The sequence below is a fragment of the Pelobates fuscus genome, chromosome 3 (genome assembly GCF_036172605.1).
Source record: "Pelobates fuscus isolate aPelFus1 chromosome 3, aPelFus1.pri, whole genome shotgun sequence".
Taxonomy (NCBI): Eukaryota; Metazoa; Chordata; class Amphibia; order Anura; family Pelobatidae; genus Pelobates; species Pelobates fuscus.
Window position 1 is genome coordinate 316,179,198 of NC_086319.1, and position 72,089 is coordinate 316,251,286.

The 72,089-nt window shown below is 40.3% G+C and overlaps 1 protein-coding gene across 2 annotated transcripts; it reads left to right on the plus strand.

Moving 5' to 3' along the window:
- Positions 1 to 8,478: 8,478 nt before the first annotated feature.
- ABHD2 (abhydrolase domain containing 2, acylglycerol lipase) lies at positions 8,479 to 56,559 on the plus strand. Of its 2 annotated transcripts, none has more exons than XM_063445638.1 (11): positions 8,479 to 8,597; positions 26,121 to 26,200; positions 30,940 to 31,133; positions 34,207 to 34,382; positions 39,570 to 39,737; positions 42,542 to 42,725; positions 46,644 to 46,736; positions 48,581 to 48,691; positions 53,479 to 53,548; positions 53,749 to 53,833; positions 54,451 to 56,559. In XM_063445638.1, the coding sequence occupies exons 3-11, from the start codon at positions 30,940 to 30,942 to the stop codon at positions 54,645 to 54,647; spliced, it is 1,278 nt and encodes a 425-aa protein (XP_063301708.1). In that variant the 5' UTR covers positions 8,479 to 8,597; positions 26,121 to 26,200; the 3' UTR covers positions 54,648 to 56,559. The 2 variants fall into 2 exon arrangements, with proteins under 2 accessions (XP_063301708.1, XP_063301707.1); XM_063445637.1 differs by having other exon boundaries at positions 26,121 to 26,196; positions 30,935 to 31,133.
- Positions 56,560 to 72,089: the final 15,530 nt, after the last annotated feature.

Below are 72,089 nucleotides of genomic sequence, written 5' to 3' on the forward strand. Positions count from 1 at the left end.
CACTATAATCTATATTTAAGTATCTACATCTCGATACATCTCCTTTACATTCGTATTGTGAATGCCAAATTAGGGTTTGGGAAATATGGTTACCTGTTCTCGTAGTCTTAATGCATACCTCACAGCTAGGAGTGTCGGTACCTCTACCTTCCTGAATATAAAAACACATATAAATAAACACTATCAAAAGCACATCTTTCGCCGTCATCCTCAGTCTTCGTCCGTGCGATGGAACCTCAGCTTCCAGGATGTGAGGGCTGCAGGGAATGGAGTTCTGCTCATCTTCACAGGTGTCCCTTCGAGACTTTCCTGGCTTATACACTATGTGATGGTAAGCGGACAGGCTTTATTATGGCCTTCTCACTCACACCTGTAACAATAAAATTTGTAATCCACAATAATTCCTCGTTACTCCGACTGAGTAGTGCGTTTCAACCGGATCTTGCAGGGATTCTCTGGATCTGCTGTAATTTGCCAAGAATCGACTGCTGCTGGTTTAACCCTGGAGTGATGTATCCACGGAGTTACTTCGGCTACTTTTATCGCTGTAGGGGTAGACAAAAGAACAACATAAGGACCTCTCCACTTGGGCCCTAACGGTACATTATTCCACTCTTTAATCCACACTTGGTCTCCTGGATGATAACTATGAACAGGGGGATAAATATTCACAGGTAATCTATCTTGTACCCATTTCTGTACCTCCTCCATAGTCTTACCCAACTCTACAACCTGCTGCCGGGTAATTCCTTCTCCCAACTGACTCAAGTCCCCCCTTAAGTTACCAAGTACGGGAGGTGGTCGCCCATACATGATTTCAAAAGGAGAGAGGCCCATCCTTCTGGTAGGGGTACTGCGGATTCGCAATAAAGCTATGGGTAAGAGAACGTTCCACTTAAGTTGGGTTTCCTGACACATTTTAGCCAACTGGTTCTTTATAGTTCTATTCATTCTCTCTACCTTACCAGAACTCTGGGGTCTATATGCAGTATGAAGCCTCCACTTTATACCAAGCATATGAGTCAGTTGTTGTAGGCACTGATGAACAAAAGCTGGACCATTGTCTGATCCTATAGAACAGGGTAGTCCATATCGGGGTATTATTTCTCGTAGCAGGAATCTCACAACTTCTCCTGCTTTCTCTGTACGAGTAGGACATGCTTCTACCCAGCCTGAATAGGTGCACACAATTACCAGCAGGTAACGATGTCCACCCGACTTAGGCATCACTGTAAAGTCTATTTGTAGATCGGACATGGGGAGTCCCCCCATAAACTGAACTCCTGGTGGCTTTACTGGTCCTTGTCTTGCATTATTCTTAGCACACGTTACACATCTGCGTACAATGGCCTGAGTCAAGTTGGACAATCTTGGTATGTAGAAATGTTTTCTAAGAGATTCTTCAGTACTGTCTCTCCCAGAATGTGTCCCGTTGTGATAATTTTGGACAATTTCTACCGCTAGCGATGCTGGTATAACTATTCTTCCATCTTCTAGCTGATACCACTTGTTCTCCAGATACTTTCCCGGTTCAGTCTTTAACCACTCCTCTTCTTGAGCTGTATAAACTGGAGTCCATTGGGACAGTGGAGTTGGTATAAGAGCAGCTATATGCCCTACATACTCCTGTCTTCCTGATTCAGCAGCACGCTTAGCTGCACTATCTGCCATCCGATTTCCTTTGGTTACATCACCATCTCCTCTCAGATGCGCTCGACAATGTATGATACCGACTTCTTTCGGCTCCCACACTGCTTCCAATAGTTGTAGGATTTCGGCTGCGTACTTGATTTCTTTGCCTTCTGAATTCAGTAGTCCTCTTTCTTTATACAAAGCTCCGTGGGCATGAGTGGTTAAAAACGCATACTTAGAGTCCGTATAGATATTTACTCTTAAACCTTCAGCCAATTGTAACGCTCGTGTTAGTGCTATTAATTCTGCCTTTTGTGCTGATGTTCCTTTCGCCAGTGGCCGAGCTTCTATCACCTTGTCTATTGTTGTCACTGCATATCCTGCATAGCGGATCCCTTCTTTCACATAACTACTGCCGTCGGTGTAATATTGAACATCGGGGTTCTGGATGGGAAAATCACGAAGATCTGGTCTACTTGAGAATACTTCATCCATTACTTCCAAACAATCATGTTGACTTTCAGTAGGTTGTGGCAAAAGGGTAGCTGGATTTAAGGTGTTTACAGTCTCTAAATGCACTCTTGGGTTTTCACACAACATTGCTTGATACTTGGTCATACGGCTGTTACTAAACCAATGATTTCCTTTGTAATCCAACAACGTCTGTACTGCATGTGGGACTCGTACATAAAGTTCTTGACCCAGAGTGAGTTTATCGGCTTCAGCTACTAGCAGGGCGGCTGCAGCTACGGCTCTTAGACAAGGTGGAAGTCCGCTGGCCACTGCATCCAGTTGCTTAGACATGTAGGCAACAGGTCTTTGCCATGATCCCAAGTACTGTGTCAATACTCCCACAGCCATTCTTCTTTGCTCGTGTACATATAAGTAGAATGGTCGTGTGTGATCAGGTAGACCTAATGCTGGGGCACTCATCAAAGCCTTCTTCACATCTTCAAATGCCGTTTGCTGTTCTTGGGTCCATAAGAAGGGGTCGTGCTCTGTACCTTTGATAGCTGCGTACAGAGGTTTTGCTAGTATCGCATAGCTGGGAATCCATATCCTACAGAAGCCTGCTGCCCCCAAGAATTCTCGCACTTGTCTTCTATTCTTGGGTATTGGTATTTGGCAGACAGCTTCTTTTCTCTCTGGCCCCATAATTCTTTGACCTTCAGAGATATGGAATCCTAGATACTTGACAGTTGGCAAACACAACTGAGCCTTCTTTCTAGACACCTTGTATCCTGCCTTCCAGAGAATGTGTAGTAGATCGTGCGTTGCTTGCTGACAGATTTCTTTTGTAACTGCTGCTATCAACAAGTCATCTACATATTGTAACAATACACACTCTCCTGGGATGGACTCGAAATCCAATAGATCTTGACTTAGGGCTGAACCAAATAGGGTAGGTGAATTTTTAAACCCTTGGGGCAGTCTTGTCCAAGTCATTTGGCGTTTTGAGCCCGTTACAGCGTTCTCCCACTGGAAAGCGAAAATACATTGACTTTCTGCGGCAATTCGGAGGCAAAAGAAGGCATCTTTGAGATCTAAGACTGTGAAGTAAGTAGCCCCGCCCGGAATTAAAGCAAGCAGGTTATATGGATTGGGTACAACTGGATGTATACTAACAACCGCATCATTGACTGCTCTTAAGTCCTGCACAGGTCGATACTCATCTGTGCCGGGCTTTTGAACAGGCAGCAATGGGGTGTTCCAGGGGGAAGTACAGAATTTTAGGATACCATACCGTATGAACTTATCCAGATAGGATTGGATGTTCTTCTTAGCCTTCTGCGGAATGTGATATTGTCTTAGGCTCACTGGATAAACCCCATGTTTCAGTTCAATTTTTATTGGTGGAATATTGCGGGCCAGTCCTGGTGGGTTGTTCTCTGCCCAAACTCCTGGTATGTTAAACAATGTCTCATCACTCCTAGGGTTTTGGCTAGTCAACACTGTATAAAGTCGCCACTCTTCTTCCTTTGGTACGGATAAAGTCATAATACCTGAAGGTCCATTAAACTTTAAAGATGTTGTTCCATCTGGTAGGAACGTAATCTGCGCTTGTAATTTGGATAGCATATCACGTCCCAGCAATTGGACTGGACATTCAGGCATATAAAGGAATTGGTGTTTTACTACGTGGCCTCCCAATGTACAGAGTCGACTTTTAAGAACCGGTCTTTCAGCACTTCTTCCAGTTGCTCCTATCACAGTAATAGTCCTTCCAGATGGAGGAGCAACTAGATTAGTCACCACTGAATGTTCAGCACCAGTGTCGATCATGAACGCACTCCTCTTTCCCCCTATTGATACATCGACCATAGGCTCCGCTCGACCAAGGGGGATGGAGCCCGGTCGGTATCAATAGTCCTCCATGACCGTGTCAGCCAATCCTACGAAGTCCCTACCTTCTCTATCGCGGGACCTTTGCGCTGCTGGAATATACCTATCTTCCCTAACACTTCCTCTGTTCCCATTACTCCCTCTATACCCATTACTCCCTCCGGGGCCTCCTCTACCTCTCGCTCTGCCTCTAAAGTTTCCGTAGCCTGCCCTGGGTTGGTCTCTCTCGTACTGCTCTCTTTGCGGACATTCGTTCCTCCAATGCCCTTCTTCCTTGCAATACGCACACTGATCCCTACTCAAAGGCTCCCTACTCCATCTATTATTGCCTCTATCTGGGCCCCGTTTATCTACGCCTGCGATCGCTACCGCTAGCATATCAGCCTTTTTACGCATCTTGCGCTCCTCCTCTTTCTTGCTTTCTGTTTCCCTATTCATATAGACCTTATTAGCTACCTCCATTAGTTGGGAGATTGACATACCTGCAAACCCTTCTAACTTTTGTAGCTTGCGCTTAATATCTCCGTAAGCTTGGCTGACAAAGGCGGAGTTAACCATTCGGGAATTGTCTGCGTCTTCCGGATTAAAGGGGGTGTACAAGCGGTACGCCTCCAATAATCGGTCATAAAAGACACTGGGCGCTTCATCGCTTTTCTGGATCACCTCAACTGTCTTCGACATGTTAATGGCTTTCTTTCCTCCGGCTTTCATGCCAGCAATTATAGCGTCTCTATAGGCTCTGAGTTGAACCATATCAGCACCATTTACGTTCCAATCGGGATCAGTGTTGGGATAATGTGTTGCGGCCCATGCTGCTGGATTAGCTTGATTCAAAGCACGGGCTCTATCTTCTAATGCTTTAATGGCTGCTTGATTTATTCTTGTCCTTTCCTCATTGTTAAATAAAGTCATTAGTAACTGCTGGCAATCAGCCCATGTCGGATTATGCGTCTGTACTATTGAGGTGAACAGATCAGTCATGGCTTGTGGTTTCTCAGTATACGAGGAATTGTGGGTCTTCCAGTTTAAAAGATCGGTTGTAGTGAAGGGAACATATACGAAGACAGGGTCAGCTTGTGCCATTTGACCTGCGGCATTAATATAGGCTGACCCGGGATTCAGACGAAGAGGCATCTGATAGTGTCTCAATTGTTGGGCACCGGTCAACTGTCGGGTCTGTATGGGGCTACGTGGAGGGGCGTCAGTCATGGGTTCCGGTCGGGGAGAGATAGGGTATGGGGATGTGGGAGGTTGGTTTTGGGAAAAGGTGGTAAATAGAACACTTCGGGCCGAGCTAGATGAAGCTTGACCGGAAGTCTGAAGTGGCGCCAAATCAGGATATTCGTTTCTAATGGAGGTTGGTCTATCTGGTTCCGGAAGGGGGGATTTAGTACGAGGGGGGGTGGATCCTGCACTGGAGGAGGAAGCGGAAGTGGATGAGGGTAATGAGGGAAGGGTTACAGGACTTCCTGTATTTGCGTCACTTCCTCTTACCGGAAAGTAAGGGGGCGGCAAAGGGATCTCGGACTCAGGGGGCGTGTCCAAAATGGGCCTAACACCAGTCCTAGTGGACGAACAAGTCCTAGCTACCATGAGGCGACACTGCTCCTCGTGGCATGTCCGGAGCCATTTTGGCGAGTCATTTACGGCCTGTCTCCAACAGTCAATATAAGGAAACTGGCCGTAAAGTTCAGGCCTACCTGATACAGCCACGTGTAAGCGCTGTACCAGAGTTGGATCCAAACTGCCACGTGGCGGCCATGCCGCAACCAAAGTAGGCCACTCCCTAGTACACAAAGTGACCAAACGTACAGGAGACATCTTTACCCCAAAATCACAAACTTTGAATCCCTTTTTAAAATTCTTAACCATACATCCTAAGGGATCCGGAATCGTTGACTGCGACGCACCCATACTTAACAATGGAACGTCGTCGACAACGAATACTATACACGCGTACTATTCAACAGTCACACCCGTTTCCTCTGGCAACAGCACCACGTGGTACGGTTACCAAGTGAAACGTACACAATAACAATAAACACTCAGGGAATTCCCGTACACACACAGCTGCTACACCAGTCACTATATAATCAATATTATGCCCTTTGGCGTAACTACACAGTCACCCACGCTATAATTCTCTATATACGAATTACCCGTCTATAACACACCCCAGTAACATCGTCTTTTACAAATAGCGGTTACAGTACGGTTAGCATAGGTCAAAGCACAAGTTAAGGTCACAATACAATTATTAGTGGTTATGGTGTTAAACATGCAATGGACGACAATGATTAGTACTTATTATATAATGTCAGTAAATATACAGGGTTATGGTACCGTGCACTATAATACAGCAACACACTATTAACACTCTCGCTAGACGGCTGAGCTCGCGCTATCTAACAAGATATACACTTTACTAAAACAATCGTTAACACATTTACAATTCCCAACTAAACTATTGGCCAGTACCTTGAATGGACTACCTAAAACTATATACACCCGTTTTGGTTAGCCACACTGCCCAATCACCACATATACATAGCGAGCTAGAGAACCGAATTTACACAGGCGCCTCTTAGTCGCACTATACAACGAGCTAGAGATCCGAATTTACACAGGCGCCTCTTAGTCGTACTATCAAAAGTCTAGTGGGTTCCAAATTTACACGCCTTCCCACTTAGCCCAGATAGGATGAGAACTAGCGAACCGAATTTACACAGGCGCCGCTTAGTCTCCCGGTCCCTCCGACCTAGCGAACGTAATATACACCCTAGAACGCTAGTCTAGACAAGACACCGGTGTCCGGCTAGGGCTATCTTACACCAGGACCCCGCCTGACTAACCAAATCAAACGGTCTGACTAAAGAGCGTTCGATCGAGCGGTGCGCCTTCGCTCCTTCCCTCCGACAGAGGGGGCAGATACAGATTCAAAAACCCCTTTGGGCCTACCGCACAATCGGTATACCCCTAGCGGGTCCTGCCGTCTAAAACAGCAGTTATCTTACCTCCTCGTTCCTGAACCTGAGTTCACACTCATCGACGGGGACACCCCAGCACTTCTCACGTAGAGGCCGATGATCTCCTGGACAACAGACCAGTGGCGCCGAGACGAAGGGAGGTCCACGCAGAAGTTCAGGGGTGCAGCCGTAGAGAACGTGGGCAAAGATAGACCGTCTCACGCCTCTGCCTCTCAGCTACCGTTGAACGATGAGCTTCCCGGCCAACGCACCAAATGATACCGGAGAAACTGACGGAAGCCAAGCACAGAGAGATGGACACAGGTTTCTTCAGGAAGGAAGAGATTCTTTATTGGATCACCGATCGGGACTCAGAGGGACTAGCGTCACCAAAATACAGCAAAGTCTGAGTACTGAATACATAGAGTACATTCCTTATATAGCACTGTAGCTCCTCCCACAATTAACTACACCCACACATACCCTTAACCTATTTAATGAATAGAGTCTAAACTCATCCATCCGGTCTAACCACGTGGCTCATCTGATACAAAGGAGAGGGACGCGTAATTCCAGTTCTTACATTCCTGCACCTGGTCAGTACAGTGATAACAGTATCTTAGCTACGTGTTATTAACTAACTGATACTACAAACACATATACATACATATGCCTTGTGGCAATCTTAGCCTGCTAAACTTGTATTTTACTGGAATTACATCACAATACTGCTGCAATATTGCTGTCACATGGCTTCCCAGCACCATGATAATGATTATCTCCGGTTAGTGCAGGAGAACGCCGTAAGAAAATTGTTTCCGTGCTGGATTAGAGCCACGTAACTTATTTTTGGTGGAACCAAAATATAAAACAGTAATATTTCAAGGTTAGAAATAAATAAAAAAAATTTTAAGCCGGAGTGTTCCTAGTATAATGGATCATCTTCTTCAGCATCTAACGCAGGACTGTGCAACCTCCCGCATTCCAGATGTTGTGGACTACAGCGCCCCTGATTTTACTCCAGCATGATGACTGTAAGAGCATTATGGGAGATATAGTCCACAATAATGTATACATAGTTTGGGTCAGCAGTTTCCATGCAAAGTCCATCAGCACTGACTACATAACTTGTATCCCGGAGGGCATGGTGGCTGAAGTCACACTATATGCTCCAGTTTAGTAACTCTGTAAAGTCCACCATGCTGCCTACTGACAGTATCCCAGGCTATGACAGGCCGCTTATCACACTCTGACAGGGGCCATTCACGTGTCACACACAAGGCTTTCACAACGTCAGCCTATGAGTGACGTGCGCCCCAGCCAATGGCAGCGCAGTAAACCGCTCTCGCTCCCAGTGACTCACGCGCCCTAGCACTTCAGCATAGGGCTGCCTAGATGCCGGCCAATTGGACATCCCTGAGTCCCGGGATCCAATCGCGAGTGAGCGGACTGTGATTGACAAGGCTGGGCGCCAATGGGCTGGCGGGATTGCCAGGCGGCCCAGTAGTCAGGGAAGTAGCTGTCGTGCGGACGGCTAGGGAGGCTGAAGGTGCTGGAAGGCGGTGGTAGTTGTGGTGGCAGCAGCTTCGTGTCTTTCATGTTTGATAGGAGACGGAGGGGACTGTCAGGTGTGAGGAGTGGACACACCACAGCGAGGTGAGACTTGGACTGGGCAGCAGGTTTCAGCTCTCTCACACAAGCCTTGTAAACCCTCTCTGTATTCTGTACAATGGGGAATAAAAAGGATATATATATATAAAATATAGAAACACACACTCACTGTATGTATAGATATATAGTTTGATTTTATACATTTTACTATATAGCAAATAATAATAAATATGCAATCAGTTCTAATGGAAATTTAAACCAATGAAGTGATTATGTCATCTCAGGTCTGCTCCTTTTTATTATTGTCCTCCATTCAGGTGATTTTTTTTTTTAATCAATCATTTATTTTTATTGGGTAGTATAAAATTCTATTCTCAGAATAGCACTATTCACAAATAGAATGTTGGCAACAACGAACCCACCTGCAGCTGAGACCTGCTATGGTATCACTATTCTTCTAGTTATAACCTGTGGAGATCACCCCTTTCTCTTCATTCAATCTCAAATTAATTCCCATCAGCCCGTGTCTTATTCTTTCCCTGCCTTCGGTAATGCTGAAAGAATAGAATTATGTCATACATTTCAGGTCCTCTATGCCTTGTGTCATTATGTTTTGTGGCTCTAATCTTACGTTTGACAGTTGGCAGGGCAACTGCTAATAGGTAATGTATATAAAAGAAAACCCCACAAGGGTATAATGTTGTTGTTGGTAATATGGGGATCTGTGCTATGCATTCAGATATTGTTTTTGTGGTTTAATTGCAGGTAAACCTGTTTGAATGTCTTATGCCTCGTTTCCACTGAGCGGATCGGTTCGGGTCGGTACAGTTTGGAAGGTTTAGAATGGACCAGCACCCAAAATAGCGAACCGTACCGTACCGAACCGAACCGATCCGCTCAGTGGAAACGAGGCATTAGAGAGGAACTATACATTTGTTTTTGTCTAAAGAGGAAATGTAAAGTACAAGATGAGAATACTTGTGTCACAACTTTATCTATTACTTGTTTTAGCTTTTTTTTTCTTCCTGTTTAATATTTAGTGTATCAAATGGCATAACATTAGAATAGACTGGAAACAAAATGGCACAGGTCAAGTAGTTTTTCCCATTATTCCTGGGTTACAAGTACATTTGGGATGCACACAATTTGTGACTATTTCACAATTTGTGAAAATTAAATAAATAAAAAACAAACAAAAAAACCTTGTAGTTTTAATGTGGGTGAGGATCATAGACACCGCTGAAAGTTATAACAAAGTTTTATTTATTTTTTAAAAAATGTTTTAACTGACAAATTCACCATAAAATATGTCACATATAAGTGTGATGAAATGTAAGTATCTCATAGAGTAACTTGGGAGTATGCAGATATAAGAAAGTGGAATTGTAGCAGACCCAAAGTTCTACATGTTATCTTCATTGCAAGATGATAGTTGTGTGGTGATAAGTATCTTTAGAATCTGGTATTTGTAATATATGACTCACAGGGATGTATGTAACTGTATGCTGTTCATCTGTGTTTGTGTGGTGCTGGTGAATATGTATGATTGCATATTCAACTGAAACAACATTTGAATTTTCAGGACTGCACCAACTAACATTTTTAATAAATGGTGGGGACTGCTTTGATTAAGATAAAGAATCAAAATATGGATTTCAATCTATTTTCTTTGATCTTTCATACAGTTGTAAACAAAAAACCTTTCCTTTTAGCACTGACACTGTTGTTCAGTATTTTGTTTTCTTCTGCGTCATCAGTGATGGTTATCATTTGACAGTGGATCTGCCATTTCTTAAATTTCCATGATGCCTTAAGGGAAACGACAATGTTACAAATGTAAACAGGTTTTTTTTTTTTTTCGTTTTTTTATTTCTTTTAACCCCTTAAGGACCAAACTTCTGGAATAAAAGGGAATTATGACATGTCACACATGGCATGTGTCCTTAAGGGGTTAAAGGAATATTGAATCACTAGGAATACAAACCTGCATCTTTTTACGCTGCTTATCTCTCTGCCACCAGCGATGTCTTGGAAGAAGCATCTTCACCAATGTCCAATCCAGTGCTGCTCCTACATGAGCATTAGGGACCTTAAAGGGATCCTACAGTTCTAGGAATATAAATTTGTATTCCTAACATTATAGTGCCCTCTTGCAGCACATAGTTTTAAAAACAACTTTTATTAACTCAGCATATTCCAGCGCCGATGTGCCTTGCTGCTCCGCCTCTTCCGACGTCATCCGACAATGTGACTTAATGCATTGCAGGGTGACTTAATGCATTAGGCTCTCCCCATTGGAAAGCACAGCTTCAATGTTTTCCTATAGGGCTTAACTGATGCTGGATGCCCTTATGCAGAGAGTGAGGACGTCCAGTGTCCTTTTGGGGAACTGAAGTCATGTAAAATCCTAGAAGTGCCTTTAGTGGCTGTCTGATATACAGCCATGAGAGGCAGTCTTAGTCCTGCAATGTAACTGCAGTTTTCTCTGTTTTACATTGCAGGACAATGTGGTACAGGGACAGTGCACCCAGACCACTGCAACGAGAGGGTGCCTATATTGTTCCTTTAAGCATGTGCGTGGCAAACATCCTCCTAGCAAAGCATTGAATAGCTTATTTCCTATGGAGACTTTTGTGTCAAGGGACAAAGTTTAACTAGATCGGTGGCATGGAAGCACCTCTAGTGGCTCTCAATATGAGGAAGATTTAACCCTGCAATGCAACAATTGCATTTATTAAAAACTGCCATGTTTTAAATTGAAGGGTTACAAAGCCAGGACTTTTTCAATGAAATAAAGAAATTGAATTCACCTTTCATCAATTGCATTTCCATTCTTGCCATGGCCACTACTGTGACCCCCGGCTTGGTTTATAATTCTTGATAATCTCATCTAATCCATACAGAAGCATTGGGGGCCTATTGTGCGTGTGTGGCGATCGCTGTTCTTTAACAGTCAGTATCTCCTCATAGAGATGAATTATACCAATGCGTCTCTATGGGGAGCGTTCTTCATGCTGAATGTGAGAATGCCACTTCAACAAATATTGCTGGACGTTGGCAGGAAGCACCTCTAGTGGCTGTCTGAGTGACTAGGGGTGTTCTAAGGGACAAATGTGATCACTGCCTTTTTCACGGAAGAGACAGTTTTTACAAGGGTGAGACTGCAGGTCCGGGCTCCTTAAACCAAAACCACTACAATAAGCTGTAGTTGTTCTCTTGCTTAGTGTCGCTTTAACCAGGTAAATAGTTTTTCTTAGAATCATGGGGATCATAATCCAAAATATCAGTGTTGCCAATGAATCTATCCCTGCCGGAGTACTGTGCCAATCGTTGCCATCCAGGTTGGATGGAATTGACAATGATGATATGGAATTGCAAATTATGCATTACCAATGTAGTTTGAAAGAGGGCTGGCTATAGGCATTGGGGCGGGATCCATTTAAAAATATATATATTTTTTTATTAAAGGGTTACTCCACCCATCACAGCCACCACAGCCCACTGTAGTGGTTATAATGTGAGGAGTACTCTGACGCTGATCTCCAGTAGTCGGGTGACCTGTTTTTCAATGATTTGCCCTCTTACCTGGGTCCCACTGGGTGCCTGGTCTACTCTCAAGCAGGTTTACAACATTCAACTTGTCCAAAGGTGTGGATATCTCTCCGAACAGCAATGCCACTGTGGACCCTTGGCTGTATGTTGATGTTTACTGTACCCAGCAGTGCTATTGATTCCTGCATTATTCTCAGGAGCTGTCCAAAAAAAACAGTCATGCATTAAAACTACAGAGGGCGATTATCTGTTCCGCCGATTATTAGAGCTGGTATTCAGCATTTACAGTTAATCCGTTATAATTTACTGATATTAAGAATAACTTACTCTTCTCTGCATTAGGAAACTATAGCAGCCAGTGAATTGATCTCACATCACCCCTTTCTGTGAGTCCCCGCATGCTCCGCTTAACTCAAGGCAGGGAGGTGAGACTGGCTGCCTGTGATAGGCGTGTGATTGCAGTTAGCATGCTCAGTTAATGCCTGATTTCTCTAAAAACTTAGTTTTTCAAAACTTTTATTGTATAGAATATTGTCAATCGCCCTGATAAGCAACAATTATTTGATATGGAACAAATTATATCGGTTGTTCCTTAATTAAAAACTCTATAAAATTGCTGCAGCTTGAAAATGTTTTTTTAATGTGGAGAGCAAAAACTAATTATAATATGACGGGTGCATAGTAAATAAATATTTAACTGTACAGTAGGGGATTTAAACCCCTTGGTCATATCCCAAACTAATGGTTATGACAGGCTAATCATATTAGTCCTTTTTATTTACATGCATTCACATTTTTTTTATTGAATTAAGTAATGTCTATTTATTTAGGATTACAAAGGACAGGTTCATGTTTACTGATCTCTTCTTTAAAGGAACCTGTCACCCAAGCCCATTTTGACGTTTCTTTATGCAGTAAATCCTTATTTTATAAACATTATATATTTTATTGCTTTTGAAAATGTTAAACTCTTACCCCTCCACCAACAGTGCTGCCATCATGCAGTGTCATGGGTATATCAGGAATGTAACCTACCCCCTGCCCCTGTTACTGCATCCCTCCTTTACACAAGATTGGTTCTGGAGAGGAATGAACTTTAATTTAAACTGAAGCTGTGATAGCTGTGATTTATTAGTTTTGATTTTAGAAGTTCTGATCGTTTTTACCATAGAGATAACAATTTAGAGTTTCCAAGTCACTCCTGGTTTTAAAAACCAAAGGAAAGCTGTGAACTTCCATGATTTTTAAAGGAGCTCTGTCCTGCCTCCCCCCCCCCCCCCCCCACCATGCTACCATGACGAGTTTGATTACTTCCCGCAGCCGTTACTAGCGATGGCTGTGGGATTAAGGCATTCATGTCGTTGCAAGACACTGTCAATGTGGGGTCTTTGGGATCCTTTACAGACTTTTGGTGTTGTACTTACTGCGCATGTGTGAGAGTATAGCACTGATGTGGGCTACAGGAGGATGAAGCAACAGACGCTGAAGATCAAAAAAGGCGGTGCCTGTGGGGACAGCATCAGCTAAATTTACTTTTGCCTCTACTGCACCCTCTATTGCCTATTAATTTAATGTTATGTTTACTTACACTCTACATTTAGCAAATATGGTTCTGTGAGATCTAGACAGTAGTTCAATGTAAAAATCCACAATGTTGAAATTTAACATAATCCTAGAACGGAGCACCTCCATCCTGGCTCCCTGCCAGTCATAAATTACAAATTGTTGTTTCCTGCAAGTTAGCATAATGAAAGGGGAAACTGAAACAATGAGAAAAAGTTATCAAAGTGTTCTTAGAACTGGTGCAAAAATGTAAAGGGGAAGGAGTCTCATGTAATATGCACGTTTTTGTTATAGAACACTTTTTGGAATAGCTCCCCTATTGATTCTCTTGTTCGCTAAGTTACACCGTGTGCCCAGACTCTGCTTGACAAAGACCTCTGAGCAGGTCGAAACGTTACTGCTCTTTAACTTCTCAACCATTAAATCTACCTGCGGCTTGAACACCTAGAGTGCCTGGAAATTTTCTTTTTGTCTGCCTGACTCTGTCTGGTGTGAACTTTATTGTGATGTCACTTGTTAAATCTTAATGTCTAGAAGAAACTATGGACATTTTTTAATGTACGTTAAAAGAGTAATGTAACTATGGATGAGCCGTGAGGTTTGGCTGTGCAAACTGAAATCTCTAGCAGTAAGTGTTTAGTACTAGTTACCATTTATCATCTTATCTATGCTACTCCTCCTGCTTTGTAAATAAGGAACTCCTTGTATCACCATTTCACAAAGCTGTGGATGCTGTGATCACGTCTCACCTTTCAGGTGGAGATAGGGTTCTGTGTTGGTCTGGGTGTACGGTGTCACCATTAGCCGCAGCTGGGAGCTCATTGCAGATAATACATGAAAGGATCGGTAGCTGTTGATTGCACAGTTAAAACAAAATTGCTGAAGGTAAGTGTGTTTGTTTTGTTGTCCGTATTTAACACTGGCTGCTTGCTGATGCTAAGGGGATCTATTTGCTAGATGGTAAATTTGTTATATTTTCATCAATTCTCTTTAGGTTCACTCCTTCAAGCTTCACTTTATACACCATCATTCGAACGCATATCACATTGGCAAAGTGCATCCGTGCTATTTTTAAATTGCCAAATTTGCAGCTATTCAAATGACAGCCAATTTAAAGTAGAAACTTTTGAAAGTAAACAAAATTGCAAAACTAAAGTGTTTTCACATACCAAACTTTTTAATTTGAAACCGATACATTTGGACATTCAACTGTCATTTGGCACATGTAGGGTTATTTACTAAGGTGCGGAGTGCTGTGAATTTAGAATTTTAAAGCAAAAGTTGCTGAGCTAGAAGCACAGCTGACTTGGGAGAATTTTTCCAATTTTGCTATTTTGGCCTTAAAGGAACACTATAGGGTCAGGAACACAAAAATGTATTCCTGACCCTATATTGTTAAAATCACCATCTGGCCCCTCTTGCCTCCCTAAATATAGTAAACTCTTACTTGTATTCAAGTCTGCAGCTGCTGGCTCTGCCCCTGCCTGCATTCTGTTTGCTGACATCATCAGAAGTGGCGGTCTAAGCCAATCACAATGCTTCCCCGTAGCATTGGCTGAGACAGTCAACGAGGGAGATCAGAGGCAGAGCCAGCACAAGTCAAACACCGTAATGGCCTATCAGCATCTCCTTATAGAGATGAATTGAATCAATGCATCTCTATGAGGAATGTGCAGTGTCTGCATGCAGAGTGTGGCCCCAGGAAGCACCTCTAGCAGCATCTGAGGAGTGGCCAGTGAAGTTATCCCTAGGCTGTTAATATAAACACTGCATTTTCTCTGAGAAGACAGTGTTTACAGCAAAAAGCCTGAAGGAAATAATTCTACTCACCAGAACAAATACAATAAGCTGTAGTTGTTCTAGTGACTGTAGTGTCCCTTTAAATTTGGAATTAACTCTGAATTCCCAACAATTGTCACACTAGTGAATTCCACTGTTGGTAAATAGAATTTGCAGTTATAAATAGTGTGTTTAAAAGTTCCTGATCAATTTTTGTAACCTATTTACTGGTCATGCAAATGCTTCAGGTTTTGTGCAGCATTAATGATTTGATAGGAAATGTCAAATCAGATGTAAAACTATATTCCTAATGCTAGATTTTTATTTTTTAATTATTACTGATATTTATATAGCGCCAGCATATTCCGTAGCGTTTTACGATATTATCAAAGGGGGAGATTTAATAATGAAACAATTACAAAAACTTCCAGGAACAATAGGTTGAAGAGGGCCCTGCTCAAACGAGCTTACAGTCTATAGGAGATGGGGCGTAAAATCCAACAGGACAGGAGGTAGCAATCAAACAAGGTGGAGTGAAGCAGAGCTGGAGGAGATAAGAGTGCTTAGGAGAGAGCAAGGGACAGGTATGTGAGGTAGACGTTACTCTAGGAGGCCATAAGCTTTCCTAAAGAGATGGGTTTTGAGGCACTTTTTAAATGATTGAAGACTAGGGGAGAGCTTGATGGTCGTAGGCAGGCTTTTCCAAAGGAAAGGAGGCACCCGTTAAAATTCCTACAAGCGTGAGTTGGCTCTAAGGGTGCGTGCAGCAGACAGGAGAGATGGGCAGAGCTGAGAGACCGAGAAGGGGCATACCTGTGGATCAGTGAAGAAATATAGGAGGGGCTAGAATTGGTCAGTGCTTTATAGGTGTGGATTAGTATCCTATAGGATACAGGAAGCCCATGTAAGGATTGTCAGAGGGGAGAGGAGCGACAGGAGAGGAAAATCAGTCTAGCTGCAGCATTCATTAGACTCTAGTGGCGCAATACAACTTGTGGGAAGACCTATTAGGAGAGGGTTACAATAATCCATGCAAGAGATTACTAGAGCATGGGTAAGCTCCTTAGTAGCATCTTGTGTAAGAAAGGGGCGGATCTGGGCTATGTTTTTAAGGTGGAATCTACAGGATTTGGTAAGAGACTGGATGTGAGGCTCAAATGTGAGGCCAGAATCAAGTATAACACAAAGACAGCGCGCTTGCAAGGATGGACTAATGTGGGTACCACTCACTTGAAGGGAGAGCGAAAGAGGGGGATCAGTATTAGGAGAAGGAGGAAAGACAAGGAGCTCAGTTTTAGAGAGATTGAGTTTCAGAAAGCGTGAGGACATCCAGTCAGAGATGGAAGAAAGGCAAGCAGTAACACGTGCAGGGGAGAGATCCGGGGAGGAGAGATGTAGCTGGGTGTCATTAGCGTACAGGTGGTAGTGGAATCAGAGTGAGGTAATAAGTTTAAGGCAGTATAAAAAGAAAATAGAAGGGGACCAAAAACGGAGCCGTGGGGGACTCCAACTAAGACAGGATGAGGGGAGGAGGTATCATTAGAAAAGACGATACTGAATAAGCGTTGGGAGAGATGAGAGGACATGGTCAACAGTGTCAAAGGCAACAGAGAGGTCAAGAAGAATTAGTGTAGAGTAGTGCCCTTTGGATTTAGCTGTGATTAGGTCGTTAGTGACTTTAATAAAATCAGTCTCAGTAGAGTGGAGGGTGGTGGAAGTTACACTGAAGAGGGTCAAGGAGAGAGTTGGAATTGAGGAAGCGAGTCAGACGGGTAAAAACAAGTCTTTCCAGAAGTTTTGAGGATAAAGGCAGGGATATTGGACGATAGTTAGAAGGGGAGGACGAGTCAAGAGATTATTTTTTTTTCATTTATTTTTTTAAGATGGGTACTACAGTAGCATGTTTGAGGGCAGCAGGAACAACACCAGAAGAAAGAGAGCAGTTGAAGATGTGTGTTAAGGAAGGCACAAGACAAAAGGAGAGAGAACTGATCAGGTGAGACGGGACAGAATCAAGCGGGCAAGTGGTGGGTCGAGAGGAAAGGAGATGTAGTGTATCTCTGCCCTGCTCCTGAGGTTGAAAAGGTTGTATATCTCCTTTTAACACTTACAGCGCCAAGGTCCCTTGGTGCTGGTTCCGTCTTTTCTGATGTTGCTGGGGGAAAATGCGCTTGTACGGTGCGCATTAGGCATTCCCTATAGGAAAGCATTGAATCAATGAGATGAATTGGTCTGGGTCCCTTTCATCATTTGCGAGACTAATGCAGTTAGTAGCTCATATTCTGCATGATTTTATCCTACCCAAGGCCACTCCTGTGTTAATCATGTGTAAACCATGGAGCATCAAGGGTAATGCATGACTGCCTAAATCTTTAAAAAAAAAAAAAATGATTTAATGTTTTTTCCATCAAATAACACGTGCATGGAAACATTTTTTTTTGAGCTTATCATAGTTTTCAAGCACCATTGTAAGCAATATATCTGTGCAGAGTCCACTACAATGTAAAGAGCAACCTAGCTCCTAACCTTTTTTGCTGGCTCCTAAATTCCAAGCAAATTTATCAAGCCCTGGTTTACAGCAAAAAGCCTGCAGGGATTAACTATATTCACCAGCACAACTACATTAACCCCTTAAGGACCAAACTTCTGGAATAAAATAGAATCATGACATGTCACACATGTCATGTGTCCTTAAGGGGTTAAAGGGACACTGTAGGCACCCAGACCACTTCAGCTCATTGGAGTGGTCTGGGTGCCAACTCCCACTACTCCTAATCCTGCAAGTGTAATTATTGCAGTTTTTTATAAACTGCAATAATTACCTTGCAGGGTTAACTCCACCTCTAGTGGCTGTCTATTAGACGTCCACACGCTATGCATGGGGATCTCCTGCGTCAGATTGTTCCCTATAGAAAAGCATTGAATAATAGTTTCTTATGGGGAAATCCTGATGCGAGCGCGGTCATTGCCACGCCATGCGCATTAGGTCTCCTCTGCTGGCTGACGCGGAGAGTGGGCAGAGGTTTAGGCTCACGGGAGGGGACACCTCAGAAATCTATAGTGACAGGAAAGCTGCTTTGTTTTCCTGGCACTATAGAATCCCTATAAGTTGTAGTTGTTTTGGGGACTATAGTGTCCCTTTAACTTATTACCTGGGTCCACCAAGCACTGCTCTCCGCTTCCACTACAGCCTTTAGAGAGCCAAAAGCTCTCTGTCTGAGTTAAGCCCAGATTGTTTGTGCTAGGGCTTTGTTCCCTTGGGTGTAGGACACTAAAGTGTGTAGCTGCATATTTAGATTTATTGTACCAAATAGTTTTTTAAAAATAGCATTATTTATATTCAAAAGGGTATCTTTCACTATTTTTATCTCTTTTGTATGCCTTTTTTAGTGCTCTTATTATTACCTAAATTTTAACATTCTAAACACATTGGGGTTATGTATAAAATATTTCCAATTTCAGTATTCATGAATTATTTAAACCTCATATTTCAGACTCATATTTACTAAGACAACTCTTACAATAGATAAAACAAATATTGCAAGATCTAGAATTACAGTGAAAACCATTACTTTCATTTCCTTCCTTTTTGTGACTTTTTGTACCAGCCATCGGACCCTGATAGAAAAAAACCTTGTCCTCTTCATAGACAGAGTATACCCTTCAATACTGGAATTTATTTAATTTTAAGAGTTATTATTCAATTTTCCTTTCTGCGTGTCTGATAATCACTTCATTATGCTTTTGGCTAAATTGTTTCTATGTATTTTGTGCCTCAAAGCCACAGATCGTGTGTATATGCAAAATAATATCACTGATCTTACTGTTCTACCCACTCTAGCAGCATAAGCCAGCTCCAAAGCAGGTGCATCGTCTTCTCATAATCTACCTGTGTATCATTCCACCATTCAATTAACTTACCAATGTATCTTTATCATTGACAAAAATAGCAGGTTAGATATATATATTTTCCTGGCATATAGTGGCAGTACAATAGGGATGTACTCTTCCCATAGGCAAGCATCTGAAAGAAATCAATTAACATAAAAAGTTCCTCCCCTTACCAGGTATAAGAGACCCTGCAGCCTTAGGACCTCAGTTCTCTTTCTTGTTCCAACAGGAACGGTCGGCATCTGGAAGATGGAGAGCAGTGGTGAGGCACATGTGTTGCTGCCAGGGGGATCCGGCCTGATAGCCTCCCGGGTGGAGCGCTGAACGGCCATTGGACATCCTGCAATTACGGAGGCAGGTATGAAAAGCCTGCGAATCCCTGCCCATCGGAGGAGCATGCGCACAGCAGTGGAACGTACGCCTGGGTGGTTTTGCGTTCCACCGGAGTTCCGACCGCGCTATCGCGCATGCGCGGTCTGAACTCCCCTAAAAATTGCGCCAAATTTAAAGTAAGCTGCCTATATATGCTGTGCAGATCTGTCTGTCAGCATGGATGCTTGACAGTGATGATCTCCCGTGTCACCAGCCCCCACACACGGGTCAGAGGTTTTAGAGGTAGGATCCTGATGGCTTCTATTCTTTAAAACTTTCTAGATAGAATGATTAAAGTAGAATTCAAATATTTTTTCAAATTTGTGTATTACAGATATGTCTAGCCCTGTTTCTACGGATAATATGGATAAAGACAAGGTTCCTACTCCTGTTTCTAAAAAAGCCAGTTCCAAGTCTAAACATCTCTGTTGTAGTGAATGCTCCACTCCTTTGCCAGATGGGTTCAAGAGGAAAATCTGTAATAATTGCTCCTCATTATCGCTAGAAAAATCAAAGCAGCAAGAAATTAAGTCTTTTTTGTCTTGGTTTCAGGATAATCTAGCCCAAACCTTTGAGTCTTTTAAAGAAACAGCTCAGACTTCTCCAGTTAAACCTAATAAACAGAGAGCTAAAAGGAAGAGGACACCTTCTGGTTCAGAACTCTCTTCTGGGGAATGTTCCTTTTCGGATTCAGAATCCTCTAACGAATCTTCTGATAATGAAGTGGGGTTTCCTCGTGACGAGCTGAGGAAATTTATTAAAGAGGTTACTATGGTCCTTGCTGATGAGACAGCAGATAAAACCAGGAGTAATTTTTTTCCAATCCAACAAAAGATGCTGGATTTAATTTTCAGGGAATGGAAGAACCCAGAGAAAAGAGCCTTTATTTCCAGTCATTTTAAAAGTATTGTTAAAATACAGGAGGATGATAAATGGGAGAATTTACCAGTAGTTGATGTACAAGTTGCGCAATTGTCTAAAAAAAAAACTACTTTACCTATTGGGGAGATTTCTGAAAGACCCTATGGATAAGAGCTGAAACTTCCAGCAGATGGGCTCATCAGGCAGCAGGTTTTCAGGCAAAAGCTGCATTAGCCGGAGCTTCAGTAGCAAGAGCTCAGAATCTTTGGCTGAATACCTTGGAAGAAGGTCTGGGTGATACCAGGACAAAGACCTGTCCCTCCTATTCCAAAATTTGAGGTTGTCAAATGAGTATCTTATGGATATTGTTGCGGAGGTGATTAAACTATCAGCTCGTATCATGGGTTTGTCATCTGTAACCCGAAGGGCACTGTGGCTTAAGGCCTGGGCAGCAGACACTGCTTCAAAAGCTGCATTATGTGAACTTCCCTTGGAGAAGAAAAAGTTGTTTGGGTCTCCCCTAGAAGAATTGGTACGACTAATGTCAGAAACTAAAAAGGCCTTGCCCCAGGACAGAAAGTATTTTTGGAAGCCCAGGTACAAACATTTCCAATTAAGGCATTGGAGGGGTTTTCAAGATAAACCCAGGGGTTTTCGTCAACAAAAGAGATATCAGAAGTTTGACACTCACAAAGACAAGACTGACAGAAACAAACGGTTCTGACGCCATCAGAGTAGGAGGAAGGTTACAGAAATTCGTTCACAAATGGAGAGAAACAACTACAAATCCATGGGTTTTGAATATAATCCAAAATGGTTACCGAATAGAATTCTTGGATTCTCCAAGGTCAAATTTCCTTGTCTCCTCCTACCAGTCAAAATTAAAAAACCAAGCCATTTTTACCGCCACTGTTTCCCTTTTAAGAAAGGGTGTTATAGAAAGGGTTCCAAATTCTCAAGTTTATCAAGCGGTATACTCCCGCTTGTTCCTTGTTCCAAAACCAGACATGTCTTTTCGCCCAATTTTAGATCTAAAATCCCTAAACAAACTCGTTTCTTATCAACATTTCCGAATGGAAACAATGGAGTCTGTCACTCATATTCTTCGAAGAGGAGATTTTATGGCCACCTTAGATCTAAAGGATGCCTATCTGCATGTTCCTATGGATGTGAGCTCAAGAAGATACCTCAGGTTTGCTATAAAGAAAGGAAAGAATATCCATCATTTTCAGTTCAAGGCTCTCCCGTTCGGGCTAGCCTCAGCACCCAGGATTTTTACAAAGATCCTCACGCCAATCACTGCACTTTTAAGGCTACAGGGTATCACAATCGTACCATATTTGGACGACTGGTGGATAAAAGCAGATACAAGAACCACGCTGAATTCAGATGTGGCCTACACTCTAAAAATCCTGGAAAAACATGGGTGGATTATAAATCTAAAAAAAGTCACATCTTACGCCTTCAAAGTCCATCCTATTTTTAGGGTTTTTGATCAATTCAGACACCCTGTCAATTCATCTTTCAATCAAGAAGAAGATAAAGAAGTTGATATCGAAACTTCTCCAGGTATCAGAATGTTCCGTAAGAAAAGGCATGCAGGTTTTGGGTCATCTGACCTCTACGATTCCAGCAGTAAAATGGGCCAGAGCGGAATCAAGGCCCTTACAATGGGAAATACTTACACAATGGTCAAAAAGGAAGAAGACTTGGATGTAATCATGTGTATATCAAATCATACAAAAGAAAGAATCTCTTGGGGGCTGCAGGAAAAATTCCTTACATAAGGCCGGTCCTTTCACCTAAGATCCTGGGTAGTAATTTCAACAGATGCATCAAAAACAGGTTGGGGAGCTCACCTAGGTTATCACTTAAGACAGGGTGTTTGGTCAAAAGATGAAACAAAGGAATCGTCAAATTTCAGAGAAATGCTAGCAGTCCTCTACGCCCCTCAAGAGTTCGAAGTTTTCATTTTCAGGAAAGCTGTAAAGATCCAGTCGGACAATCAGACTACCGTGTCCTACCTGAACAAACAAGGCGGTACAAAAGTAAAAAAATTGTACCTTCTTTGCTCTCGAATTATGTCCTGGGCACAGTACCATCTGGAAGACCTTTCCGCTGTTCACATTCGGGGGGTAGACAACATTGTTGCAGACGATTTGAGCAGATCAAAATGGTCCCAGAACGAGTGGTCACTCAATCAAGTAGTCTTTGCTCAGCTGGTGTGGAGATTCGGCCTTCCAGTTATAGACCTTATGGCAAGAAAATCAAATGCAAAAGTAAGAGCGTTTGCCTCCCTTTTCAGGATAGACAGGCCTCTGGTAATAGACGGTCTTTCAATCCAGTGGGAATTTCCCCTTGCTTACATTTTTCCCCCGTTAAGCTTAATTCCGAGAATTCTTCACAAAGTGTCTGCGGATCAGGCACGTCTCCTGGCCATACTGCCGAACTGGCCAAATCGCAGCTGGTTCTCTGGTTTGAGAAATATGACTTTAACGTACTGGACTCTTCCGGTTACGCCGAATCTTCAGGAAAACGCGGATGTCCCAGTGGAAGTATTGGAGATGTTCAAATTGACAGCTTGGCTGCTGCAAGGCTGATTCTGCATCATAAGGGTATTAAAAAAAAGAGAGGTTTCAATTGCTTTTAAACTCCACTAGGAGCTCTACCTCTTCTATATACTTGAAGATTTGGACAAGATTTCTTCACTGGTGCATTACTAAAGATTGCATTAGATCCCATCCGTCTGCTGACACAATCCTTCATTTTTTGCAAGATGGTCTTGAACAGGGTTTTAGTCGGTCTACCCTCAAGATCCAAGTTTCTGCTCTGTCATTTTTTGGTAAAGAATTGGGCTTCTAATCCTCTCATTAGGAGATTTTTTTTAAAGCAGTAAGGATCTTAAAGCCTCCTATAAAAGTCTGGTTTCCCTCTTGGGATTTGTCCTTAGTTTAAAAATTTCTTTGTTCTCAATGAGCCACTAGAAAATGCCTCTTTGAAGAATGTGTCCCTAAAATCCTTGTTTCTAGTAGCAATTACTTTAGCTAAGAGAATTGGAGAACTGCAGGCGCTGTCCTCTTCGCCTGACTTTACGAAGTTTTATCCGGATAAAGTGGTTATGTTCCCTAAGCCTTCATTTCTTCCGAAAATCATCTCCTCTAAAGTTATCAACCAACCTATTTGTCTGCCTTCCTTCATTGGTCCGGCTAAGCCGGATTAGGAATTTGATTGGAACCTACTGGATGTAGGGAGGTCGCTTAAAATCTACTTAGAACGCTCCTCTACATCATTTTTTTTCGTGAATTTCTTTGGAAAATTCAAAGGTCAAGTTGCATCCAAAGCCACTTTGGCAAGATGGTTGGTAGAGGTTATAAAGTTGGCTTATTCTTTATCGAACCTTCCTATACCTGCTTCCTTGAAAGCACATTCCACTAAAGCCATGGCTACGTCTTGGGCCGAAAAAGCATGTGCATCTCCGGAAGAGATATGTAAAGCAGCTACCTGGTCTTTCAACACCTTTGTGAAGCATTACAGACTAGACGTATTCTCTGCCTCTGACGCTGAATTCGGGCACAAGGTGTTACAAGCTGTTTTGGACTAATTCCCGCCCTTACTTGGGATCTCGATATATTCCTATTGTACTGCCACCATATGCCCGGAAAAACTGCAATTTTACTCACCGTAAATTCATTTTTCCTTAATATGGTGGCAGTACAGCACACCCTCCCTTTATCTAATTAATAAAAAGTTTTTTGAGGTTTTTGTGGTTCCACTGTGGTTTTCTTGACACGTACTGAGGTCCTAAGGCTGCAGGGTCTCTTATAGGGGAGGAACTTTTTATGTTAATTGATTTCTTTCAGATGCTTGCCTATGGGAAGAGTACATCCCTATTGTATTGCCACCATATAAAGGAAAAAGGAATTTACGGTGAGTAAAATTGCAGTTTTTTTTTTATTTCTTCTCCCAAAATGTTGCTGTTTGACCCCAAGCTTTCTTAAATAATTGACAAGGCTCTTATTAAAGTATAGAAAGATTTGTTTGTGGTTTGTGGTGACGTCTGGGGAGGAGCAGATGCCCAGTGCCGAGGAACATCAGCGCTGAGATCAGGTAAGTAAATAAAGGATTTATAACCCGGGTGGGGCGAGGTAGAGGGAGCTATAGTGCCAGGAATACAGCTTTCTAGCTCTTTAAAATTCCTTGCATTGCATGTATGTTCAGCAGTATTTCAGCTCCTATTTGGGTTTAGTTATTTTTTTGGCATTAAACCTAATGCTTGAACAGGAAGGCTATATACCTGTCACACAAATCTGCCACTCACAATGGTAGAAAAAATTGTCAAACAAAATGTGGCAAGTTTGCCAATCGTGCCAGGGCATAAATGGGTGAATTTTGGAAATGCTACCAAAAAGTCACTTTATGTATACATAACTCATTGTGTTCATCTTTTGATTTGTTTTTCCCCTTTTATAGGATATGTTTTTGCTTTTACGCGTTTACAGTGTTAGGCACAAATGAGTGTATTCGCATGTGCAACACCATGTTTGGGTGAGTGCGGATTAGTAAGGAAACAGACCAGGTGTAGAGGGCTTCTCTCCACTGCATGGAGCTCCCACTGAGCAGTAAAGTCTCTTAAAACCTCGTACTGCTAGGTTTATGATATGAATAATAGGCAATGCGTTTTACCAATATGTTACACACCGCAACATGGAAATGTGACGGCTTTTACAGTTTCTTGCTATGTCCCCTAAACATTGATCTGATTCAGTCCTTTCTGCCGTCAGTAAATTTGCAGCTTACTGCAGGCAAATTTTAGCCAATGAACAGAACTACAGATGTAACGAGGAATAAATCCTACCTATTCAAATCACAATTTAGCAGACATCTAGCTCCCATAGATTTGTCTGCCATTAAACACACAAGTTATTGATGACCATTTAAAGTAACTATAGTTCAGCCACAGAAACGTGCACATTTAAATATTCCTTTTAATCAAGAATGGTATGTTAATGGTTAAATTGGTACCAAGGGAAAAACACCGTAACTTAACTTTTTATTTGAACACTTAAAGTGTGTGTGTTATCATTTAAATACCATTTGTTGACTGGAAACACTTCTACGCCCTGTTTCCAACCAAGTCATGCTGGACTCTGGAAGACCTGTTTTTTGTGTAAATATACAACACGTACATTAAATGACAAAAACACCTCTGCTAGTAAGTCGTCTTCTACGTAAAACTTGTATATAAAATGCAAGAAACAAGTGAGGTTAACCTATATAAAAATACTGTGTCACACTGTGTTGTCAATGTGCATGCACTTTAAATATACAAAAATTACATTACTGTGTTCATGTTCTCGTCTTTTAATAAGATATATTTTTCTCTTCTTTGTTCTTTCTAAATTTTGAAATGATGATGACCGTGGCATTATATTAAGAATCCAATAATTGCTTTGTAACCTTAGAGAGGATTAAATGCATTATCATGACATGTTTAGATTTCATACAAGGGATTTACTGAGTAAATGTCAATAGTTTTTTTTTTTTCCTTAGATCGAGTTGACCTTATTGTAAACGTTGCGTATTCACCTGTTTTGCTTAAATTCAGAAGATAAATACTTAAAAACCGGTAAGTAGATATTATTGTTAATTAATTTTTGTATATGTATACCCAGGTCTCCCCTTTGTCACGAGGGACAAATCTGGTGGCAATGAGTACTACACACATCTGTATAAATTAGTGTGGCTAAACTATAATTAAACACACCTATGCTTTTGTACTAGGATTTTGTAAACCTTGGACGTCCTAATGAAAATCGTGAGGGCGTCCAATGTCATTTCACGGAGTTAAACTCTGTGAGAAGCCAGGAATCGCCTCTAGTGGCTGTGTTAACCCTGCAATGTAAACATTGTAGTTTACTGGAACCAAAGCCCCCCTTCTCCCCAGTTCAGCTGCTGTACAACTCAAATCCGTTTGGATGGCAGTGAAATGTGAACGTGCTGGTCTCTGCCACCTCCAACATTCACATGTACATGATTGCTATGTAATTCTAAGAATAAAGCTGCATTATGCAGGGTGGGAAAAAGGTGACTAGGCTTTGGGTTTAGGTTTGGTAAAACTGAAGGATTGCATTCAAAATGCTATGCCTTAACTCCAATAAGCTGTAGTGCCAGTGCTAAGTGTCCCATTAACCTCTGGTGATAGCTCTGATACTGCTGGTCCAAACATTATAAACCAATAGAAGGGAAAGTAATCTGAACTAATATAACATGGCCTCTGCAAAAAAAAATCAGTAGTTAAATAGTGTAAAGAGACAGTGAGCAATGTCAGAACACTAAATGCTACCTGAATTCTAGATTCAGTGTTTATATTTAGCTACAAGGATTTCATTAAAATTATGTGAGCAGTTGGGCCAATATACTTTTGCCCAAGGGACTAAAACCTTTTAGAACTGAAAAATGTATGTATCAAAGATTACCTTTTTATAAACAAAAGTATTGTTCCTCCTAGATTTACCAGAAAGTAAAGCTCCTCTGTGTCTTTATTCTCAGCTCTGCCTGTTAGTAGTTAGTGGCCTGGGAGTTCTGGTTGCTATGATTCACTGCTGTCAGTAAGCAGTCCCAGCTTGCCTTCCACAGCTTTAAGATGAACTTCAGTGCCCCATCTCAAGAGAGCATTAGCCTGCAGCAAAAAAACAAACTGGTTTCTATCTAAACAACTCTCTACTTTATTTTAAAATTGTATTTCAGTTTGTTTATACACTGATCAGCCACAACATTAAAACCACTGATAGGTGAACTGAATAATATTGATCATATCATTACAATAGCATTTGTCAAGGGGTGGGATATATCAAGCAGCAAGTGAACAGTCGGTTTTTGAATTTCATGTGCTGGAAGCAGGAAAAATGGGCAAGTCAAAAAGAGTGACTTTGACAAAGGGCCAAATCGTGTTGGCTAGATGACTGGAACAGAGCATCTCCAAAATGACAAGGGTGTCCCTGGTATGCAGTAGTAAATACCTACCAAACATGTTGCAAGTAAGGACAAACGGAGAACTGGCGTCAGGTTTAATGGGCACCCGAGGCTCATTGAATGTCATGTGTATAACATTTGCTCTGCCAGTGCCTCTGTACTAGAAATCGGGCATATCCACATTCACTGCCTCCATCATTCATATAGTAAGTCCTTGGACTATGTCAGTTTACTGTGACTTTGCGCATAGAAACATAAAATGTGACGGCAGATAAGAACCATTCCGCCCATCTAGTCTGTCTAATTTTCTTAATACTTTCATTAGTCCCTGGCCTTATCTTATAGCTAAGACAGCTTTATGCCTATCCCATGCATGCTTAAACTCCCTCACTTTGTTAACCTCTACCACTTCTGCTGGAAGGCTATTCCATGCCTCAACTACCCTCTCAGTAAAGTATTACTTCCTGATATTATTTTTAAACCTTTGCCCCTCTAATTTAAGACAATGTCCTCTTGTTGTGGTAGTTTTTCTTCTTTTAAATGTATTCCCTATATGTATTTAAATGTGTCTCTCATATCCCCCCTGTCTCGTCTTTCCTCCAAGCTATACATGTTAATATCCTTTAACATTTCCAGGTAAGTTTTATCCTGCAATCCATGAACCAGTTTAGTAGCTCTTCTCTGAACTCTCTCTAAGGTATCAATGTCCTTCTGAAGATATGGTCTCCAGTACTGTGTACAGTACTCCAAGTGAGGTCTCACCAGTGTTCTGTACAATGTCATGAGCACTTCCCTCTTTCTACTGCTAATGCCTCTCCCTATACAACCAAGCATTATGCTAGCATTTCCTGCTGCTCTGTTACATTGTCTGCCTACCTTTAAGTCATCAGAAATAATCACCCTAAATCCTTTTCCTCAGATGTTGAGGTTAGGACTCTATCAAATATTCTGTACTCTGCCCTTGGGTTTTTACATCCATGATGCATTATCTTGCACTTATCCACATTAAATGTCAGTTGCCACAACTCTGACCATTTTTCTAGTTTACCTAAATCATTTGCCATTTGGCTTATCCCTCCTGAAACATCAACCCTGTTACATATCTTAGTATCATCAGCAAAAAGACATACCTTACCAACAGCTTCTGCAATATCATTTATAACAATATTAAAGAGAATGGGTCCAAGTACAGATCCCTGAGGTATCTCCTGGTGACAAGCCCATGCTTTGAATATACTCCATTGACTACAACCCTCTGTTGCCTGTCACTCAGCCACTGTCTTAGCTGACTTACCCCTGAAATGTAGTTAATCGTGGCTAGGCACTGGCTGCTAAGCAGGAACTGGATTACTGGTTAGAGAACAGAAACCTTGTCAGATGAACCATGCAAGACTTACTGAGATCTCTGTAGAAGTAAAGACCACTACAGGCTGGGTCAGCAACAATATTTAAAAAGTGCTAGAACAATATAGGAACCATATTCTTGTAACATCAGAAAGTTAATGGAGCTGATATCAAAATCAGATTACCTAGGAAAGTTCCTTACAATTCAAATGGCCAGCATGTGACTTCACACATCCTTGTCTGTGTCCTTAACACAGCCCTTGCATGCATCTTGAAATCAGTAAGGATGGAAGAGGTGCTTGCCCAGTTTGCTGGGTGAGTGGGACTCTGTCTTTACCAGATCAAATGTAACATTTTAGTTACCATATATACTCGAGTATAAGCTGACCCGAATATAAGCCGAGGCCCCTAATTTTACCCCAAAAAACTCGGAAAACTTATTGACTCGAGTAGAAGACTAGGGTGGGAAATACAGCAGCTTCTGGTAAATTTCTAAATAAAATTAGATCCTAAAAAAATTATATTGAATATTTATTTACAGTGTGTATATAATGAGTGCAGTGTGTGTGTATATGAGTGCAGTGTGTGTGTATATGAGTGCAGTGTGTGTGTATATGAGTGCAGTGTGTGTGTATATGAGTGCAGTGTGTGTGTATGTGAGTGCAGTGTGTGTGTGTATGTGAGTGCAGTGTGTGTGTGTATGTGAGTGCAGTGTGTGTGTGTATGTGAGTGCAGTGTGTGTGTGTATGTGAGTGCAGTGTGTATGTGAGTGCAGTGTGTGTGTGTATGTGAGTGCAGTGTGTGTATGAGAGTGCAGTGAGTGTGTGTGTGTGTGTGTGATGCAGAGCCTTGATGGGGGGTGGGCATTTTTAATATTTGTTATTATTATTATTTTAATTTTTTTGTTGTTGTATTATTTATTTTTATTGATATTTTTATTATTAATAATTTATTTTTTTCGTCCCCCCCTCCCTGCTTGATACATGGCAGGGAGGGGGGCTCTCCTTCCCTGGTGGTCCAGTGGCATTGGCAGTTCAGTGGGGGGGGGGGGAGGGGGCTGGCAGAGCACTTACCTCTCCTGCAGCTCCTGTCAGCTCCCTTCTCCTCTGCGCCGGTCCGTGCAGCTCTTCTGTCAGCTCACACTGTAAGTCTCGCGAGAGCCGCACTATGACCCCGCGGCTCTCGCGAGACTTACACTGAGAGCTGACAGAGGTGCTGAACGGACCGCCGCGGGGGAGGAGAGAGCTGACAGGAGCTGCAGGAGAGGTAAGTAACCGCACACAGCCCCATTGTCTGTATTATGGCAATGTCAATTGCCATAATACAGACAGTGACTCGAGTATAAGCCGAGTTGGGGGTTTTCAGCACAAAAGATGTGCTGAAAAACTCGGCTTATACTCGAGTATATACGGTATGTGGTCTATGGATGCACCTGTGTGCATTCACAATGTCCGACTCTTGTTTAAAAAAAAAAAAATGGTTAGGGAACTTCATGGTAGTTAGTGTGTGTGTGTGTGTGTGTGTGTGTGTGTGTGTGTGTGTGTGTGTGTGTGTGTGTGTGTGTGTGTGTTTATTTTAAATTTTTTACTTTTTACTTTTTACTTTTTTTTGCTAGGGATTTATCTTTCATTTAGTAATTGCTTTCATTAAAGCTCCTCTGTCCTCTTTTGTCTCTAAACTTAAAACGTATATTTATTTGCAAGGGAAATGGTACTTTGCCCAGCACTGACAACTTTGTCAGCATGACCAGCCAAGTAATTTCATGCGTATCTCTCTTGCCTAAAAAAAATTCACCTCACCCCACCACCCCCCTTCTTTTTTTTTTATTCCCTTTAATCAAATATCTTGATATTGATGTGTCAGTCCTTTTCAACATCTGTGAAGCATGTATGAAAACCTGAACCGTAAGTTTGTCGTCCATGTTTTTCTGCATTGAAATCTGAAAACCTTTTGTATTCTTCAATCACAGCCTGCTAACATTATGGTCTGACGTCCTTTCATTTACAGATACTGACTGGTGTATTTTGTTTTGTTTGTTTTTTTTATAGTCAAGATGAGCGCGATGTTGGAAACAACCGAAATGCCTGCCGTCTTTGACGGAATGAAATTGGCTGCTGTAGCAGCTGCTCTATATATTATTGTACGCTGCTTGAATCTCAAGAGTCCTACGGCACCACCAGATATCCTTTATCAAGACTCGCCATTGACTCACTTTCTGCTTAAATCCTGCCCTTTGCTGACCAAAGAGTGAGTAGTTAATTGCCTTCACTACCAGCTCTATTTGACACATTGACGCATTGTACTGTGTGTTATCGGCTGCATTTGTTTATATGGAGTTTATATTGTATTTTTGCCCAAATCCCACCTTTATTAAATACAATTTTTTCCGTTCACCGATATACTTTATATTGCACTCCTGATGGCGTTCTACCACAAAAAGAATGATGTGGGTTATGGACTATTTTCTAAAACACTAATAAAACATTTTAATTTTTTTATTTTTATAAAATGGCTTACCAGCTGCGGAATAAGAAATGTTTACCTGTGCTGCTTGCTGGAGTGTTGATCATCTGCCTGTGCCTTGGGAACATTGCTTAGTCTGTAATTAATTTTTCAGTCTGTTTTAATTTACCAAACATGAAAACTGCAAAGCCTTGTAACAAATTAAAGCAACAGAAGAATATTTAACTGCTGTAGTTTCAGGAAAACCTGTATGTACTTAAATCTTAGAAAGACATGATGCAGCAGCATTTGTGTGTACGTATGTAACAATATGTATGTATGTATGCACATGTTTGTGTGGGTGTACATATAATGCTCAGTCCACTTTTAAAGTCAGAATGCCCCAATCATCAAAATAAAATTAAGTTGTTAAAGAACTCATATCAGTTTATTTCACAACACCATATCTCTGTTATCTTTTTTTGGTTTGGATTATAATGTACGGTATTTAAAATATTAATCGCTAAACTATTTTAGGGAACATTTTATTACGAACAGAACTTGGTAAGCTACCTCATCCTCTAATTCAGGCTTCCCCAAACTCTGGCACTCCAGATGTTGCTGAACTACAACTCCCATGATTCTATGAATGAAATAGATAGGCTGAGAATCATGGGAGTTTGGGAAAGCCTGCTCTAAATTAAGAATTGTAAGCTACCGTATTTGGAGCAGATGGTGACATTTTTACTGTAGGCTAACTATGCAGTAGATCAACTAAACTCAAGAATGAGACTTTGCTTCATAGGGAAAAAGCAAATGGAATCAAATTTCCATGTGCACAAACAGGAAATGTTAGTCAAATTTTGAGCTTTGTTACAGTAGTGAAGCTCACTTTGAAGATCTTGGTAAATAGCTGCTTGGGTGTTGTTTTTTTTTTTTTTTTGTAACTTGTTTTCAGCAATCTTTTTGGGCTATTACACTATATGTGCTGGTTTTGCTTTGTAGATATTAATTGAGCATAACATATGGACAGATTTTTTTAATATAAATTTTTTAATATAAAAATGTTTTAAAAAAAAAAAAAAAAAAATTTTTTAACCAAGTCATTTTAACCACTATTCATAATTCTTAAGCGTTAATTATTTACTAGTGTGTTCTACTGTGCAAACACAAAGCGGAAAACCATATACAATAAAAATGTGAGCTGTCTGTGTTTCCATGTATTATTGCTTCATTTGTCATTAAAATGCTTATTTAACCTGCGGTTTTGGCTTTTTTTCATATCTTCTCTATAATCTAACAGATGCCGTTCTTTCCTGTGTACAAATGCACCTCTTTTAGAAACACGCTCCAAGAAAATTCTTGAGTTTGGCCCTGTTTTGTCAAAGAGCACTTTACTCTGTTGTAGCATATACATAATAACATAATACTTTAGTATATTAAACAAAGGGAAGTTGAAGGTAGTTTTGCCAGTTAACATTTGTACATATTCATTGTTGCACTGCATGAGGAGCATTTTGTAGTTTTAGTGATACTGTCACATAAACCTGTGTTAATATTCAGCTGTGCTTGTCTAGAAAACCGTCTTAATGTAGGGTGGGGAACTGAGAGATGAAATTATTATTTTTCGTTATTTTTACTCTTTATATCCCTCACCTGTTCTACATCAATGGGGCTGTGGGCTAAGGCCAGCTTATATATGTCTAAAGTGTGGGTTCATTGGTTTGGTTCCTTTTCCATACAGTAGACCAGGGTTTGCCAACCCTCAGCACTCCAAATATTGTGGACGTCATCACCCATAATGCTAGCAAAGCATCATGGGAGGTGTAGTTTAAAACATCTGGAGTGCCGAAGGTTGCCTATCCCTGCACTAGACTTTAGACTTATGAGTAACCGTCCGACTTTGTTATGGTCTCTTCTATTACCGCTATTGAATAAAGTTCAGTGTATACCTACAGCGCTGGACATATTCAGTAACTTCAAGCCAAAACCGACATGTACTATGCATCCTCAAACTGTTGGTGATTCAAATTAAAAAACTGAGGTCCACATAAGTATGTGAATGGAAGTATCAATCAGTTCCGTTTTCTCTGAGCAGCTCCAGTCATAAAAATAGTAAAACACTGCATATCATAGTAGCAGCCATACAGTTAACCCCTTAAGGACCAAACTTCTGGAATAAAAGGGAATCATGACATGTCACACACGTCATGTGTCCTTAAGGGGTTAAACAGGTAGGGTCATCTCATGGTATGGGGCAATGGAAGACTGAGTTAGGCTGCTCTTTTTCATGCTTCAAGTGGATGGAGATCTAATCCTGAGTGATGGCTTTATGCGTGCCATTAAATCCTTCTATTGTTGCAAAATGTCTGCTTCTGTTATTTTTGTTTTTAATTATTTTTAAATTTCATCAAATCAATTGAGCAGCAGTACTTACAGTTGGTTCGTTTCCTCCATTCCCAGACCTGGAACGGTACTTTCTGATGCAAAGAAAAAAGGGCCGAATTTGAGCTCCACACCAATGCCCTCCTACCAGAGCTATAATGAGCATCTACATCTGAGGCCTCCAGTTGTGGCAACTGAAATATAGAAATCTTATTATAGAAAAGAGGTGCTTCTAAAAAGCATACAGTCACCTGTGTCTTGGAAGTAGCTTTTCCATAAAGTGGAAGCATTTTAAAAGCATTTACTCTACTGGTGTCAGTATGCTAAGCTTGAAGTTGAAAGTCAGAATGGCTGACCCCTTAAAGTACATTGTGTGTCTTTTGTCTCTAAAATCCTATACTGCCAGGGTCCCAATGTATTATCCAAGTAAACTTGTTCAACTGTAATGATATGCTGCTCTTCTTAACCATGTCTTTTTGTCTTTTGTAAAAAGGTACATTCCACCTCTGATCTGGGGCAAAAGTGGACATATCCAAACGGCTCTATATGGAAAAATGGGTCGGGTGAGCTCACCGCATCCATGTGGACTTCGCAAGTACCTTACCATGCCTGATGGAGCTACTGCAACATTTGACCTCTTTGAGCCATTGGCAGAACACTGCACTGGAGGTTGGTTAAAAAAAAAAAAAAAGTAAAGGCAGGTTCTAGAATACAATTTATTACCTACTCTACCTCTAGTTTACCTAGCATTGTCAATGTTAGGACAAAATAATTTACTGTGCCATACTTGGGACATGCAGCCATGTTGCCTGTATCTGTTCTTCTACAACAAAGTTTCTCAACCCATGGTACATGCACCATAGGCACGGGGTAGCCAAGAGCTGGCCACCTTGACGCACCCCAGAATGGAGGCCGTGAGAGAGCTGTAATCTGTATGCTCTTCCACTCTGAAGTGATGCTGGATTATGATGTCATTTTGGCCTCGGCATTACTAAACAGGGAGCAGTGCTGGAAGAACCCAGGTAAAGGATCCAATCCAGCTCTCACAAAAGTAGGGATGTTGGGTGGACTTAAATTTAAAATAAAAAAATTTATTTGTGTATGCGTCAAATCAGTGAGTGTGTCCGTTTCCTCTGATACACACATGGGACATGGACACACATTTACACTATGTCCTGTGTGTGAATGTCTTGTGTGTCAGTTTCCTATGTGTCAGTGTCCACGTTGTGTAAATATTGTGTATTATATTTTCATTTTGTGACTTTTAGACTTCAGATTAATAGTTCATAAACCCTTCCTTGCATACACAATATGCACACAATGTTATTTATAATATTCTTTCCTACCTTTAATCAGGCTGTTCTCCAATATAGGATTATCTTAAATACCAATGTGTAACATTTCATTTGGAATTTAAATCAATAGAAATTATTTTCTTGAAGGGGTGCTTTAAAAAAAGGTATTTACATTATTTATTTTATTTTTAAATGCAGGAGTACTTCTCCATAAAACATAGGGAAACACTGTTCTACAACAGTAGATTCCGGATTGCTCTACAGTGCAAAATAGGGTCATGCAACCTCACGCTCAGTGGCGGAGTCCTGTATCAGCCTTGCTTTATTCCACAGATCTACGACTTCTCCTACAGAAGAATATCGCTGCAGGTGCAGGACCCAGATGGTTTGACATCTGGACTGTGCAATGGTGCTTCTGGCACCATAACCACTACAATAGGCTGTAGTGGGTTTGGTGTTTGGAGTGCATATTTAATTCCTGCCTGTAGCCCTGTAAGACAGCACACAAGTGGATGAAAACAGGAGCAGGAAAATGGTTTATCTACAGTTTTGTGTTTACAGCCATTAAGCAAACAGAATTACATATCCACTTAATTTCCTTTGCATAATTTAATTAGGTTGTGCATTTGTTTTAACTACTTGCAACAGTGTCAGGCAAAACAGAGAGAGCAAAATAAAAGCTACAATATAGGTAAGGTAAATTAAACTGTTTTATAAAAGAAAAAATAAACCGTTCTAAACACATAGAAATAACACGCGCGAGGAATGATCTTTTCTCCTGTTAAGGCAACTTACACATTTGACGTAAGTTTCCTTTCTTTTCTTTGGAGGGTTTAACCAAAATCTTCACCTTGCAAGTGCCACAATAATGAAGAAGCAATATCAGGCAGATGCAATACCTACCTGCCTGCCCCATCTAAGAGTACATTCAGGGCAATTTATCATGCGTATCCTCCTCACTTGCACTCACTCCACAACAAATACAAATGGCATCGTCCTGTAAAATGCACAAAACTATATATAGTTCAAACTGCAGTCCATCTGACTTTTACCCACTGGCTGAGAGCATACAGCCCATAGGCAGGCATTTTGAACCACTATGGTCTAGTCTGAGGTTTAATATTCTCGCTAGCCATTGGCAAAGGAACATTTTTTGGCAAATGGAAATTTCCTCATGGTAAGTGTGCCATAGCCCATCCATGCTTGCATTGGAGACGAACTTTCAAGGCATGGCTAGTGGTGTAGAACGTGAAATTTTAGATTTTAATCAAGAAAATATTTTTAAGGGTGGGTGGATCAACACCCAGAACCAGTCAATAACTTATTTCTTCAACTAGAAATAAACCATGACTATATTTCATTTTGAGAATCCATGATCTGAGTTAATGACAACATTCCTACGTGGTTAATTACGAAGGTCTGAATGGCACCGTACAAAATGGGGTAAACCATCCACATGTGTACAGGACCATGCAGACTGCAAAATCCAGAAATATTGTTGATGCTATTTAACAATGTCCTGATTTTGTAACAATAAAAGGCCACTCTAAAATGTGCAGTTTTATCACACAGCACAATGCCACAGCTGTTGCAGGTTTTAAAGGGAGCGTACAATTTGCATTCTGACTGCAGAAAAAGTCCACCAGAGCAGTTGCCCATGAATTAAATGATAATTTCTCTACCATAAGTAGTCTCCAAAGGCATGTCAGAGAATTTGACAGTACCTCCAACCGGTTTTACAACCGCAGACTACGTATAATCACACCAGCCCAGGAACTCCACATCCAGCATCTTCACCTCCAAGATAATCTGAGACCAGCCACTGCAGTTCGTCGCAGTTCGTTGTCGTAACCCATTTGAGTGGGCAAATGCTCATATTTGATGGCGTCTGGCTCTTTGGAGAGGTGTTCTCTTCACGGATGAATCCCGTTTTTCACTGTACAGGGCAGATGGCAGACAGCATGTATGGCGTTGGGTGGTTGAGCGGTTTGCTGAAGTCAACATTGTGGAACGAGTGGCCAATGGTGGCGGTGTGGTTATGGTATGGGCAGGCGTATGTTATGGACAACGAACACAGGTGCATTTTATTGGTGGCATTTTGAATGCACAGAGATAGCATGATGAGATCCTGAGGCCCATTGTTGTGCCATTCATCTACGATCATCACCTCATGTTGCAGCATGATAATGTACACAATTCCTGGAAGCTGAAAACATCCCAGTTATTGCATTGCCAGCATACTCACCGGACATGTCATCCATTGAGCATGTTTGGGATGCTCTGTGTCGGTGTATACGACAGCGTGCTCCAGGTCCTGCCAGTATCCAGCATCTTCGCACAGCCATTGAAGGGGAGCGGAGCAACATTCCACCGGCCACAACCAACAACCTGATCAACTCTATGCGAAGGAGATGTGTTGCACTGCATGAGGCAAATGGTGGTCACACTATATACTGACTGGTATTTGGACCCCCCCTGTTCCCCCTAATACAGTAAAACTGCACATTTTAGAGTGGCCTTTTATTGTGGCCAGCCTAAGGCACACCTGTGCAATAATAATGCTGTCTAATCAGCATCTTGATATGCCACACCTGTGAGGTGGATGGATTATCTCGGCAAAGGAGAAGTGCTCACTAACAGATTTAGGCAGATTTATGAACAATATTTGAAAGAAATAGGCCTTTTGTGTACATAGTCTTAGATCTTTGAGTTCAGTTTATGAAAATGGGTTGTGTTTATCATTTTGTTCAGTGTATAATACACTTGCCTTCAGAAGTCTTTTTACTACAAAATTTTATGTTCTAAATAAAAATCCGAAATAATAATTGTAAAGGATTTTCCTATACTCACCTGTGTGCACTCAGTTAAATCCTCTCCCTGCTGTTTAAGTACTTTTGGACGTTTAGTTTTAACTGTGTTCGGGTAATGTATTCGTTCTACCGAACGGAGACCACCCTGAGTAGCAATCAGAATTTGGAACATTGAGAAAACTGCAACTTAATTGAGTGCTTCTAGGTGGCCGCCATTCGGCATACGTTCGTGGCGAGAACAAAGGATGGCGGCCATCGTAAATCGCCCGAATGCGGTCAGCGGGACTTACGCGTGAATTGCCTGGAACTGTTTTAGGCATGGCAACCACGCGAACGTCCGGTCATTATGGAAGTCCCAGCTGACTACTTTCCATTCAACGTATCAAACCGGCATTCAGGAGTTTTAATCTACCGAACAAGGGGAGCATTCTCATATAACAAGCTGCAACATTCGTATGGTAGTTTTTGTGTAATTAGGTGCGAAGGGAGACCGGCTCTTGCTGCTGACTTCATGGAACTCTAAATCGGATACCACCACATGGCGAGCCGGTCAAACTTCCACACGATGCGACACAGAAACTACCGAACTGATTTTCGTGAAATTTGGATATGTGACTCCCAGTATCCTCAGCTACCCAGGCATGTGATTGTTATATTTGTATGTTATGCAGAAAGTACTTTTCTAAAAATGTAAAAAATTTTAATATTTCTGGCCAGTAGATAGAGTTTAGTATGTTGCTGAAACTCCGTTATCTAACCTGGCCCAGAGGAGGAGTCTGCTATTGTATAAATTGAATGCCTGTTGCTTCCAGTAAATCAGTCTTGTTCCAGCATTAAGCTTTGGCTCATGTGTGGATTATTTGGCGATACCAGCGATATTTATTCCTGTGGATTATTGGGAATATTCTACTATTGGGGAAAAAGGGAATATTGGACGGGGATACAGTTTACTACCTTCACAATAATTAACCATATTTGCAATTATTTATTTTGAAATGGGTTTTAGAGTTAATGCCCCCTTGTCATCATCTCAGGGTGGTGTTTTTTTATTTTTTTTGGGGGGGGTCAGATGGCTAGGGTCCACCTACAGGGTGGACATAAAACTATATGTCCATGCCCTCTTATTTAATGAATTAGAGCACCCAGCAACATCCGTGAGAAGTCTCTAGGTCCTCCCCCTGAATATTTTAATTGGGGTCCCCACCTTCTGTCAATGGGTGTCGGGAATACTTGGTCTCACATCCTGAATATTATAATCGCTTCCACCTACTGACCAAGAGTGGAGATATAAGAACATGTTTAGCAGATGTGCTCAGATGGGGCATAGATATGTTTAAAACCTCCCTTTGCTTGTTGAGGGTCTTTTTTTTAGAGAGTATGTGTGTGTGTGTGTGTGTGTGTGTATGTATGTATGTATGTATATATATATATATATATATATATATATATATATATATATATATATATATATATATACATCATACTTTATTTACTACCTTGAGAGCTGTTACATGTTAAAGTGAACCTGTTATGACATTGAGATTGATGATGCCAAACTGTGTGTGTGATAGGAAGTAGATGCTTATGCATTCACTCTGCAAACCTATACCTCCTGTGCCGATACCACAGATCTGCATCTGCAAGTAGTAAACTGGGGGGAAAAAAATCTAATTTATTTAATTTGAACAAAATGACTGATAAACTTTTTCTAACATACATTGCTTATCCCTTTCTCCTGTTTGTCCATGCAGATAATGTCACCATGGTAATTTGTCCTGGAATCGCCAATCACAGTGAGAAGCAGTATATTCGTACATTTGTTGATTACGCTCAGAAAAGTGGCTACAGATGTGCAGTGCTAAATCACCTTGGAGCTTTGCCAAATATTGAATTGACCTCTCCACGCATGTTCACTTATGGTATGGGAACTTATTATTTTAATAGACATATATATTAGTCTGTCTCCACTGACTGACTTGTGTGTATTAATATTCTACTGCATTATTACTTAATATGACCTCCTGTATTCTGTAGATTTTCAAAAATGGTTTAGGGTTCACAAACTTATGGAGTGTGACTATCTAGCTATTCAGTATATCTATTCTATCTTAATGAAACAATATTTACAAGCAAATTCTTGTTGCCTAAAGTCACATGCCAGAAATGTATGCAGTTATTTTTTCCCTACAATTTCTTTCTGCGTACAGTACTGTCACTGCAGCTAAGGATTATTGTTAGGAATATGTCAAATGAGGGATACCCTTTACCCTTCACATCTCCCTTTACGCTGGTCTCTACGAAAACCTTATGTTTGAAGAACTCTTATGAAAGCCAAACTTGATTAAAGAGGATATCCTGGAATGCCTACTAAGAGAATATTGATTCTAATGAGCATGAAGTTGACATCTGGCAAACGGCATTGTAAGGCTGGTATGGTTTTTGGAGCTTACACAATCACATATCTGGTTGGCATAAATATATATTTTTTTAATTTTTTTTTTTGTTTGTTTTTTGGTCTTTTGTTTGCAGTGTTTTCAATTTATATATATTTTTTTCAATCACTTACAGATTATTTTTGGGGTGTTTGGCCTGGTAGTTGAATGCGGATTTCCTGAGCATGTTTCAGTTCGTGCAATGTGACCTGCTGGTGTCTTATCAGAATCCCTAATTCTATGTCGAGGGGAAAATAAGCCAGTGTTCTGCTTCCAAAATCCTATTTATATGAAACATTCCGTATTCTGGAGCTCCTCTTTTCTTTGGCTGCCCCCAGTTTACATGTACGGACTTGTTCCCTTCTCGTTAGGCATATTTGCTTAGCTTATCCTGGCACCAAGGGTGGGTACCCACCAAGGGTGGGTACTTGTCCAACACTCTTGTCCGCACTGTGTCACTGCAGTTTCCCACCAGGTGCACACACTTGTTTTACATGTTCGTCATGCCTTTTATGTAACAACTTGTATTGTATTATATACATATACTGACTGCTGTTCTATAAACCAGTACTGTCTTGGCAGGAGAAGGGACAGACGCAGTAGCAGGCTGAGATTTGGGCTCAATGTCTGGAACCTTGGCTCTCTGTACCTGTTAGAATGCAGTTTAGGAAAAGTAATACAAAATAAAATAATAATTTTTTCCTGATTTACAGACTACATAATATGTCTATTATTTCAGTTTATTTTTGTTTTTTGATGGTCACAACATACAGTTACAGTGCCATATAAGAGACTATTTAGTTTTTTTACAGTTAGCATTTTTTTTCCACAGCTTATTGGTCAGTCTGGTAAAGACACCAATGATGGAATAATTCCACCATGCAACGTTAAAGGATTAAACTTTGAATTGATGAACATTAAAATCCGATTGGCAACATTAAGGCAAAGATTAGCAGTTTGTGGTCTGGGTGCACTGTCCGTGTCATTTTAGTCCTGCAGCGCCAGCGTCTTCTAAATTCCACCATCGGAAGGCATTGACTCAATACTTTCCTATTGGGAAGGCCCAATGCACGCACGGCCTTCGCTGCGCAAGTGCATTAGATTCCCCTTATTGTCTGACATCGGAGGGGGAGCCCAATCAAACGCTGAAGTACCTGTATTCCTAACACTATAGTGTGCATGTTGTAACATCAATTCAAAGGTTTTCTTTTTTATATGGAAAAGCTGCATTTAGGCCGAATATTTTTTTCCCCTCTTTTGTTTACACTTTTTTGTAAAATATTAAATCCTCCACCCTAGAAGTTTCCCTGATCAAAAATTCACGGGATTCCATGCGCTAGTGAACTCGTCTATATTTTGGGGAATTGCCCCAAACGTAGGTCTGCTTTCTTGCACATGTTTGCTACCATTTTACCCTGAAGAAGACATCCCCCCGAAAATAATAAATAAAATGTCACGATTACTATATGACCCAACATGCAGAACTATGTAATGCACAATGAACAGGGAGAACGTATACCGGGCCGTAGAATGGCCAGACTTAACGTAAATAAAGAATGGTCAAAATACTAGCCGAGGTCAGGGAGACAGAAAGACACAATAAGGAAACAAGCCAAAAGTCAAGGATACCAGAAATACGGGGAAGTCAAAATAAAAGCCAAAGTCAAATACCATAAAGAACTAGAACAGGAACGCACTCTCTGTTAACCAACTAGTGGAAACCATGACAGAGCACTGACAAAATGCTATTTCGAGTTTAAATAACCCTCCTAAGGATATGATTGGTTGAACATAGTCTTTGACCTCAAAACGTGCATGTGCGTTGTTTGCGTGATGCCACACGCAAAGCGGTGCCATCTTTGTTGAGGACGGAGGCTGGTCTTCAAAGTTGCTTGGGACCGCATTCATTAGAAAACCGCACCAGTCTGGGATTGCTCCATGAGGGTGCTGAATGGCAAGCTGATTTGCCTTAGGTACGTTTTTATTACTTTTAACAGCGTGACAGCATCGATGCGGTCACGTTGTATGGAGGTGCGGGGGGACGTGACCCCCTAGTGTGTTTTGGGTATTTTGTTGTGTTTTTTTTGTTGTTTTTTTTAGCAAAAAATAATATAAGACCTGGTCTTATTTTCGGGGTAAAACTGTATTTGAACAAATCTATATTCTGCTACCCCATAGTTTCCTTCCTTCCTCCCCCCCCCCCTCCCTGCTGCTCAATTTGTGTTTTCTGTATTATGATGAGCATTTGCTTTAGTTTTTGTCTTCTCTTACGTGGTTTCTCTTTTTCCTAGGCTGCACTTGGGAATTTGGCGCAATGGTCAACTTTATTAGGAAGACCTTCCCTCAGAGCAAGTTGATTGTGGTAGGATTCAGCCTTGGAGGCAACATTGTATGTAAATACCTTGGAGAAACTGCAGCCAATCAGGAGAGAGTAATCTGCGCTGTTAGTGTTTGCCAAGGATATAGTGCTTCCCGGTAAGTGCTCCCATGGACATAGTGTGTGGTGGTTATTTGTTTTGCAGGCATGCGAGCAGTAATACACCAGAACATTAGTATTTTACAGAAAAAAGTACCGTATATACTTGAGTATAAGCCGACCCGAATATAAGTCGAGACCCCTAATTTTACCACAAAAAACTGGGAAAACTTATTGACTCAAGTATAAGACTAGGGTGGGAAATGCAGCAGCTACTGGTAAATTCCTAAATAAAATTAGATCCCAATAAAATTACATTAATTGAGGCATCAGTAGGTTAAATGTTTTTGAATATTTATTTACAGTGTGTGTATATGAGTGCAGTGTGTGTGTGTGTGTGTGTGGTGTGTGCATATAATGAATGCAGTGTGTGTGTGTGTGTGCTTGTGTGAATGCAGTGTGTGTGTATATAATGCAGAATGTTGTGTATATAATGCAGAATGTGTGTGTGTGTGTGTGTGTATATATAATGAATGCAGAATGTGTGTGTGTGTTTGTGGAGTGTGTGTATATAATAAATGCAGAATGTGTGTGTGTGTGTGTGTGTGTGTGAATGCAGTTAGTGTGTATATGATGCAGAGTGTGTTTGTGTAGTGTGTGTAAACTGGGTGGGGGGAGGGCATTTTTATTATTTTATTTAATTTTTTTATCCTTGCTTGTTACCTGGCCAGGGCGGGGGCTATGACATTCCCTGGTGGTCCAGTGGCATGTAATGAGCAGTGGGGGGAGTCAGCAGCAAGCTGTTACTTACCTTCCTAGCAGCCCCCTTCAGCTCCCCTGTGTAAATCTCGCAGTAACTCGTGGCAATGCTCTGGCGGCCGCGAGATTTACATAGGGGAGCTGCAGGAAAGGTAAGCAACAGCTAAATAGTAAACAGTAAATTGCCATAATACAGACACTCACTCGAGTATAAGCTGAAGAGGGGGGGTTTCAGCATAAAAAATCTGCTGAAAAACTCTGCTTATACTCAAGTATATACGGTGAGTGTAATTTCATCAGCTGAAGGAAAGATATTCGATATTAAATGTAATATTTAGTGTTTACTATACGGCAACATTTGTGCTGATAGGAAGTCTGACAGATTCTTGTAAGGCTGATTTTTGTATATTTAGTTTATTCATGTTTAGAAGCATGGCTTCATCTTAAATCAAGCACAATGTATTTTAAACCTTGTTACTGTGTTAAGGGGATTTCAGCCACGCAGGAATTGTACATCTAAAGTTCTCTACTCCCCCTTGTGGCAGTTCTTCTGTTGCTCTTTTATGTTGGCTGTTACAGTCAATCAATGTGTATTGACGTAATGAGCGTTAAAAAAACAAATCTGTTTATTAAACTGCTTATTATCATTGGGATCAGTAAATCAGCTGATCCCCTGCAAGTAGGACTTTCCATGTTGGGGAGTTGAGAATTTGCTGCTGATCAAAAACAAATCTGATCTTGTAATGATATTGCTTGACATCTGTTATATTCTACATCTTATCCTCCTAGTTGCATTTGTGTTCGTTTGGAATTTCCTGGGAACAACTGGTAGCATTTCAAATAATTCAAATTAATAAAAAATGGTACTGGCCTTTTAAATACATAGTAGATTTTAACATTGCAACATACAAAGATGAAAAGGCTGGAGATAGTGACTGCAATATTTAAAGGAGAGAGAGAGAATTTGACTATTTAACCCCTTAAGGACCAAACTTCTGGAATAAAAGGGAATTATGACATGTCACATGTGTCCTTAAGGGGTTAAGGAACACTCCAAAAAAAATACATTTACGTCTAACGTTGGAATGTTGAATTTATTTTTATTTTTTTAGATTTAGGGCCCCCCAGAATGTTACTCTTCTCTCTGCAACTTTGCTTCAGCTCAAGGAAACCATTTCTAATGGTGATCTCTTGGCCATTCTAGGGCTTTACATAGAGACGTATTGGGACACCCGGTGTATTAGAGATCATCACCACAATCTGCCAGCATTGCTTCTTAGGGAAGCTTTGAAACCAGTTCATCTTTATGGGAAGCCCTCACTTCCACTTTGAATGAGCTTTGAGAGCAAGTGAGGAAGGTAAGCATCCCATCGGTCTGGTTGATGGGCAGGTGTTACAAAGGGAGTTTGTAAGAGTGCTGATTTCTCTTGAAATTGCCTTGAAAGGGACACTATAGGTACCCAGACAACCTCAGCTCATTGCAGTGATCTGGGTGCACTGTCCCAGATCACTTAACCCTGCAAAGGTCATTATTGCATTTTTTTTTTTTAAAGAAACTGTAATAATTTCCTTTAGGGGTTAATTTAACCTCTAGTGACTGTCTAGCAGACCAGACTTTTGGTTGCCTAACTGATGCTGGACATCCTCACGCTGTGCAGAGGGGTGTCCAGCGTCACACAAAATCCCATAGGAAAGCACTGTATTGCCATTGCCATTGCCATGAATGTGCATTAGATCTCCCCCGTTGGCTGACGACGGCGGGGAAGGAGCAACACAGGAGGACATCGTCCCTGGAGACAGGTAAGTGACAGAAGTGGAGGAGGAATCTATAGTGCCAAGAAAACAAGTTTGCCTTCCTGGCACTATAGTTTCCCTTTAAGGTTGGAGAAGAACAAATTAGGGCCTAGGTGGGTGATGGCACATGCACTGCAGTGGAAAGGACATTACAACCAGGGAACTTTGTCAGCGTTTGTTTTTGGGGGGGAGGGGATAGGGCGGGTTTGTGGCTTGCATATTGGAACACATAAAAAAACAAAGTTGTTTGAAAGACTAATGACAAAATCTGTAACGTTTCTAAAAAAAAGTTTCAAAAATAATTAAACCATAAAAAGTCATATTTTTTTCGGTAGCAGAATTTAGAAAAACCCAATCGAGAAATGTTTGATTATGTAGTACGTGTACAATGTTACATCTTTGTACTCAACCATGAATTTCTCTCAATCTAAAATGCAACACAAATTATTAGTTTCCTTTTGTCAAGCTTTAGTATTTTCAGGATTGGATTTTTGTTCCAAAGGCCACAATAGCAGAGTTTGACCACTTTGAATAGGGCCTGAAAAAAAAACCCGAACTGATAAAACATTGATTATACCTTATGTGCATGCTTAATTTAACTTTACTTTGTTGTTTAAAATAACTCCTGCTTTTGTAAGATTCTTTTTGTAGCGAAAACTTGAAAATATCCTTTTGAGATCCTAAGAAATATCAGGAGCTGCAGTTAAATTGACACTATAGTCACCTGAACAACTTTAGCTTAATGAAGCAGTTTTGGTGTATAGAACATGCCCCTGCAGTCTCCCTGCTCAATCCTCTGCCATTTAGGAGTTAAATCCCTTTGTTTATGAACCCTAGTCACACCTCCCCTGCATGTGACTTGCACAACCTTCCATAAACACTTCCTGTAAAGAGAGCCCTATTTAGGCTTTCTTTATTGCAAGTTCTTTTTAATTAAGATTTTCTTATCCCCTGCTATGTTAATAGCTTGCTAGACCCTGCAAGAGTCTCCTGTATGTGATTAAAGTTCAATTTAGAGATTGAGATACAATTATTTAAGGTCAATTACATCTGTTTGAAAGTGAAACCAGTTTTTTGTTTCATGCAGGCTCTGTCAATCATAGCCAGGAAAGGTGTGGCTAGGGCTGCATAAACAGAAACAAAGTGATTTAACTCCTAAATGACAGTGAATTGAGCAGTGAAATTGCAGGGGAATGATCTATACACTAAAACTGCTTTATTTAGCTAAAGTAATTTAGGTGACTATAGTGTTCCTTTAACCTGTATTTGGTATGGGTACTTGGACGTGAATTAAGGTTAAAGCAATGCTTTTTGTTCTGGGATGTTAAGCGCCTACATGTTTTTGTAGCTTGAGGCCATTCTGTTACCAAGTATTCGTTTTTAACAGCCCACTGACTGCTTGTGATTTGTGGCTTTTTTGACAGGGCACAGGAAACCTTTATGCAGTGGGATCAATGCCGAAGGTTTTACAACTTCCTCATGGCAGACAACATGAAGAAAATCATCCTTTCACATAGGTACCGCACTAGAGCTTCTTTTTTTGTTTGTTTTTTTACTTTATATAAGCAATTAATCTGGTCTAGTCAATTAGTTGGATTCAAATAAAAAGTGTATGTGGACACTATAGTAATTCGATTTTTTTTTTGAAGCTGTAATGTATGTAGGTGCCAAATTCATCACAGGGATCTAAAATGAATCAGGATAATCAAACTTAAAAAACAAAACAAAAAAAAAAATATATATTTTAACTTCTTTGATCGACTAATTTGTAGACACGGGAGTAAAATTAGAGGAACACTATAAGCACCATAACCACTCCAACTGATTAAAGTGGTAATGGTGTCTGAAATAAATAGGTGCCAGGCCCTGCATCACTGCTAATTGGTTTGCTCCTGTTTAGCAGAGATGCTTGCTCCCCTGCATCCTATCCCCCTATTACAATATGGTGGAGGAATTGTTTTGGCCTGCCACGGGCTATATCATTTGAGGCTCATTCTTTTGGAACAGCCTGCCTACCCCTGTCAGACTCTCCCCTGGTCTTCAATCCTTTAAGAAGTCCCTCAAAACCCATCTTTTCAGGATTGCTCATGGCCTCCAAGAGTAACTTCTATCTCTCAAACCTTACTCTCACTCTCTCCTATAGGCCCACATTCCACTCTCCCCTCCAGTTCTGCTACTTTCCCACCATGTCTATTTGCTGGCTCCCTCAATACCCTTCCTATTGTGTTTTTATACCCCACCTCCTGTAGACTGTAAGCTTGTTTGAGCAGAGTCCTCCACTACCTATTGTTCCTGTTACATTTTGTTATTGTCTCATTTGGTAAATTCCCCTTTTAATGTAAAGCGCTGCGGAATAAGCTGGCGCTATATAAATACCATTAATAATAATTATAATTATTTCCAAAATTGACACAGTGATTAACTGAGAGCACTGTCAATTCCCCAATACCTGGTGGGAATTAATATAGTGTGAGGCAAAGCCATCATATCAAAAATGTGGGGGGGGAAGGGGGTCATAAATGTGTGGGGGTGCTAGGCTGCAGGAGATAAAGCATCTCTGCAATGCAAGGAGTCAAACTGTTTTAACAATGGATTGGTTTAAATTTTTACCTGTGGTCCACCAAATGATGCTTCCAACCTCCACTTTGCCAGAAGGAGAGATGGATGCTTAGGAGCTTCTGCTAGCTCTCCTGAGTAAAGTCTTGTACCGCTAGGCCTAACTCAACAAAGAGTGCTTCCAGCAGAGAGGAGTCAGGAAACCGCAACTGGCAGAGTCGAAGTAAGAAATCAAATCCACTGCTTGACTCCTCACAATGGTGGTGGAGGAGGTCACACAAGAGCATTCCTGGCACCATAACCACTTCAGTTTTTAAACATGGTTTCTATAATATGTTGCTGTATCAAAGTATTGTCCAGATAATATGCTTTTATGTTTGTACGATGAGGAGACATAAAAGGCATGTTTGTTCAAGGTTGAGAATAAGAAAGCACATCACATCAGTGGATGCTAATTACATCTGCAACAGTATACATGTTCTTCTGGAGTTTGTGATAGTGTGTTCTTTTTGGAAGGTCTACTTCAAATGAACAGATTATATTCTTAAAAAGATCAAGCGGTTATGTGAAGATACTCTGCACCATGGGGTATCTGTATCCATTCGTGGTTCTGTAATTATTTTTGTATCCAGAGGAGTGTTGAAAGAGATGGAGGCAATATTCACAAATGCATGCCGTGTAAGCCGCAATGGGTAAAACTATGAAGGATTTATAACTCGGAGCTGGTTCATTCTTTTTTTACAGCTTGATTCTGCAACACATACATTCTCATGTGTTTAAGAAATATCTTTCTCTTTTTAACCAGACAAGCTCTCTTTGGTGACAACAACAAAAACAATCAAGTTTTTGAAGACTCCGTGTTGAGTCGACTTTATACAGCAACATCTCTCATGCAGATTGATGACGTTGTAATGAGGTAAGAATATGCATTTTGGTCTACACAATCTGTAAATTGATTGCTTTCTTAATCTGGTGATAGTTGAAGACGTGTCATAATATGCCATTTGGAGGTCAGTTTCATTCCACTGTGAAAGGTGAAGACCTTTTACTTCTACCCTTTCACACTTACCTTCTCCTTAGGCCTATTTCTTGTACTGACTAATTAACAGAACCTTTTATAATTATTAATTGTAACATAGCAGTCACTTAGCTAGATATAGCCACAGATGTCCAACAGGTTACACTTCTGTATCAGCAGGGTGAGTGAAACCATGAATGAATTTGTGTTTCCTCCTCTTCTCGGGGAATGGACTTCCAACTTTACCCAGGTGCTAACACAGTGAAAATTAAAGGATCACTATAGGGTCAGGGACACAAACACCACCATCTAGTTCCCCTGGACTCCTCATGCCTCCATAAATATAGCAAAATCTTACTGCATTCAAGCCCGAAGCTGTAACTCTGCATGGTGTTTGCCTCAGAAAAACAAGCAGTTTGCTGACCTCATCAGAAGTGGTAGCCTGATCCAATCACAATGCTTCTCCATAGGATTGGCTGAGACTGACAAGGAGGCAGATCAGATGCAGAGCCAGCATGATTCAAACACAGCCCTGGCCAATCAGCATCTCCTCATAGAGATGAATTGAATCAATGAATTTCTATGAGGAAAGTTCAGTGTCTGCATGTAGAGGGAGGGAATACTGAATGTTTGGATGCATTTTAGGCAGCCATGACCCAGGAAATATCTCAAACAGCCATCTGAGGAGTGGCCAGTGAAGTTATCACTAGGCTGTAATGTAAACACTGCATTTTCTCTGAAAAGAGAGTGTTTACAGCAAAAAGCCTGAAGATAATGATTCGACTCACCAGAACAAATTCAATAAGCTGTAGTTGTTCTGGTGACTATAGTGTCCCTTTAACATCTGTAAGGTTAAAAACTAAATGTGGAAATAATAAAATATATATTAAAATATACATGCAATATTTTTTTAATATGTTTATTTTTAATAGATTCAGCTCACTTCCCTTTTAAAAAATTTCAAGTAAAAGCCAAAACAATAAATTCACCTTTATTCCAGCATCAAGATGATCTCCTCTTGGCAGTCGCTCCGTCCTATATCTTGCTTTATGATTTCTTTCCAATCTACCACATCTCATAGACATGCAATTGCTTCTCTATGAGAAACATTAACTGCATTCAGCGTCATAAGGCTGCATGTAATGACATAAAAAATTAAGTAGTTTGTTTTTCAAAGTTCTTTACTAGAGCAGTGGTTTAGGCAAAATGTAAACATTCCACCTTCTTAGAAACAGTAATGCTTTACGTTGCTTGACAAAATCGCTTCAGTAAGGTGAAGTGGTTTTGGTGCTTGGGTGTCCCTTTGAGTGCATTTGAGGATTTTGACCAATTATACATGCTGTTTTTATCCACATTATTGAGAAATTGACAAAAAAAAATGTTTGTAGCTTTTTACAGAATTGTGAAGCTTTAGTCTCACATACCCTTTTCACAAAAGCAACTTCCTTTTAGTGTAGTAAAAAAGTGTAGTACATGCTCAGCTCTGCAAATGAAAGATCTGTGTGACCGGAGTTGGTGACAACATTGCTCCACCCCAGGAAGATATTTTGTGAAAAGTGGAGATGGGTAAGGAGGTGGAAGTTTGTGTTGGCATTTTTATTTATTTATTTTTTTGAACAAGCGGAAAATACAGTGAATTTGTGGCCAAAAGCAAACTATATAGCCTTAAAGTTGGGTCGATTCCCAGGGTGTTCAAATAAGCTTATAATATGTCCACAGTGCATGTAGGAAAAATTTAAGAATGGCACCCAAAGATTCCTGCATCAGAACCACTTCAATAAACTGTAGTAGTTATGGTGTTTAGAATATCCTTTTGCATTTTTGGGACCTAAGTCAATCATACATAGACTAAATGGGAATTCAGAAATAGATTTAACATGTTTAAAAATGATGTCGTACTATTCAGCATTTGTTTAATATTTTTTAAATAGCTGTTTGAAAGTTTGATTTGCAATCCACATAAAAATGCACAATTGAGGATTATGTTAGCTTTAGTGTACTAATAATCTTAATTTTAATAATGACAGGAGGCGAGTATTTTGCATAATCTTTCTTTACAAACTCCATAGCGGCAAAGAAAAGTAATGAGAAAACTGAAAACCAATCACAAGCATAGGTTATAAGAGGCATGTCTCACTGCGACATCACAAATCCATTAAACAACTAAACCATAGAAGAACACGATGTGGTAAACTTTAAACATGAACAGGGTGAAGAAGGTCCAAACAAAAAGACATTATGGATTCAACTGTATGTTCCAATTAAAATGACGAGGAAGATCCCATCGAAGAAACACTTTGGGTTCAACTGTGGGTTCCAATTAAACTGAAAAGAGAATATAAAAAGTTTTGGTCTCCAAAAAAGGCTGTATTAAAATGTATACCCTGACTGTCTATACTACGTATAATACATATAGTACAATCCTGTCCTCTCCTAGCTAGTGTAACTAACTAAAACAAACTCCCGTACTAAGTGACAACGTTAGTGTAGGCAATACAAAGTATGGACACAACATAAAGGAAAACCATAAGCAAAGTAATCAAAAACAAAGGGAGGGAAATAGTCAGAGAAACGACAGGGGGGTGAGAGGAATACTCTCCTCCTGTCATCATTAAGATTATTAGTACACTAAAGCTAACATAATCCTCAATTTTACCACATGACAGGAGGCTTAATTTTTTTGCAGTTTCAACGCTGAGATAAAAGAGCAAAAGCTGGATTTGACAGAGGTCGGAAATAGAACGTCCCGAAAAGTAGATTCTCTCGTCCAATCCGCAGCCTGTAGAATGTCTGGAAGTGAGGCCCCTGACGAGAAGGCGGAGTGTGCTCCAAAGGCCTGATCAATCCCAGCCAGAGAAAGCAGCCAACTTAGTGACCGAAAATGGACCATATGGGCGAACGTAAGAGACGAGAAGTTGACGAGAGGAAGGAGACCGCAACGTTGTGGTAGCTTCCACATAGCAACATAGAGTGGAGACCACACAAAGCTGTGGATCTAAAGGAAAAAAAAGGGATAGAAAAGTAAGGAAGAGTTAGATTTGGTGCGGGGTAAAACTTGAAAGGTAACCCCCGCTGTGCAAAAGATAAACGCATCAGCGTCGTCCTTGGTTTTCTGGTTTTTGCCTTTCCAGTGGCGTTTGGGAGGTCCTGATCGTTCTCTGGAGGAGTCAGAGTCCTCCGAATCTGCCACGTAATTGGCTCGTTTGGGAATGGGCTTGGCAGTATTGTGTTCCGCCTGAAACGTCTTGGAAAAGGCCTTCTCCGTAGAGGCAGCAACCGCTGCTGTGATCATGGCCTGCAAGTCTGATGGGGTCTGTGTCTCTTCCATGGTGACTTGCTACAATCGCTCGAGGCTAACCCGGTGGTATTGGCGTGAGGGCAGTAGTGTAGTAGCACGGAGGGTAGGAGAGGCCTGGGGACCAGGTGTTGGTATGGAAATAGGTACCGGAGGACCTGTACTAATTGTGGCCTGTAAGCCGGTACAAGCAGATGGAGAATGTATGTAATAACTGGGACTCACCCAGGAGTTCGGAATCCTGCATGAACCTGTCCGTTCAGCAGCACATAAATGGGGACTCACCCCGACCAGAGTAAGGGATAAACCCAACTGGCTTGAACCAACCCCTAGTGCAGAGCACTAACCTGGACCTGGTCCCACCGATATCCCTGAGAGTGAGTGCGGAAATAGACTCTGAGCAGTAATGCTTGAAAGGGCACAGCTGAATGAAGCGTAGGCACATCAAGATAGCCGCTGGACTGCACGTCCATGAAAAACGCTGGAATTTAAGCACCTCCCCGAAATGCGAGAGGGCAAGGAGTCCGTGTATCGCATGCTCACCTAGTAAAGCTTGGCTTTCGCGAGCGAACAAAATAGCTGACCGTGAGAGCCTAGAACCCGGCGTTTGCGGCTAACTTGTTAGACGAACGCGCCTCTTGCTTACGAACGCCTGGACGCAGGCTGTCATAAGAGAGTGGCTGTTCGGTTCTCGAAGTGGTTAGTTCGGCGGGAAAAAACACCAAACTGGGCAAAAGATCCGCAGAAAACAGTGGAAAGGGGGGGCCCCGCAGCGCGAGGGCACAAAACCGGGACCAGGAATAGGCAGCGTCCCCCAAAGAAACGGGCAGGCAAAAGGGTCAGCAGGAGAGCACCAAGGACCCCAATAACAGAAAGGGAGATACCTGAGGTAAAACAGGTAGGGATATGAAAGACCTCAGAAGGGAGGTGATAGTAGCCACCCAAGAATGGTCAGAAAAAGTGTAATAAACGGCAATATTCTAAAGACAAATAAGTAAAGGAGGAAACAAACGTAGAGTAAAGGACAGAGAGAGGATAACCAAAACTCTGTACTTATCTTGTGAAGGAGTAGCAAAGAAAGAGGAATCGCTGCAGTGAGACATGCCTCTTATAACCTTTGCTTGCTTGTGATTGGTTGCCATTTTTCTCATTACTTTTCTTTGCTGCTATGGAGTTAGTAAAAAAGATTATGCAAAATATGAAGCCTCCTGTCATGTGGTACAATTCTATAAACGTGCGGGCACACACACGTTGTGACTTTAGTAACCATTTTTTTATACAAATTTTAAACCCCTCATCAGTATTGTATGTATCACTAACTTGATTTGCTCAGAAATTAGTGCAGATTTGTTACGTTTTTTTTTTTTTTTTTTCTGCTTTCCATTTTTAGAAAATTCCATGGTTACCAGTCCCTCAAGGAGTATTATGAAGCAGAAAGCTGTGTTCGTTATCTAGCCAATGTAAGTTAGTACCAAGAATAAAAGGGGAAACATGCGGAACATGATTTATGTATGCAATCATTACATATATATGTATATATATTTTTTTTTCTAAATTTTTATCTAAATTAACTTGTGTGCGGTTCTCTTTTTTTTTTTTTTTTTTTAATATAATTAAAATAAAATTAGGTTTTCTTCCTCCAATATTTCTACTCTTTCAGATCCATGTTCCCCTCATGCTGGTTAACGCAGTGGATGATCCACTAGTGCACGAAAGTTTGTTATCCATTCCAAAGTCACTTGCTGGTTCGTATACTTCAGTGTTATCTTTACTATTCCACAGTGGCAATATTTATGTAGTCTCAACAATATTCTATTCTTATCCAATCTGTCAGTGTTATACGAAGTGCATTGGGTTGTCTGTACTATAGCGCACATTGGTTCAACCAAGCTAGTCTTGTGAAGCATTGTTTACGCTGTTGTTAAAGAAACAGTCCTTCTCTCTGTCAAATGTCATAATTTACTGAGCATTTTTTTTCTGGAGCTACTAGAGCAGGCATAGGCAACCTTTGGCACTCCAGATGTTTTGGACTACACCTCCCATAATGCTTTGTCAGTATTATGGGTGTAAAAGCATTATGGGGGATGTAGTCCACAACATCTGGAGTGCTGAAGGTGGCCTATCCCTGCACTAGAGTATTGTATTAGGGACTCAAAGACTGCAATATGTTTGTCTACTATTATGCAAATTATGTGTTTTATAATATAAATGAATCAACTCGTAAAGAGCTCTCAACGTCATCTGCATCAGTTATTCATTAGATGCCATTCCACATTGTATGAGTGCTGTAGAGTATATTGGAACTATTTTTTTTTTTATGAATTGATTTCTCATTGCGTTTTTCTTTCCTTCATCTTAACAGGTAAGAAAGAAAATGTCATGGTGGTACTGCCTCTACACGGAGGGCACCTGGGCTTCTTTGAAGGAGCTGTGCTTTTCCCAGAGCCATTGACCTGGATGGACAAACTTCTGGTGCAGTACGCTAATGCCATCTGTCAATGGGGGAAGAACAAATCTCAGTGTTCCCATGTGGAACAAGCAGAAACTGAGGACAAGTAAATTAAGCACTTTGGTCATCTCCTCAAAGACTCTTGCCTACAAATCTTCCTCCTCCACACAGTTTCTTAAAATGAGTTTTCTAGCTACTGTATGTTGTATAACTGGGTCTGCCTATATCAACTCTACAGTAGATCTACCAGGGAAGAGGCCATTTTTCCACTGTGAGCCTTTTCAGTTCATGTATTTTTTCATTTGTTTTTTTACTGCAGTGCTTTCTTATAGACTACTAGATTTATGCTGTTTTCAGGAACTGCAGGTTTATCACTTACATTTCCATATATATTTTGTCAAAGTATATTGAAATGTGCAGGTGTAATCTAGTTTAGAGGGGGAAAAAAATTCCTAATTTTTGTGAGAAACCATGAACTATGCCAGTAATTTTTCTGGGTGAGTCTTTGTACGTTAAATGACCATTTATATACAAGTATGAGATGCATTATCATCACTCATTGCACTAAAAGACCTTAGCACTTATATGCAGAAGGTTATGTTTAAGTGAGATTAGTTAATTTCTGGTTTGGTAAGCATTTTGTAGCGTCTTCTCTATAGTTCTCAACAAACTGAATTTAAAGGGACACCAAAACAAATTTAGCTTAATGACGCAGTTTTGTGTATGTATCATGCCCCTGCAGTCCCCTTTTCAATTATTTGCTATTTAGGAGTTAAATCACTTAGTTGATACAGCCCTAGCCACACCTCCCTGCATGTGACTTACACCCTTCCTAAACACTTCCTGATTGAAAGTGAAACCATTTTTGATGCAGGCTATGAGTCACAGCCTAAGCTAAAGTAGTTTGCGTGCGTATAATATCCCTTTAAGTATTCAAAAACTAGAGGAGACGCACCATATGTTTTTGTTTGTTTGTTTTCATCATCTGTATAACACAAAGGGAATGACAAACAATAGGTAAAACAGCACTTTTAGAAATATACATTTCACATACAATTCATGTTTTCCAATGTTCCCCAAAACATGTTTTCTGCTCTGTATTATTCCAGTGTTCACAAAAATATGTCTTCTGCTTTATATTTTGTTTCCCAAAGAGCGGGGTTGAAGTGGGGTGGGGGTTGTTTAAGGTGTATACTTAAAGAGTTGGGCAGTCCTGGATACTTATGTTATTACGTGACAATATGGAAGTTGAGCTTCATCTTTTGACCAGCACTTCTCAATCCAATTCTGAAGTCACATTTGTTGTTTTAAATTTAGATTGAGATTTCTAATTGAGCATAATTAGTTCTTAACTCATAAACTGGTGTTGGTTGCTGAATGTGAAATTGAGACATTCCTACCTTTGTTACTGCAAGTTACCAAGCAATTAGAGTGGCGTGTCAGTGTTGTAAATCCTAGCCACTGGTAGTGTGTGCAGGATGTCTTTTTAATATGTTTTTTCCAGAAAAGTGGAAATGCTCTTGGCTGGCAATCTGTCCCGCTTTCTCCCAGGTCTTCTTGTGATGGGAATTAACATCTTCCTTTTTGCCAGTGGTTTCCAAACACCTAGCTTAACACCAGTATGATATACTTGGTATCAGGATCCATAACAAAACTCCTGAATTCTTAAGGATGAATGAGAGGATGCTGTAGTGGATATGTTAGAAGTCAAACCTTTTGCTAATGGTTTGACAATTCACCTGGGGTCCATCTCCTCAATGAGAGCTGAACGCTCTCTGCATTTAGCTAGGCCTGGCAGTGAAGGGCTTAGCTGATTGGTTAAGAGCAATCAGCTGGCCCTGCACAACAGAGTTTAGTATAAGAAAGCTGCCAGAAGCTCCCTGCCATTTTGTCCTAGTATTACTGAAAGACCGCTCTTGATAAGGGTGTAAAGTTCTTTAATTGGCTTTTGCTGTAGATCTAGATATCTTGTTGTGCAAGAATTTCAAACCACATTCAGATGCTGCTCTCTTGAGCAGTAACTTCTAGCTTTTGTTATTTAAAATAAATTTTATATATATATATTCTCCCCCTCCTCCCCCTCTTTTTCTCTTTTTTTTTTTCTTTTCTTTCTTTATCAGTCTCAAGAGAAGCTGAACTGAGAAGTCATATCAACACTGATTTATCATGGGTATCCAGGACTTGGGCAATGACATAGTTTACCCAATACCCGCACATTACTGTTTACGGTTTATTGTGTAAATAGCAGGTGACGTTGCTTATATTGAAACATATATATGGGACTTTAGTTTTTGTCACAGTATGTTTTCAACTGGAAAGTAGAAAGTTATTTAAAATATTACTTTCTAGCACCATGCAAGAAAGATATACATTGCTTAACCCCTTAAGGACACATGACATGTCTGACACGTCATGATTCCCTTTTATTCCAGAAGTTTGGTCCTTAAGGGGTTAAAGGACCACTATAGTGCCAGGAAAACATACTCGTTTTCCTGGCACTATAATGCCCTGAGGGTGCCCCCACCCTCAGGGACCCCCTCCCGCCCGGCTCTGGGGAGAGGAAAGGGTTAAAACTTCTCCTCCTCTCCGCCTCCGATCCTCCCTTTCGGCTGAATGCGCATGCGCGGCAAGAGCTGCGCGCACGTTCAGCCGGTCTCACAGGAAAGCATTTACAATGCTTTCCTATAGACGCTTGCGTGCTCTCACTGTGATTTTCACAGTGAGAATCACGCGAGCGCCTCTAGCGGCTGTCAATGAGACAGCCACTAGAGGATTTAGAGGCTGGCTTAACCCTTATATAAACATAGCAGTTTCTCTGAAACTGCTATGTTTATATAAAAAAGGGTTAAACCTAGCTGGACCTGGCACCCAGACCACTTCATTAAGCTGAAGTGGTCTGGGTGCCTAGAGTGGTCCTTTAAATATATTGGGTATTTGTCTGTTTTCTATGGGTATTTTTTTTTTTTTTCTCTCTGATTTTGTCATTGAAGCCTTGTGTGTTTCCTTCAAAAGAGCACTTTATCGTTTTTTTGTTTGTTTTTATTGGAGAAATTTTTTGTTTTGTGTTAATATCTTTGTGTTAATTTGCCCTTCTTGTAGCCTGCTGATTTTCATGCCGTTGCCCTTTTTTTCATAAAATCTGTTTTGCTTCTATTTAGCAAAGCAATAATGAATTTTAATCATAAACCATATCCTTAAAAGCAAACTTTCTTTCTTTTTTTGTTTTTCTTTGTCTTCCTTACATTGTTTTCATTGTTGTGCTTTGCCTGAGGTTGGCCTACAAAATGAACTTGATACAGGAGATTTAGAGCTTGCAGGTTACGCTATGTACCTTTAATGTGTAATTGGTGAAACTGTAGCCAATATGTTGGGTTTATTGATGAAGGAATTGTTGGATATGTATGTTGTTTTTTTCCTTTAAGACTTGCATATAGAACAAAACAGCTTTGCTAATAATGATTAATAAATCCTCCTCCAACCTATTGTCTAAATTCTGGCCTGAAGCATTTTTTTGTATTCAGGAGAACATACTTCAAAATGCACTGTAAGAAACAACTGCGGTTTTGGTATCGTTCACTGTGGTGGAATAAACTGTGGCGTCCTACTATTTTAGCTTGACTCATCTAATGTAATGCTTCTGGGTATTGGTAATGTGATCCAGTGCCACCTAAGTTTGTCTTATCCTGATTTTGTATTGTTGTAATTGGAAACAGGGCTATGACAGGTGAATTTCAAAATTTAGGTCACATTAGCCAAGCTGGAAAAATAGTTGCGATAGCCTGAGATTTTTAATGGTGATCCTTTATTGCATGCTTTACACAAATGGGTTGTGGTGTGTTTTTTTTTTTTTTTTTTTTCCACTCCTATTAGTCAACTGCCTGAAGTATGCTAAACTTTAAGCATTTCTTAATTCCATTTACGATCTTCTCTATGTTTTGAATGTTTGTATCATTATAAGGAAAACTCCAAAGCACCATAACCACTACATGCACACGATAGTGGTGGTAGTGCTAGCAGTGCCTTGGCTCTCCCTGTAGTAAGTTGTAAAACATTTTTTTTTTCCGACAAAGAGCTTCACAGCTATATCCTAAGCAGGAGCTTCTGTTGGCTGTCCTAAACTAAGCCCTGTTCTGCAAGCCTTAGCTCAGAGCATCTGGGGTGAGGCGCCTGGCAGAACCCAGCTAAGCAGTCAAATCGTTCTAAAATTATATGACTACTTGCAGGATGGAGGGGATGGGAGGGATTATGGGCTTGGAGTGTCTGTTTAAGCTTTTTTACTTTTCATATTATTCCTCCACCCCCTGTCGTGTTCCATACTTTATTTAATACTCAGGTATAATATAACAGCTGTGTACCAAAGCATTTATGGCCTAACTGAAATCAAATCTAGTTACTGTGCTCAGTAGAAAGCAGTCGTGGCCAATACCGATTTTTAGGTTTTTTTTTTGTTTGTTTGTTTGTTTTTTCTTCCAAGCACTTATCAGTTACATTGTAACACCACCATGTTCTTAAATAGTAAAATGTGTTTAGTAAAAGGAAAAAAAATTAAGCTTTTTAACATTGTCTTAGTTGTTCCTCTCCCATGTTTGTCAGTTGTGGAATAGAAATTTACTGATTTCTGAGTTTGAATGGTAGCACGTCTTAATTTATTTAGCCACAAGAAAAGGACTAGTATTTATTTGTAGGAACACCTCCTGTAAACTAATGAGTCTCTCGGAAGATGTCTTACACCAGAAATAGATTGTACTCCAAACTAGTACTTGAACATCATGGGAAATATATAGCACTGTGGCTGACCCAAGGTGTCTGGGAACTATAAGAGCATGTGACCAGATTCTCCATATCTGTGACTAGAACAGTTCTATATAACAATGTAGTCTCTAGAAGGGTCAGCAATGTTTAGTCCTACTTTCCAGCACTCAAAGGAATTAACATACGCATCAGAACATATTGTTGATCTGTAATCCAACATTAATTGGTCTCTAATAACTCCTTGCGTAATTGTACGAATCTATTTTGGAATATTTAAAGACCTTGAACATAAAGTATCAAAGAACTGCACGAGCGTCATTTAATAACCAATTTATTTTGCCATTGCCAGCAATTCAACTAAGTTTTTTTTTTTTAATTATCCACCTCTGGTGCTTGTTTATTTAGATTTCAGTAACAAAAATAGCACTTTATTATATTGACACTTTTTCAAGTTAAACTGACAAGCATTTTAAAGTATGCAGCTATCAGAACTTTTTGCCCTTTATATTTTACTTTGCCTAGTGGTGTAAACATTAGAAATAGTTATGGGAAATGTATCAATAGCTGTTCCAGTTTTTGTGTTCTATCAATAGCTTAAGGGCTTCGTCTTTGTTCATTTTAAAGGAAGAATTAAACTCCAGACTAAACTGGAATCTACAGTGTACGTAATGGTTCATATCATCCAACATAACTCTTTTATTCTCTAACTAATACTATGGTTTAGTATACCTCATACTGACTCCTGTTCTGTTTGTCGTTCTCAATCATAATACATGCCATTCTTTAACTAGCTTCTGACCAATGCATGATATGTTTTACATATCTCATGGTATTAAATAATTTATGTTTCTTTCTATTAACTCATCTGAAATGTGTAGTTACCATTATGAACTACATTGTGGAATTGACTACATTACAAGAAGAAGATTTGCCTTTCATTTAGAAGTGCACCATTTTTTTTGCTCAAGGCAGCTTGTATGTGTTTTTGGAAGAATTAACTCTGTAAATGTGGTTGTTTCCTTTATGTTTGGGTATCGTAAACTTCACAGCTATATCCAGTCCTGGCACCATCATGTCCGTGAATTGTACTGTCTATGTATTTGTTGGTTAAGTAATTGGAAGCTGGAAGTCATGAGTCACTAAACAAGGTCATTGTTTATGTATAAAGGGAACATTTCCATCCAGTACCTTTTGATATATGTATCTTTGGGCATATTATTCAGCCCCTGGTTTGAGAACTGTAACTGCAAATACATGTTTTATTAGACCACTTTGTGGAATAACAAAAACCTGCCCTTAAGTAACACTAGCTAAATGAATTTAGTGTACAGAGTCTGTCTGCATCACTTACAAGGAAATCAATTTATCCACCAGTCATAAAAAGGACCACTTTTATCAGATAGCTGATAATGTAGGATCATAAGCCATCTCGATAAATTTATCCAGAATGGTCTATTATGCATTACTGCTGGTCAGCAATGCAGGACAGTGTCATGTAGAACATATAAATGGCTAATCTTTAGTATACAAACATTCCTAAACAGTTAGTGATATTTAGGGTCAGGTTTTGGAAACGTGTAATCTAAAGCAGGGCTTAACAAACTTTGGTAAATAGGTTGGGGGAAATATTACCGCTGGCACCATACCTCACTGCATTATACAGATGTCTGTGTTTCTAGCCCTTCCCTGGCTCTCAAAATCAAGCTGGATTTTAAAAATTGGTCTTACCTGCTGTCTAAATTGTGCAAATAACTGTCAACATCGGATGTAAGGATTATTCTTTCACAACTTTACTCCAAACTGGTCCTACAACACTGCAGCACTGTTTGCTAATACCTAACTCTTCAACAGCCAGAATTTTTTTTTTAGACTTCGTCTTGTGATTTGCACTAAGTAACCGATGGAAGCAGTCTCTCGGAATTGTAAATGTACGATCTACATATGCTCTTTTATTTACTTTGCTGGTAAAATCAAGTCACAATCATTTTAATAGGGCAGCATTTATGGAAACTAATATGAGCCTTTGACTGCAAAACTTTCAAAGATATGTCCCTAATATTATCACCATGATCATGGACTAAAATCTGACCCACCGTATGCCTTCATAGTAATTCTTGGCTTATAAAATGCCATTGATTCCTTGTTCTCAGTTTATTTTGGGGTGTTCCACCTGGATTAAGCCTTGATTAAACACTGTAAAGGCAGTCTTATCTTTTTAATACTGTGTAACTGTTTTGCGAAGGTTTCTTGATTTATATTGCCTATTCTATTCTGAACTTTTACTTTCTAGCTGATCAGGAAAATAAACACTTCAATCAACATAGATTTAAAAGGCAAGGGATGAAATTAAAGCCTTTTTGGAGCAAGCCATATACCTACAGAATATAGTTTCTGTTGAGGTGCTGCTGTAGTCTAAGATCATCATAGTGAATATGTATGTTACGTTATATAACACATTCACCTGCCACACAGAATGTATAACAACTTTACTAATATGGTCATTGAGAATATTAGAAAAAACACTTTGTGATACATTTGTTACTTTACCTTGCTTATAATCTTCGTTTCCTTTTTTTTATTTCTTCTTCCTATTCTCACACACAACTGCCTTACTAAGCTAGTAAAAGGTGTTAAGGGTTTCACTTTTAGTGTGGGCGCATAAAAGAATGAAACTAATTGTGGTGCTTTTACTGTATTCTACAGCTAAGTTGGCTTGCTCCTGAACACTAGCAAAATGTCATCATTTGTGCTGTTTCGGTATTAAATGCTGCCCTAGAAAGGTAAAGGTCAGGAGTAGCCAGCCTGTAGCTGTCTAGCTTTTATCAAACTATGATTTCCATAGTCTGCATTAAAGCACTTGTAAAAGCTTGACACATTCAGATTGGTTACCCCTGCTGCAATTTGTGTACTTTAAACCTAGAACTGCTTGTGGTCTCATTAAAGATAGTAGTGTAGGGAGGGGACCACTCAATTCTAGAGGTAAAGATTTGCACTAGCAATGCAATTTTTATATATACTTACCCTGTTAAAGTACAGTGTTTTTTTTGTTTTTTTTATTTTGTGATTCTGACAATGTTCACTGCAATCAGAATATCTCATTTTGTTACCTTTTTGACTTGATAGAGCTGAATATGTTAAAATAAAAATGTTTAATTCCTGTATTTGTGTGTGGTGTTTTATTTTATTTTTTTACGTCTATTTGTTTTTGTTATGAATACTATTGCTAATGATTTTAGGATAATTACTAGTAGCCACAGGGCCTCCGTACAAATCAGTCGCATCAGCTATAACCTACAGTTTGCCGTACCTCAGAAAAGGCTAGGAGAGGGAGTTGAAGGTCACCCTTTCAGGGATTCTTTGGCCATTGATGTTGATACATAAGAGCTCAATGGCTAAATACAATGAAACTGCTTACTGCTATATATTTCACAGTGGTATAAAACTCCAGTTTCTTAGTGACGTGCCTTCCCCTCTCTTTCTGATATAATCAGCATAGAAGAACATATCTGGTGGACACGTGCTCAACTCTTTTGCCTTTGTGGTCGACTAACAATAATTACAGTTACTTCCTGTGTCATTGATGGTTTATTTTTAAAAAAGTGTCTCTTCTTGACCTGACACTTTCCTTAGGTTGTGTTGTCAGATTTTTATTAAACGGGTGCAGGGACTTTGCAGCCTTGTAGAACAGTTCCTAGGATCTGATTTTCTTCCATATCCAACATGTGGCAGCTGCCTCCACTTTCTAAAAAGGTATTTTTTTTTTCTTGGAGGTTCAGATACAAACAAAAGCAAAGGCAAAAAATATTTTAAAAAAATAACATAAAAATATTGCACGTGCGATTCCAATTTTCTACTTTAATTTACTATATCTCCTTATAATAATCTTTTCAAAATTATTCTCCATAATAAGAGGATGTATTATTCCCTCCACAGCCAAGAGGATAAAGGTCTAGCTGACTGTCTCAATGAATATTTTTGTTCAGTATTTACAGATGAAAATGAAGGAAAGGGACCTCAGTTAGGAAAAAGGACAAATTAGTCATTTATTACATGTGAGTTTACAGAGGAAGAAGTTTTATTTCAACAGTCAAAAGTAAAGGCAAGTCAATGGGACCGGATGGAATACACCCAAAGTTATTAAAAGAGCTTTGTGGTGTACTAGCAAAACCATTAACAGGAGTAGTCCGTGAAGATTGGAAGTTAGCGAATGTTGTGCCCATTCACAAGAAAGGTAGTAGGGAGGAGTTGGGCAACTATAGGCCAGTAAGCTTTACTTCAGTAGTGGGGAAAGTAATTGAAACCATGTTAAAGGATAGGATTGTTGAACATCTAAAAACACATGGATTTCAAGATCAGAGACAACATGGGTTTACTTCAGGGAGATCATGCCAAACTAATCTTATTGATTTTTTGATTGGGTAACTAAAATAATAGATCAGGGTGGTGCAGTAGACATTGCTTACCTAGATTTCAGTAAGGCTTTTGGCACTGTTGCACATAGAAGGCTTATCAATCAACTGCAATCTTTAAGTTTGGATTCCAATATTGTTGAATGGGTAAGGCAGTGGCTGAGTGACAGGCAACAGAGGATTGTAGTCAATGGAGTATATTCGAAGCTTGGGCTTGTCACCAGTGGGGTACCTCAGGGATCTGTAGTTTGGACCCATTCTCTTTAATATTTTTATTGGTGATATTGCAGAAGGTCTTGATGGTAAGGTATGTCTTTTTGCTGATGATACTAAGATATGTAACAGGGTTGATGTTCCAGGAGGGATAAGCCAAATGGCTAATGATTTAGGTAAACTAGAAAAATGGTCAGAGTTGTGGCAACTGACATTTAATGTGGATAAGTGCAAGATAATGCATCTTGGAAGTAAAAACCCAAGGGCAGAGTACAGAATATTTAATAGAGTCCTAACCTCAACATCTGAGGAAAGGGATTTAGGGGTGATTATTTCTGATGACTTAAAGGTAGGCAGACAATGTAATAGAGCAGCAGGAAATGCTAGAAGAATGCTTGGTTGTATAGGGAGAGGTATTCGCAGTAGAAAGAGGGAAGTGCTCATGCCACTGTACAGAACACTGGTGAGACCTCACTTGGAGTATTGTACGCAGTACTGGAGACCGTATCTTCAGAAGGATGTTGATACTCTAGAGAGAGTTCAGAGAAGGGCTACTAAACTGGTTCATGGATTGCAGGATAAAACTTACCAGGAAAGGTTAAAGGATCTTAACATGTATGGCTTGGAGGAAAGACGAGACAGGGGGGGATATGATCGAAACATTTAAATACATAAAGGGAATCAACACAATAAAGGAGACCATATTTAACCCCTTAAGACCGCAGCCAAATGTACAAGTTGTGATCCAAAAAAACGTAAACAAAACCTGGCATTTGCGCTATATGTCTGTCCAACCATAATTCACCTCTTTCATATTAAATGCACCCCCCATTATTATATATCATTTTATTCAGGGGAAACGGGGCTTTCGTTTAACATCAAATATTTAGGTATGGAACATAATTTAATATGAAAATAATATTTAAAAAATGGGAGAAAATAAGAATTTTTAAATTTTTTTTAGTTCTACGTGACATTCTAACTGTGAATGTCATAATACTGTTTGCTTTTACTGCAATACAATACACATATTTGTATTCAGCGATGTCTCGCGTGTAAAACAGTACCCCCTATGTACAGGTTTTATGGTGTTTTGGGAAGTTACAGGGTCAAATATAGTGTGTTACATATTTCAGTTTTTTTACATTGAAATTCGCCAGATTGGTTACGTTGCCTTTGAGACCATATGGTAGCCCAGAAATAAGAATTACCCCCATGATGGCATACCATTTGCAAAAGTAGACAACCTAAGGTATTGCAAATTGAGTATGTCCAGTCTTTTTTAGTAGCCACTTGGTCACAAACACTGGCCAAAGTTAGTGTTAATATTTGAAAATGCAAAAAACTAATTTGAACGCAAATTTTGGCCAGTGTTTGTGACTAAGTGGCTACTAAAAAAACTGAACATACCCTATTTGCAATACCCTGGGTTGTCTACTATTGCAAATGGTATGCCATCATGGGGATAATTTTCATTCCTGGGCTACCATACGGTCTCAAAGGCAACCTGGCGAATTTTAATGTGAAAAAACTGAAACGCAAACCTTATATTTGACACTGTAACTTTTGAAAACACCATAAAACCTGTACATGAGGGGTACTGTTATACTCAGGAGACTTCGCTGAACACAAATATTAGTGTTTCAAAACAGTAAAACGTATCACAACAATTATATCGTCAGTGTAAGTGCCATTTGTGTGTGAAAAATGCAAAAAATGTCACTGTCACTGACGATATCGTCGTTGTAATATATTTTACTGTTTTGAAACACTAATATTTGTGTTCAGCGAAGTCTTCCGAGTAAAACAGTACCCCCCATGTACAGGTTTCATGGTGTCTTGGAAAGTTACAGAGTTAAATATAGTGCTAGACAATGTAATTCCCTGAACTTTTGGCCTGGGTTGGCAGGCAGGTCCTGCAAATTGTAATTAATAAAATGACCTAATTATGTAAAATTATTACATAAATATATGGGTAGAATTATTATATATATATGTGTGTATATATATATGTGTGTATATATATGTATATAATTTTTTTAAATTATTTTTATTTATATATAGGTATATACATAGTGATATATACGTATATACTTATGTATATAGATATATATATTATTTCGTTCTACATGTATTTTGATATCAATATATATATTAATTTTAAAATACAGTTAGAACGAAATTACGCATGTTTATATATTTTTTATCTATTTTTTTTTCATTATTTTTTTATTATTTTTTAATTTATTTTTTTAACGTATTTATATATTTATTTATTTTTTATTATATATAAATATATATATAATGAAAATTATATATATATTTAATCAATATCATTGTACGTGTATTTTGATATTAATATATATATATATAATTATGTATATATTAATATTAAAATACACGTAGACAGTGTATGCATATTTATGTGTATGTGTGTATATGTGTGTATATATATACTTAGATCATATATATAATAAATATATATATGATCTAAGTATATATAATTTATTTTTACACTGTTTTAACATTTTTTTTTTTTTTTTCAGACAGCAGGGGGAGTACCTGTCATTACAGGCACTCCCCCTGCTGGCAATGCCTTGGACGGCTATGCCGTCCATGTGATCGCGGGGTCCTCGCAAGGACCTCGCGATCACATGGCCCTGGGCGGCTGAAGAGGACGCAGGGGGACTCCCTGGGCTCCCAGGTAAGTCCCCCATACCGCGATCGCCGGCGTGGGATCGCCGGCGACCGGGTAAGTACATAAGATCGCAGGGCGTACTATGCCGTCCTGCGGCTTTTAGAGCCACCAAAATAAGGACGGCATAGTACGTCCTGCGGTCTTAAGGGGTTAAAGAAGAAAAACTACCACAACAAGAGGACATAGTCTTAAATTAGAGGGACAAAGGTTTAAAAATATCAGGAAGTATTACTTTACTGAGAGGGTAGTGGATGCATAGAATAGCCTCCCAGCTGAAGTTGTAGATGTTAACACAGTAAAGGAGTTTAAGCATGCGTGGGATAGGCATAAGACTATCCTAACTACTTATACTACCTTATCTTAATAAGGCCAGGAACTAATGAAAGTATTTAGAAAATTGGGCAGACTAGATGGGCCGAATGGTTCTTATCTGCCGTCACATTCTAGTACTAAGCAAGCCTCTAGTGGCTGTCTACCATGAGGACATCCTGCATTGGTGAAATCTCCATAGGAAAGTATCAAGACAATGCGCATTATGCCCCACGGTTGTAAGAGGTGGAGCTGTTCAGTGTATTTTGCCATTAATCTAACCAAGCTATGAACAGTAACAACATTGAAAACCCCAAACAGGTGAAGTGAAAAACATTGATTATATTGTTACAGGATGAACTCTGGGCAGGGACGTTTGTTACAATGGCACTTTCAAGCCGTTATATTAGGCAGCAAGTGAACAGTCCATTCTTGAATTTCATGTGCTGGAAGCAGGAAAAATGGACAAGAGAAATTATCTGAGTGGCTTTGACAAGGACGAAACAGTGATGGATAGACGACTAGGTCAGAGCATTTCCAAAATGGCAAATCTTGTGGGGATGTTCCTGGTATGCAGTGGTTAGTACCTACCAAAAGTGGGTGCAAGAAAGAACAACCGGTGAACCAGCATCAGTGTCATGGTGCCCAAGGCTCATTGATGCATGTGTGGAGCACAGGCTTGCCAGTCTGGTCGAATCACACAGAGGGCTACTGTAGCTCAAATTGCTATAATAAATATATTTATATATATATATATATATATATATATATATATCTGCATTCATGTTGTTACTTTGACACCTACCTAGAGATTGTTGCAGACCACGTAAACCCCTTAATTGCAAATGGTGTTCCATCATGGCAGTGGCCTCTTTTATCCGGATAATGCACACTGCCACACTGAAAAAGTCTGTGGACTATTGGCAGCACAAGGGGGACCTAAACAATGTTAGGCAGGTAGTTTGTTGGCATGTTGTGTCTGATTGATCAGTGTAAAGTGTGCATATTGTATAAATTGCTGCTTACTTTATACATATTCTCATCTTTTTAGCTATTATTGCAGTAAATAAGAAAAACAAAACACTAGTAGCTAGACATTAATAGCGAGATAAGGAGCATCAAGAGCGATCTATCTATATAGTCCCAATTGTCTCATATTTTCTTAATCCTTCCCATTACCAATCTTCTCAAGTCCAGACAAAAACTAACGTCGACAAAAAAATAAATCTACACATACACACACAAAAGTTGAGTCGATATGAGGCCAGTTTAACCCCTTAAGGACACATGACATGTGTGCATACTTCCTTTCAGTCCCGCCGGAAACCAGAACCTGAAATTTAAGTTCCAGTACCGCAGTGCGCGCTGTGAAGCCGGCCCACGCTTCAAGACAGGTAAGTAAATATGGGAAAAGAGGGAAAGTGCACTAGGGGACACTATGGGAGGGGGGAGGGGGAGAGGGGGGGCACAATATGGGGGGTGGAGAATACTATGGGAGGGGGGGAAGAATACTATGGAAAGGGGGGGGACACTATGGGGGGGGGGAAATACTATGGAAAGGGGGGGAACACTATGGGAGGGGTGGAAATTTCCTGGAATTTCCTTCTGAAAATGAGGTGCGTGTTATACGCCGATAAATACCGTATATAATGATTTATAGAAATCTACAAATGCTTTGCGAAATATCTTTTCAGGGAATTTAACTGTTTATCTCCTATCACTATTTTTTAAATAGATCTATCTTTAAGGTGGTTCTTGATTTTGTTTGAAAGATCCTTATTTATTTTGTTATTGTTATGGTACCACCTTTGTTTTGAGAAAAGCAATATTTTTTTGTTGTTGTCAATCTTTCTTTTATTGAGGCATATATTTGAAATGGTACAGAGTAAAGAATGGGAGACTATCAAGAAACACATGATAGGGATATTATATCATGGGTTAACATCTCCTAGAAATGACAGCCTCTTTTTTTTATATTAATTAAATAAACTAGTAACATTCTGAGTTGTTGTGTCAGGGCTATGAACAAACGTGGTTAGGTCAATGCATGCGTTAAGAAGGTAAAGCATAGTTGGCTTGTGTTTCTGAGTAATCTGTCTTGTCGTTTGCGATGTCATCAATCATAAAATCTAACTAGGCACAACAAGTCATACGGTAATGGAGTAATGCTTAACGAATAACAGGTGGTACAGCGCAGTTAACACAGTACAAATTAAATGACCAGATAGACTGTGATTGCGTGCTCTATGTACTGCGGAGTAATAGGATGATGCATTTAGTCAATCTATGTAGGCAAGATTAAGTGTCAAGCATGTTATGCACTATAAGAGAAATTGCATAAGATTAGGCTACAGTAGGCCATTAAACAAGCTATGGAGGTCACCAGTTCGTCATGGTACAACAAAGTAAAGGCAGGCAAAGGATAGCCATATGGTCTAACTCGTGGATAGCAAAATGGACAGTTCGAGTGGAGTTCCAAGTGATGAAGCTCACTGCCGGGAGCGTCTGCGAGCAGGTCCTGCGGACCGATGAGTCCACGTTCAGCCGATACCCATGCAGGGTAAGGGGGTACCATTTGCTTGAAGCGTCTCCAGGTGGATGGTGAGATGCAGGTGTTGGGAGGCCGCCCTTCAGCTCCAGGCCATTGAGAAGGCAAGCACCTGCAGGCCACAGACTCGGGAGCTCTTTGAGGCCGGGTCTTCCACTTTTCGGGCAACCTGGAATGCCCAGGTGTTCTGCTGCCGCCAGTGGCAGTCGGGCTACCGGCGATGTGGTCGGTGCCGTGGAGGAGTTCTCAGTTTGGCCTTTAGGATGAGTAGTGGTTGCGGCTCTGCGTGGTGTGCCTGAGTGCGGTCTCTTCTGATTCCGCTTCACTCTGCACTTAGCGTAGTCTTGGGGCCTACGGGTCTCCACCCTCCAGGTTTCCCTCTGGGTACAAGTGTTGCTGGTCGGAGGCTTCTCAGGGTGGGCCCCCATCTTGGGAGAGGGGCAGGATGTAGGCTCTGCGGCTTGCGGTAGCTTTGTTGCCGTGGGGGGGTGTAAGGCAGCTCGCTGAGCGATGCGGTGCCAGAATTTGCGGCAGATGGCGTCGAACTGGGCCTCAAATTGGGCCCCCCACTGAGTGCCTGGGCTACTGTGTGGGGCTTCCAACATGGTGGCCATCTTGGTCACGCCAAGAGGTTTGTGTTGTGCGGTAACTCTGCACTCAGGTTCTCCGTATATGCTCCACTTTCTGCAGAAAGAGGACCGGGATGTCCCCCACCGGTCCGGGGGGGTGGTGGTCAGAGTCTAGCGGGCCTGCGTGCAGGGCTAGAATGCCGCCTCTCCCTTGTCCAGGTCCCAGTAGGCCGCAACAGGATTTTCGGGCTGTTGTCGATGATAATGGTCGGGGGGAGTATAATATCGTTTGCCCGGAGTCCCCTGTGTATGAATACCTCCAGGTTTCGGCAAATAAGCCCTAAATTTAGGCTTAGAGATGCGGTTTTCATCGATTTAATGCAGGAGCTCAAGCTGCATGCGTCTGCTCAGTTTGGCGGTCAGGCTCCACCCCCAGCAATATTTTTAGTTACCTTATAATTTATTCTTTCTTTAATAGATTATCTTAAACTACCGTATATACTCGAGTATAAGCCGAGGCCCCTAATTTTACCCAAAAAAACTGGGAAAACTTATTGACTCGAGTATAAGACTAGGGTGGGAATTGCAGCAGCTACTGGTAAATTTCTAAATAAAATTAGATCCTTAAAAAATTATATTAATTGAATATTTATTTACAGTGTGTGTATGAGTGCAGTGTGTATGAGTGCAGTGTGTGTATGAGTGAAGTGTGAGTGTGTGTGATGCAGTGTGTGTTTGTGTATGTGTTGGTGGGGGTGGGCATTTTGATTGTTATATTATTAATAATTGTATTAATTAATATTTTATTTTTTAATATTATTATTATTATTTTTTTATATTATTATATATTTTTTATTATTATTATATATTCCCCCCCCCCCCCTTCCTGCTTGATACATGGCAGGGAGGGGGGCTCCTTCCCTGGTGGTCCAGTGTCATTGGCAGTTCAGTGGGGGGGAGGAGGGGGGCTGTCAGAGCTGTAACTTACCTCTCCTGTCAGCTCCCTCCTCCTCCGCGCCGTCCAGTCAGCTCTTCTGTCAGCTCACACTGTAAGTCTCGCGAGAGCCGCGGCTCTCACGAGACTTACACTGGGAGCTGACCGAGTTGCTGAACGGACGGCGCGGAGGAGGAGGGAGCTGACAGGAGCTGCAGGACAGGTAAGTTACAGCTCTGACAGCCCCCACAGCCCCCAGTCTGTATTATGGCAATGTAAATTGCCATAATACAGACTATTGACTCGAGTATAAGCCGAGTTGGGGTTTTTCAGCACAAAAAATGTGCTGAAAAACTCGGCTTATACTCGAGTATATACGGTAGCTATTTCTTTCACTAGTTCGCTATTAACTTTAGTTTTATTTAACCGTTCTTTGATTGCTAATTTAAACTTCAACTCCTGGAGAGTTCCTTAATTTTTCCATTTTAATTCTGAACCCAGCTTTATCACTAGGCCTCTCGCAAAACTTTTAAAAGTGCACAACAGCATTGGGGTAGAGACTTCACCATTATCATTAATATTTAAGAAATTATCAAATTATGTTCATTTTTTAAAAGGTTTTCATTTAATCTTCATCTAGTCCTTGATGTATAGTTACCTTTCAATTTAATATCGATAGCATGATCCGATATAACTATAGATCCAATACTCGAGTTAATAATTGCTCCCGAAAATCCAGCTTTAACCAGAAACAAATCTATGCGAGAATATGTCTGGTGGACTTGTGAGAAAAAAGTGTAGTCGTTCTCGGTGGGATTTAAAGTCCTCCAACAATCATATAGTGAATTCCTACTTAGGAACTCGGATAACTCAACCAGCTTGGACTTCTGAAAATATTGTTCTCTAATATTCTTGTAACTTTTATCCACTCTGGGATCTACTATACAGTTAAAATCCCCCAAAAAACGACATTACCACATGTTAGCTCATCCACTTTCTTTATAATCTCGTCCAGGAGTTGTAATTCGGTGCATATATATTAACAAATGTATATAAAACGTCATTATTTTTTTTAGATAAGTATTAAATATCTACCCAACGTATCTTTGTCTAAATGGAC

What these genes read in the sequence shown, in the direction of transcription:
- ABHD2 (XM_063445638.1), top strand. Translation starts at nt 30,940, where the DNA reads ATGAGCGCGATGTTGGAAACAACCGAAATGCCTGCCGTCTTTGACGGA. An exon ending in TGCCCTTTGCTGACCAAAGA is followed by an intron (nt 31,134 to 34,206) that starts GTGAGTAGTTAA and finishes TTTTGTAAAAAG; the next exon opens with GTACATTCCACCTCTGATCT. An exon ending in TCCACGCATGTTCACTTATG is followed by an intron (nt 39,738 to 42,541) that starts GTATGGGAACTT and finishes TCTTTTTCCTAG; the next exon opens with GCTGCACTTGGGAATTTGGC.